At 38.0% G+C, this 50,691-nt stretch overlaps 2 protein-coding genes and 1 long non-coding RNA gene across 3 annotated transcripts; 1 reads left to right on the top strand and 2 right to left on the bottom strand.

The window, feature by feature from the left end:
• Nucleotides 1-1,935: 1,935 nt before the first annotated feature.
• On the bottom strand, nt 1,936-45,401 carry LOC139129298 (scavenger receptor cysteine-rich domain-containing protein DMBT1-like). Its single transcript, XM_070694935.1, has 18 exons — nt 45,322-45,401; nt 43,307-43,482; nt 42,796-42,922; nt 42,299-42,462; nt 41,019-41,160; nt 39,800-39,894; nt 38,817-38,967; nt 37,412-37,593; nt 36,680-36,821; nt 8,192-8,364; nt 7,595-7,745; nt 6,890-7,055; nt 6,396-6,533; nt 4,920-5,098; nt 4,284-4,427; nt 3,539-3,711; nt 3,252-3,396; nt 1,936-2,849 (listed from the first exon to the last, which is right to left on the bottom strand). The coding sequence occupies exons 1-13, from the start codon at nt 45,399-45,401 to the stop codon at nt 6,489-6,491; spliced, it is 1,794 nt and encodes a 597-aa protein (XP_070551036.1). The 3' UTR covers nt 1,936-2,849; nt 3,252-3,396; nt 3,539-3,711; nt 4,284-4,427; nt 4,920-5,098; nt 6,396-6,488.
• LOC139129299 (neurotrypsin-like) lies at nt 2,675-5,004 on the bottom strand. Its single transcript, XM_070694936.1, has 4 exons — nt 4,920-5,004; nt 4,284-4,427; nt 3,252-3,396; nt 2,675-2,849 (listed from the first exon to the last, which is right to left on the bottom strand). Exons 1-4 carry the CDS (start codon nt 5,002-5,004, stop codon nt 2,675-2,677), a joined length of 549 nt encoding a protein of 182 aa, XP_070551037.1.
• Nucleotides 10,277-23,337, top strand: LOC139130008 (uncharacterized). The gene is made up of 5 exons (XR_011551740.1): nt 10,277-10,434; nt 15,410-15,526; nt 16,549-16,780; nt 19,257-19,399; nt 19,962-23,337. It is a non-coding gene; the product is annotated as an uncharacterized lncRNA (long non-coding RNA).
• Nucleotides 45,402-50,691: the final 5,290 nt, after the last annotated feature.

The following is a 50,691-nucleotide window of genomic DNA, read 5'->3' as shown; positions in this document are numbered from 1 at the left end:
CTTGACAAATTTGGGGAAGTTTATTCTGTTGCATTTGTAGATTTTCCCAATTAATCTTGAATATACTTGCTTGTTATTGATCCATGCTTAGGGTGTTTTTGGATCGAAAATCGACTAATGATTATATATATCTTTTTGTGAAAACATAAGCCATTCAGGGGGCACATACCCGCCTTTCTATGGGAGTAACCCCTCCCCATGGCATTTTCATCGAAAAAAAAACTCTCGTCGATGCTCATTCACAGTAAAACACATGCTATGCTGCAGAACGTATGTAAAACGTCAGTGAAGTAAGAATCCAGAGGCTGACGTGCACATCCTTATATAAAATCCAACTTACAGGACGACAGCCGCATCATCACGTCCATTTATTCTCTGCCGAAGAAATCACAGCATTATTGCATCTTTGAGCATTATTATAGTTTGGTCTCTTTTCTATAGCGATCTCAGTATCTACCGTCGTATAGTTCGGTTCGACCTTGACAAAATTTGGCACATTGGGAATTGCACTGCGACCAGTTGAGATGTCGATATAGAACAATCATTCTCCTGAGCGAATTCTTAGAACAATTTTCTGGATATCAGCAAGATTGATAAGTCCCGCTCGCTATCCCATGCTGTGTTCCCATTTTCATGAGGAAAACGAAAACAAACAAACACAACAAAACAAAACGAGGAACTTGGTTTCCGATGCATCAAGCAGCTTAATCTGTGTCGTATATAATTTTGATCTCCATTCATTCCCCTTACTTTGTAAACCCATGTTGGTTCATACACTGATGGCGAGCTAGGTATTGCTACTTCTAACGAGAGAAAAATGTTTTGCGAGATGTTTACGTGTAATATGTTAGAAGCAATAGATTAGTTATAGCTATGCACGATATTAAATAAATGAATGTTACTTAAATGAGCATTTTTGGTTTTTTTACAACATAAAGCCGGACAACTCTTATCCACTATCAGTGAGCCATTGTAGCCTTGTGTGATGGTAAGCGTACACTGCTAGCCTGCCACGCCACTGCATATCACAAGGCGTGGTCTGAGCTTTAATTTAATGTTATGCTGTCCATTATCCCTTGAGTGACAGAAGTCTAATACTTGTCTACAACATCCCCATATCTGCCATAGAACTTTTTGAAAGAGTCTTAACAGTCTACTTTCCGATTGCTTCTGTCTCACTATAGATGATGATGATGCATTGTGTCTTATTAGTTAATACCTCCCAGTAAAACGAACGACATTCTGAAAATTTTGGCACCTCCAGCATGCAATTATTGTCTACTGGGTAGACCATGCAAGATAGTTAGGTCTCGCTGCAGGGTCTATGATCACAGGAAGATTGTCAAGTCTCACTTACTTTGTAACACTTTTTTCCCTTGGCTCGTTCGGACACTCACAGGTTACAGATTCCTGAGGCTTCTTTTCGCTGATGAAAACGAAATGCGTTGAAGGCATGAAAGATCCAAATTTAAAATTTGAAATTCAAAGTGTAAAATGCATTATTCAATACATAGAAACGAGACCTGACAGACGCCATTTTGGTCGGATATTTATGCTGGCTTGTTTTTCATAACTGTGTTGAGTTCTTCATCAAAGATTACTTTCTCATTTTATAGTTTGGATCGGAAGCATTTGTTTGTGATTTGGGCCGTGGAAGGTATTAATCTGGCGACCACATAATTACAGCGGCATGGTTGATTTTGTGATTCTATGATAACAAACACACAGGTTTTTCTGATTGCCCATAATTGGTAAAATATTTCCTGTTTTCGAGTACTTTATTCGACTCATTGGCAAGTTTCACAGCCTGCCAGCGAGGACAAAGCGCGCCATTACCCAACAAAAACTGACATTAGCTTTCACCATCAATGACATACCCGTCGCAACATTACATCGATCTCATCATATGCGCATACTTAAAAGATTCTCTTTTAGCAGGTCATGGTAATCAAGGCATGTAGGGGATTGTTTACGGGAAAACTTGTTAATAACAATAAAGAAACAGTTGTCGATAATATAAGTATAGTAACCTTAAAGCGGTAAAGATGAACCGTGAAGCAATGATTGACATCATTAGTGATCAGGAAAAGACTTAGAAAAGTCACTGTGGTTTCAGTAAGTAGCTTTACTTGGCGTAATAAACGTTGTATAAAATGATAAGTGTATAGAAATGACAACTCGACGCTTACTACGGCATTCATCATCATGCATTTCAGTGTTCATAAAAATGACAGTACATTAACTGCTGCGTCATATTGTATAAACTATGGTGTATATTCCTTAAGCTTTCACATGCAAAAGCTCAATTAGACACAAGATACAACTTATACCGTTCTTGTTGTTTTATAAAATAATCACATGTATACTGAGTAGTAATTAGCTGACGATTGAAGAGACAATTAATTGGACAAGTAAGCTAAGTAGGCAAAACATTAAGCAATTTCATGAATTGGATATTTGTCTAGTAAGATGCATGTGAATATTTTGCAGAAACAAACAAAAATTTGACTCATCCGATACGTCTTTGAACAATGAAGATACAAAAGAGGTATGTATATTTCAATCTCGGAATGACACGTGCATAATCATTCCTGAAAGAGTCGGTGCCGGTGTTCAAAATCTGTTTAGTTGTGTGTCTCTCGGAAACAAATCAATATAAGGCTGTGGTGGCCAGCTAGGGTGGTGAACACACAACGCCGACATCTTCGTTGTGTTCACAGTCGTGTTCTCCCCATCCGGCGTTGTCGCAGTCGGCTAGGTGTGTTTTTCCGTCAACGCATCTCACTTCGTCGAGCCATATGGTTCCGGTGCCCTCGCCAAAGTACGCTAGTTCCTTTACCGTTCCGCCACTTGTATGCCATTCACAATAGACACGGCGTATAGGATCAAAAAAGAGAAAACAAAATTATTGTTAAAAGCAAGTAGAATTTATCTTATATCAAGAATGGCTCAATATATTTCAGGTAAATATGGTTTTTATCTTGCATGTATCGACTAAATAGCTTCTATCCAACATATTAAACATTGATACATATTGTGACAAGGTCCTCGATAGGAAGTCGTGTTGACGTGAACGAAATTATCGATGAATTTACAATTTAATGCAATACTGCTCTGTAAGTTTGACTACACATCATTTCCTAGGTCGCAAGAAATTCCAAGTAATGTCTCGTAGAATTTTTACAAAGACTGAATGCCATTGACTCCTACAGTTCTATAGTAAGAGCAGTGACATATTAGTCTGATCGTACCTGTAGCCGAGTTGTTTACAAACAGTGACAGCATCTTTCATTTCAAACTCATCATCACATACAGTGCCCCAGTTTCCTTCGTGTATAATTTCAAGTCGACCTTCGAAGATATTGTCCCCACCGACAAGTCGGATGTCGTGTTCATCTGGCAGCGAGAAAGTAAGCCATAATTAACAATTACATAATCTCTCTCTCTCTCTCTCTCTCTCTCTCTCTCTCTCTCTCTCTCTCTCTCTCTCTCTCTCTCTTGCTAGCAATTTGGCCAAAGGCATAGCATGCATACATACCTGGTATCTTACACAGTACGCTGACATCTTCGTGGTGTTTACAGTCATGTGTGCCCCAACCACGGTTTACGCAAGAAGAAAGCTTTTCCTCAAGTCCAGTACAGTTCACATCATCAAGCCATATGTTTGAGCTGGCCTCTCCGAAGGCGGCGTGGTTTCTGAACGTGCCAGGCCTGTGAATTCGTGGACATCAAAGCGAACGAACTTTTGTGAGGAAACTAAAATCTACTTGCACATTTATCTTGGCGTGGTTTGGAAGAAGGTACGGGATACGATGAAAGAACTGAATGTAGCAAAAAACCCCTTGCTTCTACATTACTTTGTAATTGCCAGTATGTTCCTAATTCTTTACAGATATAAATTCTTTTGGTTTTACTTTACCTATTTTTTTTATTGTCTTATGGTAATTGAACATTTAATGCCGCGTATCTTCAGTTATGGAAGGCAGAAAATCGGTGAATTTATGTTTACTGATAGAGCAATTCGATTGATTGCTATAAGAAATTACTTTTGGGAAATCATTCCTGCCTGAATACCACGAGCTGTCAACTTTTCGCAAATCAGTGACCGCAACGGGAAAGGAGAGAGACTAAGTGACAAAATATTAATCAAGAAACCAAATAGCAATGGACAACGCACGCTAAACTAGTATTTTCCACGAAACAAAAAATCTATAGAGAGCAATATTCGGTCAATATGCAATTCGCTGAACTGCGAAAACCACAGTAATACATCCAAAACTTACAAAAAGCCAGTTGTCTACACACGACGCGCACGTTTTTCTGACTGAAATCGTCGTCGCACACAGATCCCCATTGGCTGTTGTAATAAACTTCAAGACGACCCTCGTATGATGAGTTACCGTTGACTAGTCGGAGGTCACTTTCCTCTGTAAAGACATAGAATGAGAGTTTGCTATTGCAAGAAGGAATGTTGACAGTGAGAGAACAAATTGATTTCATCCATGCGGTGCAAACACTTGCTTATTCCTAACAAAATGCACGATAAAGAAGAAGCTCTCTCAGATTGAAACAAGACGGTCGCAGAATACCGTTTTTGTCGATTTAATAAGAACTGAACCGAAAATTTCCAATGTTTGATGATATTTACTATTTATTTATTTGTTTATTTATTATTTATTTTTGTTGTTTTTTATTCATTTATTTACAGGTTAATTAGTTTGTTCGTTGACTATCAATTTGTTTAATTATCGTTATAACTATGATAGCAATCAAAGTTTTGACTGTACCAGCGGTAAGAAAATTGCAGCAAGCCACGAGGCCAGGTTGACATCAGTGTTGATTGGCTGTTAGCAGACCATCAGAGAAATCGCCATCAAAGAAAGCGCGAATTAAACGGCGCCAAGAGAACTTGTACTTACCTGGAATTTTACATTGGATATAAATGTCCTCCTCACTTATACAGTTCATTTGTGTCTCGTCGTCTTCGTGCCTTGTACATTGCATTATGTTGCTTTCATACCCATTGCAGTGCACGCTATACGGTAGTGCTGGTATGGACGCCACGTTCACGTACGTCGTTCTGTCAATAACGGCGGCACTAGCGTAGTCCAAATGAAAGTGAAGACTGCGTCAGTATCATTCATCCAAGAACTTATAGGACATAAAAGTGTCCGTTTACCGTGAAATTTTGACAAAAACATGTTTGGACTCTCTCAGATATCCAGCATGAAAGTTTGGGTAAAACAACGAAACTTAAGGTAGAATGCGCCTAGGGGACAGATATTCGGACTCTCAAACTTTTACAATTCTTTCTGATCTATCACTTTTGGGTGCTCATTTTGACTGAAAATCGAAATTTAATTCCCCCCCCCCGTATCTAGAGTTAACACAGGGATGGCGGCCATTTTGAATGTTAAATAATCGGTACCAAAATTGGCAAGGTGATACCTGCTTTTTATTCTTCATAAACGTGAAAAAATTAAGTCTTTTACTTTCGAGGAGCGTACTACCTTGAATTCCTGTATGCACGTTAAATAACTGGAAAAAATCTTGTAGGTAGGTCATACTGTCAATTTTGCAGTAAGATAGAACGTGCCTCGAAATTGAAAGACTTACTTTTTTGCTCAAACTTTCCTCGATGCATCTTTCAACAATTCTCTTATCAAATCAATAATAAAAACCAGGGGTGACCGTGCAATTGTTGTTATAAACAAACAAATTACATAACCTTTACCGATATTCGAAATTCAGAATGGCCGTCATCCCTGTATTGACTCTATAGGGAAAATAACCTTTACGATTTTCGAAAAACTTGGACGGGGAAAAATTTTCTCACTCAAAGAGCTTTAAAATGAGCGCTGATAATCGGATGTCAGAGAAGAATGGGAAAAGTACTACAGTCTGAATATCTGTCCTTGATGTACACTCTATCTTAAAAAGACATTCCTGCAATACAATAAACAACACTCCCTCTATGGTAGCATCGTATCAAGGGCATGTATTTTGTTCACGATAAGTGTCATTGTAATGCATTGCGTACTAGTGTCTTCATTGGTAAATTCCCATACATTAAATTCAAATTATCGTGATTACATGTGTCAGCAAATGTAACGCTAACTTGCGAACATGTATAACACGATTGGAATTCATTCGGAAGACTTGAATCTTATAGTAATTCGAATTTGTCAAAATCATTGGGTTAAAAGCTAAAAGGTGCAATATTACGAATTCCACTTAAAAACAAGTGCATTGCAAAAAAAGAAAAGTAGATGAGCTTACATTTGCTGATTAAACCATCATAGATACGATATCAATTATCTCAAATTAGTTCCAATCGTGTTGTATGAATGAGAGGTAGGCTTTGTAAAATTTCCAAGGTAAAACTAGATACATACCCATATCCAAGCTGTTTACAGGCGACAGCAGCGATTTTTTCATCGGATAACACGGTCTTTTCCAGTAACCTTCATGGAATATTTCTATTCTCCCTACGTTAGCCGACAGCCCATCAATGATGCGAACGTCTCCATTTTCTGACGAAGAATAAATCTTGTAAGACGTGCTCGAAAGGAGACGTTTAAATCGTACGCCCTCTATAACCATTTGTTGCTGGTTTGCTTGTATGTGGACATACCTATCTGATCAATGTATGGTTTTGTCTGTGGTTTTTTTAATTAAAAGAAATCATACTTTTATCGGTGTTACAGCACTTGTCTGTATTGATCATTTCCATATATAGGCCTACAAAATTGAGGCGTAGTGTAGTTAGCTTTCCAAGAAGCAATGATAAAAATAAAAAGCAATGAGAATGAGAAAGAAGAGAAGAGCAGGGAGGAGCAACACTGATTGTTGCGTTGATGTCTTTGATTAATTTGAATTCGAATATTACCCGGTATATCACAAGTAACTGTAGATTTGATGAGCCACAACCATCCCCTCCTGTGCTGTGTGAACACTCCATGAGTGAGTTTTCTAACCCTTGGCAGTCCACGTCTTTGATGAAAATGTTACTTGAACCTTGTCCGAATGTCTGTGAACTCCCCGAAGTACCACCCCTGTAGTGGTAAAGTAAATAAAAAAAAAAAAAAAAAAAAAAAAAAAATATATATATATATATATATATATATATATATATATATATATATATAATATATATATATATATATTTATTATTTATTTATTTATTATTTATTTATTTATTTATTGATGGAACGTACGCCTGATCCCTAATTGAAAATTTAACTTATGGACATTAAATTAAAAATCATTGACTTTTGCCTGTCAATACCAGGAAAAAGTAAAACAATAAAGTTCTGAAACAGGTCAGAAGATGTTCCGAGGCCACTGTTTAGCGTTACGAAGAATATGTATATTATAAATGTCGTGTGTTGTGTCGATTGACTAAGGCATTGATATACCGCATACTTGGTTTTGAAATACAAACACCAACATACGACACTCACCGAGAAGTTGAGAACTGACGCGTTAATAACCGGAACTGGTATCTGCAACCGGTTATAACATCAATACTGTAAAATTTCACAATCAATAGGTGCACAGATTCTTACAAAGTCACAAAGAGCATATTCTTTACCGAAATCCCAACTGTCTGCACACAACGGAAGCAGCTCTATCATCTACACCACTGGCGCAAACAGACTCCCATCTGCTATCAACAGCATCGAAAATTTCAAGTCGCCCTTCGTAAGCCCACGTACCACCAACAAGACGCACACTTCCAACTTCTTCAGGGGAATCCGGAAAACAAGTGAAACCGTAATTGGCATGATTATTTAAGATTGAGGTACCAATGATGCTCTGCTTGAAAGGTGGATAATCTCATGTTGATGAGATCAACACTAGTAAAAAATTTCTTCTTCGTTTATATAAGAAAGCGTCTTAGCGTCTTATACATGCTGTCAACAAAAAGTTACAGCTGTTGGGTAATACAGGGATCACAAGAAGGTGTGTTACTTCTGAAAAGTGGTGGCGCCATCATGACCATATTATTTTATGGTAAACCTGATGCAAACTCACAAACTCAACGCAAACGTGCCACGCTCGTATTTGCCAGTTTATATAGACACACTTGCAAAGCGGCACAGCGTTTCAATATATGGTGAACAGCGGCCAGAGCATTCGCAGAAAAAGGTTGTACACTGAGTGACCATGAAAGGCAATTGAAATTTACCTGGAAGTTTGCAATGAACACTAACATCCTCATCATGTACACAATTATGTTCACCCCAACCACGATGGCCGCACTTCTGCAACACCAGCTCGTGTCCAGTACAATCTACGTTGTCAAGTGAGATGTCCTTGAATCCTTGTCCGTATCTACCTTGCGGTTGCACTTCACCACCACTGTTGAATATATGGAAATTGATGTGCATTTACTTCTTTGAACTTATGAAGTTCTACTTGGCAATGCTGTCGGTCATGATGTCTTTTCAGTGTTTTGCCAAGATAAAATACAATACATGAAATGTAAGATTTTGACTTGCTCTCATCCCTCATATGCTAATGCTGAAAAGTTTAAACAATATGACCTAAATAATAATCCACCATAAAAAAACAAGCATTGTTAATTTCAGAGGCGGGACAGAAAGTGAGGAATGAGTCTTGTACAGGGGGAGGAGCATGGATATGTTTTAGAACAGTGGACGGGGCCTTCATTTTTTCCGTGCAAATCGGAAAGATATCTCATTGAAGAAAAATTTTCTGTTGTAATCCCATGACAAAGCTCTACTTCAGTGACTGACTACTTAAAGCAACAATGGGTAAATAATGTCTAAATAAGTGCTGATGTATACGTGACTCTTTATCATTTTGCCAGTGAGATAATGTTGAGAAATTGAAAAAAATAAAAATAGCAAAAGTTATGTTATGGGGAGTTCTGGCAATGCTAACACAATGGGTTAAAAACATACAATATATTCTGGCAAACTATCATTTGTTAAAAAATTCATCTTAATTCATGACGTTCTTCACCAAAATAATGAGAAGACCATACAGGTACATGACGTAATACAGCAATACACAATCTACGTGGAGGGGCCGATGAAACTATGTCAGAGAAAATTGGTCACATAATTCATTCTTTAATTGGACTGAGGTAGTTCAAAAAAACCCGAAAAAGTTTTGAATTACAGTTGATTTGTTTGTTTGTTCTGTTATCTTAGTCTGAAGGCGTATCTTTGAACACGTTTTGTGAATCTTATAATCACTGTCACTCTGATTACATGATTGTAGACAATATGAATAGGCGTAAAAGGGTCGGTTGATATAAGGGATCATCTCAGATTGTCTTATAAGCTCAAATAGCGAAATTATTTGTTTACTAGAGGGAGGGGGCTTGACCTTCACTCAATTAGTGAACTTCACTTTCGCATTTTTATTTTTGGATTACAAGTTTCTTTACGTTTGTGTAAAAATAACAAAAATTGCACACTCGTGCGAACAAATTTTGTTGTAACAATTTCCAACTCGTTCGTGTCATGGCGGTTCGTTCTCAGGTTTGATCGATTACTTGACGATGTAATGTGGTCAGGGTAACATATTCTTCGGAAGCTATGGCAAAATGCTACATTGTACTCTCAGGGAAACATCAACATTTCGCTCATTTGATCTTTCGTTTCGGGGGAGGGGAGGGGTTTTGATGAAAAACGACTAAAAGAATCGCGATAAACCAGCTTGCAAACAATAGACAAATTTCGGGAAAAAAACCCTTCGACAAGGGTCGGGTTTTCGTCATTGTCAACACAAACGATTACGTACTCGAATGCGAAAGGCAATTACGCAACACTCAGTATTATACACAACAAGCCAGAACAAACAGTAAACAAAGTAAACGAACTATTAATCAAAATGTACGAGAACAAGCACATCAACCAGGATACTTGTAAGTATCTAAACATAAAATCCGTACCCCGCAGTGGTACTTATTGCCAAAAAATTCAAAAAATTCAAAAATCTAAAAGACACACCATCTAGTGCAATTTCGGAGGTGTAAAGTTCTATGCAAATGAGAACAAGTGTAGCGAAGTGTAGCGACGCTAAATTAACACTATACTTGAAAACTTAATGTGTTAGGAGTGTTGGTTTATATTTTATAAAGCATTCTGTAAAATTTGTACATTCAGTTTCTTTGATGTATTGTCAAAATAAAGCCAAGAGTGGCGTACTTGATTGTTTGTCATGGAAGGATATGCCTGTGTAAAGCGGACCTACTGTCACAAACGCTCGGTGACCCCCGTGACCCGAAGACTGTACGAGGAATGCCCAGGCGGAACTCGCCGAAGTCACTTCATTATGCGGCCCCGCGGTCGATCGCGTATGAGTTGCGTTTGTTACATCGTACTGCAAGTCTCACCATTGTAGGGTAGCAGCTGATGATCACGTATTTTCCTCGACTGGCGAAGTCCTTTCTTCCACGTAAGTAACAGTATGCTGCCGCTTAATATAGCTCTCTGCCTGGCATAGCTCCCGGGGCATAGCTGCAGTACAGTAAGTTCGAGGTTTTGCCTGGGTATTTAGGTCGGACGGCAAATCTGGTTTTGTCGTCCAACCCAGATACCCAGGCAAAACCTCGAGCTTCTGTACTGCAGCTGTGCGTGGCACTGCTGTGGCAGTGTGTGTAAAACTGCACAGTGGCTCGAGGTTTTGCCGTCCGACCCAAATACCCAGGCAAAACCTAAAGCGCGAGCTGCTGTACTGATACTGCAGCTGGTCAGCCTCAACACGTACAGCATGCCACGCAGAGTTGCTATATTGATATTGCAGTGAGATCGCACTGGTTTCGGTGTTTTGTCAATCATCATGTGTTGTTACAACATACAGTCACACGAAACGTACAAACGTATACTATATTGTCAGTAGACGCCTGCAGAGAAGACCACTTTATTGCTGAACCGCCGAGAAACGAAAGTTCTGCACGCAGAGGTTTAATAATCACAGCATGGCTATATCTATAGCTCTGCGTGGCAGGGCGCTGTATGTGTTGCCGGCCTTTTACGGCCGTATAACGCCGGTAACACACCCCAGGGCTCGAAATTAACTTTTTTCTCTTGTAGTCCCATTGCATTGGGCTACCATTTCTGAAGTTGGTAGCCCAGTGACAAGGTCTGGTAGCCCATGCATGAATGAAGATTTTTTTGTGAAGGATATTTTTATTTATATCTAGACAATGAAAGATTTATTATAATTTCATGATTCTATTCAGGAAGTGAATTTTCTAGTCATTTGACATCAATACCCGTACCCGCAGATCATCATAGCCTTAGGAGAACGGTGACGCCTCAAAGTTTGACAACCTATTCACACATACGCAGAGCTTGTATGCAATTTTTGCAGTGCTGTGGTGGGATCTGGAGGCTGTGTTTACAAACATCAGGGAAGGTGACAAGCTGCTATTGTAATTTTGAAATTTACTGATGCTACACAGGACTGGAGATTCTCATGATTCATTATGATAATTGTACCGCTGTGATTCCCGGGGAAGGCAAAAATATCCCCATGTTTAGACAGATTCACAGACTGTTGTAAAAATTCTGAAAACATGTTTATAACACCATTCCTCTCTATCCCCATTTTTAAATTAGTTGGAAAATTATGCTTGAGTAAGATTGAGATTATATGTCATGCATATTTATTACCTGACGTCATATGAATTATTTATCGCTACTGAAACCCTGCAAGGTTTACAAGTCTGTGGGGAAAAGCATTCACCCCACTATCTGAGCACCAGCCCACCACCTAGCCTTGCAGTCTGCAGAAGTTTATTCCTTCAATTTATTAATTTTTGATATTTATATGCCCACAGACTTGGAGCAAGTCTACAGAGTGCAAAAATGTAGTCAGTTTTGTATTGGAAAAAATTGTTCCTTGTTCTATTGGCAGCCTTATACATGTAGTGCATTTGGTGGAATTTCAAAATTTAATTTCTTGTACACAAATGCCCTTATCACACTTATCTTAACCATATTAATTAATGATTAATGTAATTAATATTTAGAAATAATGGGTGATGCCCTGACCATTATTATTCATTTATGGCCAAGGGCAAGCGGAAAGTCAAGAATAACAAGGCTTGGCGAGCATGCTTATTTTGGCTTTCAGTCTTGCCCAAGCGTATAGATAAATGTTAATGGTCGAGGCAGAGTCTTGTATTTTCATGATATTATCAACAAACCCTAGAAAACCATCAAGATTTACAAAAATTTCCCATGTGAAAATAAAGCACACCTAGCCATGGTATACCACGAGATTTTGACCAGTTCACGACATATATGCACGAGCGATAGCGAATGTATATATGGAGTGAACTGGTCAAAATCTCGTGGTATACCATCGCTGGGTGTGATTTATTGCTATTATATCATAATAGTATATTGAAATTGTGGTGTGGAACGTCAAAACACGGATTTTTGCTCAAGCTGAGAGCTCGAGCGTGTGCCAGCCGTGGTATATCGCCAATATACCACGGTTCTTTTCGCGTCTCGACCAATCGGATCGCTGTATTTACACCATCAATATACTGGTTTGATATAATATATATTATTGCCTAAATATATGGGTTTATGTGCCCGAGAACAGGTGACAATATGCCTGACGCCAGGAGGGCAAATTGTCTCCTGCTGCGAGGGCACATAAACCCATGTATTCAGGCAACAATATTTTTATTACATGCCTCTTCATGGTTACAAATGCTATATGACATTTACAATGTAGTTATATGCAGGACATTTCAAACAATTTTACCATTATCGACCAACATCAAACGGATTTTAACGAAAGTAAAAAAAAAGTGTGTGCATGTATATTTTACATCTATCATTAAGCGTCTACTTAGATGTAGAAAACATTGAAGTGCTTCACTGGCCTGGGTCACCATGGAAACCAGTCAGTACATCGTTAACCGACCCACTAACTACCCAGATATTCCTTTTCAAATCAATTCACTGATTTGCACTCACATCAAGGCATGTAATAGGCAATGCACGGTCATGCCCACCCTAAAAATTTGGCAAATCTGGAGATTTTTTTAAAAAGTATAATTTGGCCCACAAGTGCTTCATTTTGTTTTTGTAATTGATTATTAGCTCCCATATATGCATATGTATATATGCAAATGGGAGGTATTCTTGTATGGTGGAAAAATTTCGTCTGTATGTATGTATGTATGTATGTATGTATGTATGTATGTATGTATGTATGTATGTATGTATGTATGTCCGTCCACGTCAAAAACTCCAAAACCGTAGCACCTGCTGTCTTAGTATTTGGTGTACAGGTGCACCTAGGGGTGGAGATGTGAATTTGTTCAAATGAACATGTCAGTGCCAAAAATATGCAAATGAGGGGAAAAAAGGAAAATCCTGCAAATGGCTAAAACTCAGTAAGCATTGGTCAGATTTGGTTGAAACTTGGTATGCAGATTTCTTTAGGTAATTTAAATTATGTGTGCAAAAATTGGGATGAAATTTGCATGTTTGTATTTTTAGGGTATTTTTTCCGTTTTTAGTAAAAAAATCTTGTTCTCTGAAATCACTCGTCTGATTGCTATGAAACTTGATATTCATGTTCCTCAGGATGAACTCAGTCACGCTTGTACAAATTGTATTGATATTGTCATATTTGCAATGTTGGGGCAATTTTCCCAATTTTTGATAATTTTTTTTTATCCAAAAACTACTGATTTGATAGCTTTGATATTTGGTATACAGGTATCTAAGATTAATCTCAATATAATGTATTGAAGGTATGTTGAAACTGGCAATTTTTTTTTTATTTTGGGGGCAATTTTTGCCTTTTTTGGTCAAAAATTTTTTCTCCTAAAACTTCTGATCTGGTAGCTTTGATATCTAGTGTACAGGTTACTAGGGTTTACGTTAATTAGATATATTTAAAATTAGGATGAAATCTGCAATTTTGTATTTTGGGGGCAATTTTTCTCATTTTGGTCAAAAAATTTGTTTCTCAAAATTTACCAGTCTGATTGCTTTGATATTTAGTAAACCGGTTCTTAGGGTTTTTGTTAATAAGATATATTGAAATTAAGTTGAAATCCGGAATTTGAATTTTTGGGGCAACTTTGTGAAACTCTCAGTTTTACTGGGATATCTTTCATTTTGTATTTTAAGATTTTTTTGGTAATTTTATACCTACTGGAACTAAGAGAATATAATGTGGTTATTTAGTAAGCATTTGATATGGTAAACTGTATTTGGTGTTGAAATGCAGTAAAAAATTCCTGGCAGATTTTGAAAAAATTCCAAACAAATGCCAATAAAAAATTCAGCCAGAGAAGGTTTGACAAAAAGAAAAGGTGGGAAGGTGGGGAAAACAGAATGTACAATGGATCGGATAAAAAAGATAATGTACCTCATCGATCTTTCAGACACCATCCCTTATCAAATGGTCCACCCCGATGTATTTTTGCACACAATTAACCATGCAGTGTATTTTAGTTTAAGATGTCAAGTTAATTAAGGATTTGAAAGGAATAGTCAAGTTCACCACAGTTTAACTTTATCTCTTGTGTCATCATCCTTGTGTAATTGGTTAAGTTTGTAAGTTGTTCCATATGTGGATGCACCAGCTGTTCTGGAAGAAAACAATGTTTACTTTTCCTGTAGGGTTTCTGAGTTGATAATTGTATGTTGAAATTTCTCCATGTATCTGGTGTATGGGCAAAGTGTAAACATTTGTTGCATGTTATGTATTTCAGTCTATGTCAAATGAAAAATCAAGAACAGTTTGCTGTGTGCTTGTAAAAGATAGCATATTGTCAATACATAAACTGCCTTGCAGATTGATTGTCTTAAAGATTATCACAGAAGTTGAAAAGGAAAAGAAACTAATCAAATTGCTGTAACGTATTCACTCTCAGTGCCTGTATAGGCCTATACTTAACTATTTTATCATTACATTCAGCTGTTTGTTATATCTTTATCACTCTCCATGGGCCAAGGCACACTTGGGGTCAATGTCATCACTCTGTGCCAGTCTGTGTATGTCAGTCTGTCTGTATGTATGTCCATGTTTCATACAATTGTTGACTTGTTTTGATAACTTATATGGGAGCGAACAGTGATGTTGTCACTATTTTGATCTTTGTACAATTGACAATTTACATGTTTGCTGAAAAGTTACAATGTTAGCATTATTATTCATTTTCACGGACATAAAAACAAACCATTGCTGTGTATTTGTGGTCAGTCACATGGTTCAGCTCGACCAATTAAATGAGATGTATATAGCATGGTAATACATAATGAATGAGTGAATGATTTTACTAATCATTTGACCCATATATTCATGATTATAAAGTTGAGTATCCATTGTACAGACAGTGAGGAATAGGATTATCTGCAAGATTCTAATTGTATTCATTGATATTTGCCTACAGCTGTAAGTATACCTCACGTACCCTGGTCGTAAAGCCTCAGAGGTACATGTATGTGAAACTTAGAAGGAACAAGAAGCAAAAGATGGATAACTGATCTTTAATAAAATCCTTCATCAGGTAAGATTTGTTTTAAATTTTTAATTATTTTTTATTTTTAATTTCCTGCACATGTCTCATTCATTATCAGTTAAGCTTTTCGCATGCTCTGTTTTATTTGGCGGATACTTTCTTCAACATCAATTGCTTTGTACATAACTTATGTAATACATGTAAGTATTTTAGAATATGCGTCTTTAGTGTGGTCACCTTGGCAAAAAAAAAAAACAGGACAAAATAAAGCAAGTGCAAATGAAATTCATGAAGTTCCTTTGTTTCAAACATAGCATCCTTACAGCCGAAATAATTATGAAGAATTCTGCAAGCGTTTGAACCTTTGGCCTCTTTATCATTGGAAATTATTTATATTTTTTTAGAAATATAAGAATAATGTGTATGATTGTCCCCAGTCATGTTTCATATTAATTTTGATGTTCCTCAGTAAACTACATGTACTAGAACCCGCATGTTTTTTAGACTCGCAGTATAAAACTCAATGTATTTAGGTACTTGGCTCTTCAAAGATATATGGCTACTCTAAATGGATTGTGCATTTCCAGCCCTGCCATTGACATCACTTTATCTTGTCAAAGTTTCAGATGCCTGGTCAGAATGTCATGCTTAAATATGTACATATTTTAATGGTTTCATATAGTTTGTTGTGTTGTTTATTGTTTTATTGTACCTTATGCATTTAATTTTATGTATATTTTATGGAGCCTGTTAATGTGACTTGTTCCTGTTGGTCTTCCTTTGAAATAAATATATAAATAAATATATTGCTACTTGCTTGAATACACGTCTTGACCTACATTATGTACCTGTTTCCTTTAAAAAGGTCCACAATCACCAGTGAATACAATGGGTTTGGGGCAAAGTTATAGTTTAATTAAATTACAGAAGTCATAAACAATCAAGTTGTCTTATCTTGCATATAAAAGCCATATTTTAGAATGAACTGATGTAAACTAATGTCAGCAACTTGCAGGAGATAATATTTACATTGCGTGCTTCAAGTGAATGTTTTCTTTTCACCTAATCAGATTCAAGATCCCTTGCTGAGACAGTGCATACTGGGCAATGACAACCAGGTGAAAAGCAACATAGTGACAATACCATCCTCCATTGCAAAGGAAATACACAGTGTGTGGCTATGCAAACAGCCAAAACTGAACAGAGATCGTGGTGTTGGCAGAGCAAAAACCTGTGGAATTGAGGGAGTCTTTCATCAATATATTTACTTTCCTAAGACAATGGGTCCTTGCTGTGGCACAGGTTTGTACTTACACTGTTCAGTGTTTCCACTGGCTAAATTTTCCCTAAGCCATTATGGCTAATTGAGACCAAAATTGATTAGCCAGAACTATAGCCATCAAAATTACATGTAATTGCATTTATGATTTTTATCCAACTGACAGTTGTATACTCAGGTGGGTCCTATCAGTTGCTACAATGGCAAGATGACATTAAACTAGTCCAATAATCATTTACATTCAAGGTAATACATTACCAGGTCCATTTGTGATTTAAAAATTTAAGTAGGACCATCCTGAACGACTGATAATCAGTGGCAATGTAAATAAATAACTATTTTTATGGAACAAACTGCTTTCTTAATAACGTTCACAACAAATTTTATTTCCTGTGTGCCAAACACTTATGTGACTTGCACTTTTGTAAATGTATCAAGATGTATCACAAGTATTACATCATTGACAGGGTAACTTCAAGATGTTTCCTTTGAAAGATCCTAGCTTCTGCCTCAGTCATCAAGTGCTTTCAGTTCTCCCAATCACAGAGTCTAATTTTTACACCAACTGTTCACTTTAAGAAGGTGTACTGGTAATTACATTTTGTACACTAGGTGTAAACAGTCGCCTCTTTCTATTGGTAGTCCAAACAGTGAATGCTTTAGTTTCAAAATCAAACTGGGTGTATATGTTAAAATGTCCTGTCTGGCCACATGTCTTACAGAAAAAAAGCTGACTCTTCTCTTATTCAAACACTAGCCATGGAAATTCAACGAACTATTCCTGGCACACTTTCTTTTTTTTGTAACTACTCCTACCCTGCAACTCTGCGGACAGCCTGTGCAATTATCTTTTTTGCTTACTTGTACTCGAACACGACTTAGCATGTCACAGTGTGCTGCTTGTTGTTCAGCATTGTAAACATTCAACTGGACAACATCCTAGTTATATCTTCATGCAAATTTATGACCTATGCCTATCCACAATACAGTGTTATATTCAGTACTTTTACACATCATGGCAGAAAGTGACCCCTGCCTATATCCACAAATACATGTACACGGTATGGAAGATAACCCGGGCCTATCCTCAATCCAAATGCATTCACATGGTATGGAAGATGGCACAGACATATCCACAATACACATAATATATAAAATGCAATGGAAGATGACCTAGGCCAATCCACAATACACATACATGCACACAGTATGTACATGTAAGATGACTCAGGCCTATGTAGAATACAAAATGGGAGATGACCAAGGCCTATCATCAATACAAACAGTCTGTACCTGTATCGTATTCAGGATAGGCGTGGGTCATTTTCAATAAAATATGTACCGTTATTGTATTCAGGATAGGCCTGGGTCATTTTCCATAGCAGGTACCTGTATGTGTATTCTGGCTAGCCCAGGGTCACCTGCGATGCTGAATAATTGTTTTGTGGATAGGCCTAGGTCATTGTATTTGCATAGGTTATAACATTTACATGAAGTTAGGCTCAGGACGTCATCCAATTGACAGTTTACCATGCTGCACTCATTTATAGCTGCCTCTGAGGTTGCCACAGAAGTGTTCTAAGGTGCTGGTTTTTGAAACACTGGTTTCATTCTGTTCCCACCCCCTTGCTGTCATTGGCTGCTGCTGTCTGCTTAGTTTTTGAAAATACACTGCAATCAGTGTTTCCTGACTATGTTAGAAGCATTGTTTACAAAGCACTGTCATCATAAAAGAACAAGGTCATTGTATGCAGCCATCTGAAAGCATGGCATATCACTTGTTACTGATTATAATAGTTTTCAGAGACTGCACACTAAAGCGAGGAAAGAATGACCACCCAGGGATGTTGAAAAATATCTCTGCCTTTTAACTACACTCTCGATCAGCCCCTGAAAAATAGCACTAATCAGTTTTGCGAAGGATAGTTGAAAAATATTTCCCAATCTGCAGACATTCATTTCCCATTTCACGCTCTTGCGAGTGGCAGCGGAAACACTGCTGTTGTCATCACAGTTGTAGTTCTTTTTAAAATACCCTCTTGAGTAGATCAAATGTATTACACCTCTACTAGTATTTAATCAGTAATTTTGTTGTGATAATCATGGCTTACACATTTTTGGTGAAGTTATTTTCTCTTTTTTAGCTGAATTTGCTAAAAAATTTTCTTTAGACTTGGCACTCTATGAATTGCCTAGTGAAATGCAGATGATATGATAAATGCACATGACTAGACATTCAATACATGTAGCTTCATTCATAGGATCCATAAAACTGTTATGATGAAATATATTCCAATGAGAGAATACATCTGGTATGCACACGTGATTTATAACGTTTACATGTGTGTAATGCTTATCATCATTAGGGTAAGGACATACAGAGTGTTTACAATTCATCCCAGCAATACATCCCATCATCAAATGTATTTTAATCATTCCGGTTATCATTGTCATTTAAAGAGTTATAAGTAATCATGAGTCTATCTGTTTACAATTCAGGATCAGCAGTGAATGCTGCAATATCAAGGATGAGAAATATCATTGACCTTGACAAAGAGCGTTAAAGACAAAGTGGAGGGCTTTGAATTGGACTTGGACCATGACATTATAACGAAAGATGAATGGAAATGATCAAACAACAGGTAAATTTCTTCCATTTCAGTCCTTGCACCCAAGTATATGTACACAAGTGACTGTTGCAAAGATGTGCTGGAAGTGGTATCTTGTAACTTGCACAAAGTGTTTTATGTTAGTTGTCTTTATATAGCTACACATGTATAGCATCTTTACAATTACAAGAATACTAATTAGAAACACAGGTTCACAAAAATTATTAGTGATACATTTCTGTACTTTAATTGACATTGCCAGCAGCAACTAGGTGCATCAGTTTAACACTAATCCATCCAGAATTATACACAACATGCATGTGACAGCAATCCTCATTCTTAAACTGTGCAGGACATTGGTTGTAGCCAATCTATTACATATGCCATGAGCAAGAAGGAAAAAGTGTGGTTGAGATGTCTAGGTTAGAGAAACATGCATATAGCGGAGAGAAAAATAAATTTATTTGTTCTTTTTACACAAGAATTCTTGGATATGTAACACACAAATAAACTAACTTTTTGTGAAGAGAAATTATTATCTTCCATGATTGGTCCATGATTGTCTTCCATGAGTTTATTATTATTTCTATGTTAGGGAACAGGTGTGTATATCCATGCAGAAGAGGAAGCAAGATAAATCCAAAACCGACTTCAAGGCAGCATTTTACCACGCAAAGAAAGGAACCAACTACCAGGGACAGTTGTCTCAAGATGAAGACAGTGGGATTGCATCTCCATTTGGTAGAGGATTTCTATTAGTCAGTATGGTGGACAGACGTGAACCCTTACACTGCTCAGCACACAGATTGTATGTACATGTATGTTGGGATCAAAAACTCCTAAACCACTACACCTACCACCGACAAACAGTGGGCAACTTAACAGATATAACCCGCAATACTAAGCATCATCATATTACAGCTAGTACACAGAACTGTTTAAGGTAGTCCAGCTCAAAGAGAGAAAAATTCAACTTTCAGAGCACTGAGAAAACACAATTATTATTTCATGCCTCCCCTCAGTATCATGGTGATCTCTGTAGTATAATAACAAACTGTAGGTAATTGTCACTTGCGATGATTGTTTATAAACATTCCATTATCACTTTTTCTGCTCCAGAGGTGTACATGTCAATCAGGACCCAGATTTACATATACTGGTCAATAACATTGCAATGTGCACATGTATGATATATATAGGTACTTTGTTTCCCAGTAAGCTTTCAGAAGAAGAACAAGAAACTAGAGTTGATATTATAAAATTTGTGAAAAATTCATCAAAAAGATACAGCTACACTGCAGCCCAAATTTCATTGGAAGCTGTCATTATTTACAGCCTAAGGGGGGTGGGGGTGGGGGGGTGGGGGGGGGGTGGGATGTTGGAGGAATTTTGTCGGAACTCTAAAATTTCAAGTACCCGCCCCCCCCAAAACCATGATGAACTTGAGTAACCCCCTCTCTTACATGGAAATTTTGACTGACCCCCTCCCCCTCACTTTTGAAAACTTAAATTCAATACATGTATTTTATATAATTTACATAAATACAGCAATAGTAAAGACCATTCAAATCCTAGTGTACCCTGCTAGATAATCATTGGTTATCTCATGACGGTTGAAAAGGTGAAACCAACAAAATGAAATTCAAAGTCACAACAAAACATAGATGTCAAAGGTCACACTATAACCAGTATACAACCACATACAGTATTGTTTAATATGGATGGGTATCATAACAGGGTCCTCACTGGGATATCTGATAGGGTAGACTTTGAAAGTACTGATTGAAGAACATGCGGAAGGCTGATGGGGAAGTGTCCGACGGGCTTGCTCATCTCCCTTGCATGGAAAAATTTGAGAAATTGTAGTGTGCATTGGTACAGTTTGGCGTAATCTCAGAGGTGTTTTCAATGTGTAATTTTACTGAGTAAAAATTTTTAGAAATTGATGTGTGAAGTGGTGCAATCTGAGAGGTACGTGTTTCAATACATTTTGCACCAACGTTTCAATACATTTTGCACCAAAAATTGAGTAACCGCCTTCTTTCTCTCAACATTTTGAGTAAACCCCCCCCTATAGCTTTCAATATTTTGAGTGACCCCCTTCATATTCCTCTGACCCCCCCCCCCCCTCCCCCCCCCCCCCCCCCCCCCCAGCTGTAAACAATGATGGCTTCCAAGGAGATATATCTTCAAGCTTGTGCGATATGGATTTCAGGCAATGTCAACTTGTGGACAGGGTACAGAGATTTATGTTGCAGATTATTGCAAATTGGACTAACTGTGAATACAGTACATGAAGTCCCATTCCATTATCAAGAGCAAAAGCTGAAAACTACATTCTGAAGCTTGCTTTGGAGATCAAAATTATTGCTTGTAATAAGTTAAAATTCATGTTATCAGAAAATCACAAGCACACCTTTAGCAGTCTGACAAGCTTATGAAAAATAGAGATTTACAAGTATATATGTTATCATTACTTGTTTACTTGTATTCCAAGGAATATAACTTTAAAAAGAACAGACATGGAATCAAATGGTTTAAATTCTATTTTAGCTCTGCAGTTAGTGTGAATGAGCTTATTTTTAGCTACTATAGTCTATAGAAGCTATTGGGATGGGTATCCGTCTGGCGTCCGTCTGTATGTATGTATGTACGGTATGTATGTATGTATATGTATGTCTAATTGTGAGGCGTCCGTCCTCTCAAATATCTTGAGAACCACCATACTTACTGATTTGATATTTTGTGTAGATGAAAAATATGATTTTGAGAAACCAATTTTTTCAAGTTTTTGATATTGTTGAAAATATCCAAATTAGTGCCAAAAAGGCGTTTTTGGTAAAAAATCTTCTTCTTAATAACCGCTGGTCAGACAGCTTTATTATTTGTTATAAAGTTCCCTAGGGATAACCCAACTTAGATTTGTTCAAATTGTGATGATATATGCAAATCTGTATTTTTAAGGAATTTTTTTGGTTATTTTTGGTCAAAACTTTATTTCATCAAAACCGCTCATCTGACAGGTTCCTACAGATAAACTTAATATGATATATTGAATATATGACGAAATCTGCAATTTGTTTTTTGGTGCTATTTTTGCCATTTTTGGTCAAAAAATGTGTTTCTCAAAAACTACTTGTCTGATGCCTTTGATATCAGGTATACAGGTTCCTAGGGATTGTCTTAGTGTGATATATTGAAATTTGATGAAATCTTCAATTTTCGTATTTTTTGGTCAATTTTTGCCATTTTTGTTTAAATATTTGTGTTTCAAAAGTTACTCATCTGATAGCTTTGATATTTGGCAGACATGTTCTTAGGGATGATCTTAATGTGACATTGTGAATTTTTACAGCTGTCCTGAAATGAGCTAGCAAAGATTTCCACCCTCTTCATCAATAAGTGTCAGAAATAGTCTCTACACTCTACATAACACAGCTGAGCTCTATCCACTGCCATTTCACTTGCTTACAAATGAGAACTTTTAATGCTACCAATATGTCACAAACCATTAAAAGAGAGTTTCCATGTTGTTTAGAAATGAATGTATTCATGACATCAATTGTCAATTGGAAAAAGCCCTCCACTATTATGCCTGTAAAAATATGCAGCCAAGTATTAAAGCTGTGTATTGTGAAATTCTCTTGTTACACAGTAAAGACTTTTATCACAATACTTAATGCTGATTTACATGGGATAATGATCTCATCCCCAATTGGCAGGATTGACATTGTATCAGCTGTACACTGATGTATACTTGAAACTTCTCACATATGTAAGATTTAATTGATTCCTCCAGTAGTTCAAATTACATTGCATTTGTAACCTTTGTAATTGTGGAAAATATATGCTAGTTTTTTCCAAGGCCTGCATATGTAAGAACACTTGGTTGATTGTTATCACTCTTTTACAATGTAATACAGATATTTAATGGTAAATAAAACCTCCTAACAAGCTTTTATACAGCATAACATGTATTTCTGTCTCTATCATATCGTAGGATGATCTACCGGGTATGTGTGTCTCTAATGTTTTTTAAAATGTATTGAAATATATTCAAATAGATGTAAGCCATCTTGAATATCACATTCATACACTGTGCCAAATGGCAAGTTGATCAATCTTGAATCCCACCAATTTCAATGTGTCAGAGATATTATGCGTATTTTATCATAGAAAGCATTAATGTTTTCAAGAAAAATTTAAGTAAACGTTTACGTGTCATGAAAATGTATATTCTCCAAAAAAATATCAGTTATCTTTCTATGTACAGTAAAACTATATTTTCTATATGATATTTTTCCAAAGAAATATCACATATTAGAGGTCTTGTTGCATTGTGTACACACATTAGTCCCACGGAGGTAAGTTCAGAGAGGGACTTATGGTTGCATGAGTCTGTGCATTTGTGCATGCAGGTATCTCAGACGTGCCTGAGCCAATTCTTTTCATACTTGGTACAAGGACATAAAACTATGAAATACATATGCAAAACCATTGTTTTTGGCGTGGCGTGAATAATTAGTACTAAATTGCATGATTAGTGAATTTTGAAAAAGCTAGGTTTCTAGAAAGATGGTGACGAAATTTAGTACTGGTGTTTCTCACACAATTCTGATAACAGACAAAGATTTACATCAGTATTTTGTCAATTAATTGCTAATTTGCATATTTAATGAATATTTATGATAAGTTTAATGTAAGGAATCCTGCATCAAATTTGACTAATGTGGTACAGATGTTGATCTCCCAGGACAACCATAGTGTGCAATGGCATTTAGCAGTGTTAAGTCAATTACTTGCTAATTTGCATATTTGATGAATTTTCATAATTAAGATGATGTGTTTAGAAATTCTGCAAAGTTTACAAAATCTAGTCCTGTAATAGTGTTCAAAGACATTTACCGGTATCATGATAATTAAGGTCTAATTTGCATATTTAATGAAATTTACTTATAAGCGTAATTAGTTAAGAAATACTGCATCAAATTTGATAACACGTCGTAGCATAGTTCCTAGAAAATGATGTACAGATGTAGATCTTTCAGTGTGGAATTTCACTTGTTGAATTTTTCAATGTAAACAGGCAAATTTGTTGCAATTTTTCTAAGATTTTTAGGTTTTTTTAAATTCAAAAAGCCATGGTTTTCAGGAAACAGAAACATTTTTACCTCACATTTGGAATAATATAATATAAAATCAATGAGAGGCTATCTTATAAAGATGAATCAGTTCATTTGCATATCTGTGTATGTATGTATGTCTGTCTGTATGTGTGTTTGTGTGCGTGTGTGTGTGCGTGTGTGTGTGTGTGTGTGTGTGTGTGTGTATGTATGTCAATTAAGATTACAAACTCCTAAACCGCAGCACCTACCATCTTAGCATTTCACGTACAGATGCACCAAGGGGTGTAGTTGAGAACATGTTCAAATGTCAGTGCCAAAAATATGCAAATTAGGGGAATAAAGGAAAAATGCGGCAGCTTGCTAAAACTCTGTAACCTTAGGTCATATTGGGTTGAAACGTGGTGTACGCAGGTTCCTTTAGGTATACTAAGTAAGTTACAGAGTAAGGAGTGTACAAATTGAGGTGAAACATGTATGTTTGCATTTTTGGGGTTATTAGTCCCCACGGACGAAGTCCGGGGGGACTTATAGATTGGGTCATGTCTGTCTGTCAGTCTGTCAGTGCGTCCGTCCGTGCATCTGTGCGTCAGTCCGTTAACGCAGATATCTCAGACATGCCGTGGTCAATTTCTTTCACACTTTGCACAAGGACAGTACCCTACCCCATACAGATGCACGTCGATTTGTTTCACAATGCGATCATTTTTGGCCGTGTTAGAGGACTTTTTAGTTTACAACTCCATAGACTCCCATGTATAAGGCAGCTCTCCATAGACTCCCATGTATAAAGCAGTTCTACATAGACTCCCATGTATAAGGCCAAGAAAAATAAAAATTTAGTTTCTCATCGTATTCATATTGCAAAAAGGATGGAGTGACACAGTTTTTAGTCCCCGGATGAAGTCAAGGGGGCTTATAGATTGGGTCATGTCAGTCCGTTCGTCCATCTGTTCGTCCATCCGTTCACGCAGATATCTCAGATATTTAGACAAAAATGTCACGTGACCTCAGTGACCTTTGACCTGAAATATACATATTTGTCAATAACTTAGTAACCACAAGTGCTACACCCTTCATATATGGTGTGATGGGACACCTTATAACGCCACATATTGTACCTCATTAATTATGCGCATATCTAATTTTGAGCGAGCCAATAGAGCTTGATGTCTGATTTTTGGTTAAAAGGGATAACTTAGCAATACAATTTTTTTGACAAATGTCATGAGACCTGAATGACCTTTGACCTCAAATATACATATTTGTCCATAACTCAGTAACCACAAGTGGTACACCCTTCATATTTGGTTAGTCTGGTTCCCTGACCCATTTCCCCGGTAGAGGGCGTGGGGAATATAGGGTCAGGTACCGGCTAATGTAAACATGGACGCTATTGGGTTAAAATAAAACAAGCTGTGATTGGATGAAAGTAACACCTGTAACTTTTCTTATGTTTCTTGGGTTTCGCACTTTCAGGCTCACTTGACACCAACTTCTTGTTTGTACCACAAAGCCGTGGAGGTAGAAAGAAAGACTTTTACCTCCATGATTTAGCCACTGTGATTTAGCACACCTCTTGATACTTTTAGAACGTCGACATGATGCCTGGCATTTTTCACGAAATTCGGACACCATTCTATCCATCGAAATCAATCGTCGTTCACAGTTCCAACAAAGTTTGCTTTCAATTACCTGTGATATCGCAGCAGTACTTGTGGCATGTATCGAACGTGCTCTGGTCATTGGGGTCACGCAACAGTCGGCGATGACCTCAATGACCCTAGCAGGCTAGCGCGATCGATACACGCCACAAGTGCTGCTGCGATATCACAGCCGGCCTTCAATCACTCTATTTCCCCGTACTTCTGGATTAATCCTTTCAGTTTATGTTTCCCGTCTCGTGTGCCGATGTTTTTGGTTCGGATACCAGTAGCCATATTAGTAGTAGTAGCCATAGTAGCCATATTTGGTGTAGCATGTTCTGTCAGGTGACTAAACTCCGTCATCTTGAACAAAATTCTGTTCAAGATGGCTACCCGGTACCTGACCCTATATTTCCCCACGCCCTCTATCGGGGAAATGGGTCAGGGAACCAGACTACATATTTGGTATGATGGGAGACCTTATGACGACACATACTGTACCTCATTAATTATGCACATATCTAATTTTGGGCAAGCGAATAGAGCTAGAGGTCTGATTTTGTTATGTAGGGATTAATTAGCAATACAATTTTTTTTGAAAATGTCACGTGACCTCGATGACCTTTGACCTTGGTTATACATACACACACACGCACACACAACATATAAATATATATATATATATTATATATATATATATATATATATATTATATATATATATATATATATATATATATTATATATATATATATATATATATATATATATATGCATAACTCAGTAACTGCAAGTTCTATACCCTCCAATTTTGATAGGATGTTAGACCTTCAGATGTCACATCTTGTACCTCATTTATTATGCACATAGTATTTCTTGGCTGGCCAATACAGCTAGAGGTCTTATCTTTTTCCCGATTTAGAACCACAACTTAGACATGCCTCATGTTTTCAAATTGGAACAACGACATAGACCTATGTGCCACTAGATCTCAGCATATACACCACAGTGATACTTCTTAATGACCCCATTCCCCTGCCCCATCAAGACTAATACTCCTTTTACAAGTGGGGACTATGTCATTGTCAATGACTTGTTTTTTTTTCAGTGTTTAGTCAAAAAATTTTCCCTGAGACGGCTTGTCCGATTGCTTTGAAAGTTGGTATCCATGTTCCATGGGATGACTATAGTCAAGTTTATCAAAATTGTAGTGAAATTCTCTTGTTGGTAATATTCGGGGATTTTCTCCAAATTTTGGGTCAAAAAAACTACTCATATGATATCTTTGATATTTGGTATAATGGTTCATAAGCTTTATCGAAATGTGATGTATTGAAAGTCTGATGATATCCACAATTTTGTATTTTGGGGAAAATTTTGTCATTTTTGGTTTAAATAATTGTTTCTCAAAAAGTACTCGTCTGATAACTTTGATATTCAGTAGACATATTCCCATGGATGATCTTAATTTAATATGTCAAATTATGATGACATATGTAATCAAGTATTTTTGCTGCTATTTTTGCTATTTTTGGTCAGGCTAGCCTGCAATGGTTGTCAAAGATGTCCTCCTCCATCAACACATATGTCACAAAAAGTTCTCTATATAACATAAGAGGCTCTAGCTTCAGAGAAATATCTTCATTTTGTGTTTTTGTGAAGTTTTTTTCGGAATTTTTGACGGGAAAAAATACAGAAATAATTCGTTGTATTGATTGGAAATTAGGTTTGCAAATCCCTACAAATGTTCTCATACATACATTGCATGTTAGAATGAGATAAACAATTCTGATATTTTTATTTTTTCTTTGTCGATCTTGGTAAAAATATCCCTACAACAATCACTTCCGATGCTGGTTGAAATTTGGCATGAAAGTTCCATTGAGTGCAGTACCATATATATTCAGATTGTGATGACGTGAATAAAATTAATAAATACTGTGAAAAAACTTGTTCTTATTTTATACCTTCAGGAACATAGAGTATACAATGTGGTTATTTAGTAAGCATTTTATATGGTAATTTAAAACTGTATTTGGTATTGAAATAGCAAAGCTGAAGGTGATTTTAGCAGGTTTGGTCTCCAAGAAGTATATTCCATAGGTTTTTTCGATTCTCTCTCTCTCTCTCTCTCTCTCTCTCTCTCTCTCTCTCTCTCTCTCTCTCTCGGGATGACGAGATCGATGTTTATGTGTATCAAGGTTGTAAATAGTTTACATATTTTACATTTTCTGCCATTTGAAATCATAATTTACATCAGAGACTTCCGAGTGCAAAGATAAGGAAAATACAAAATTTGACTTTATTTAATATAAATACAAAAGTTAACAATAACAAATGAAATCTAATCGAAGCCTTTTTTCTTAAACTTATCATTTAAAAAACTACGTAACTGCGCTTTGAACTGTGGCAAACTTTCGGTATTCCTATATAGATGAAGGAATACTATATCCGATTGTAGAAGTACGTTATACAAACTACATATCTTGCTGCTGTCTGAAAAGTTGGAATGTACAAATCAGCGTTGCCAGAACTCCGAGTATTGAAGTGATACATCTAAAAACGTGGAAACTGTAAATAATCACGTGAAAAATCATTCATTATTTTAAATGTCTGAACAGCGACAAAATAATTAATAAGTAAATCCATACATAGCCCATTGACGTGAAAGAAGGAAGCGAGAAGAAACCGTAACATGTACTACCAATATAACCCTCCCAGCTCTCTTCTCAAGTTTGTATAACAGTCGTTTATTTCCCATACTGTGATAGTACAACAATAAGTAAGTACAGTAGGAAATTAAAAGTTCCATTATTCCATCTTTCTCCTATTCCTCTTCTGTAAAAAGAATAATCTCAAGTGAGGTTCCATGAAAGGAAATAGACGCATTTCATTCTATAAATAAACCCATTGAGTCCTGACAGTTGAACAGATGAATGAAAACTCGTTGCTTGAGCCAACGTTACAGAAACATTGACGCTTTTATGGGCGAAAACATTGGGGCTATATCCTCCAACTTGAATAACGCAAGAAACGAAATATTATATTCGCCTTATCCCTTACACACAATGCGTATCTGAGGGTGTAAATCTTACATGAAAAAACGGAACAAAAGCCGTTTTATTGTACAAGTAAAATAGCAAGGTTGCTTGTCAACTCGAAAGAACGGAGACCATACTTTGTTTTTTTCTAACCCACTGACGACGCTCGGCTAAACGCATGACTAGACTCTGAGTGTATAGGTTTGAAAACCATTTAAAAGTGCAAATGGAAATTGTAACGGCCGGTTTACTGTGTATTGTGTTAAACGAAAGAAAGAAAAAGGGCAAGCGCGCCGAGTATCGAATCCGTGGAACTTTGCAGTCAGTCATTTCTAATGTAGCTATTCAATTAAAAAAATAAAATGAAGGGTAATTATCAAAATTTGATTTAAATATTTTAGGCGAGCAGATGAAGAGCATTTCAGCCTTTTTCTAAATATATTAAATTTGCCACAAGTTAAAGTGTGAGAAATAGGGAAAAGGACTGGTGAGGATGGTACATTGCGGCAAATCAGAATTTTGCTTGGAAAACTTCATTCAATATTTGAAAATCATATCTTTTCAAATGCTGCTTAGCTAACACCTGATTATTTTCTTACTTTCCAAAAGTCAACCATATCCTAATTTCTATTAGAGTTTAGGCGTGGTCTATTGGGAATTCCCTCCGGAACGTAAATAATGGACACCTCGAAACAGCCAATCAGATTGAACCAAACAGTGACGTTGACATATATCACTAATAATATCAACCAGTGTGGTGGCTATCAGGTGTGCTTGGATCTAGTGTGGTGTCATCCGTTTTGACTACAAGTCTGACCTCCCGCAAGTCAATTAATGTTTCAACTTTCGCAGACTTGATTTTTTGGTGGATATTACCGCTCAGTAGATGATAACAGCGGAGTGTTGGCATCTCAATTTCGACAGCCAACGGTTCAACGTAAACCGGGAGGAGCAGCAGGAACTCAGTCAAGGTGAACATCTTTACAGTCCCGATGTTAAATATCTTGACCGTCATGGCATTTCAAGATAGGAAAACTTCCTGTGGCTGAATAAAATTATTTAAATTAATGTTCTTGGAAACGGTAGCCGACTGGTTTTGTGTGAGGCCTAGCAGCTAGGCGATGTTGTTGCCGTGAGTGTGTGGGGGTTCGAATCCCATTTGGGTTATAGTAAAAAAATATATTTCTAAAATATGTACAATTTATTAGTTCCCTCATCACAGTAATAGGGTACGAAAGGAGCGCTAGTATTTTAACGAAATGATAGACCGCGGCCCGTTGATCAACTTCATATATTAATTTTGCACCGGAGAAGTTGCATGAGCATACCGGTGGCGAAAATGAACAATTCAATCATGTCAATCCTTTCATTTATATCGGATATACTTCCAATATGTACACTGTCGGGAATAGGCTGATTCATAATTAGGTGTCGAAGAGCCAGGAATGTACAGTGAAACATTCATGAAATTGTGATTAGCTTAATCGTAATATTCGCGGGAATGCTTAGACATCAATCTAGTTGTCATGATAACTCGTCTCGTGCTCCGCCTCTTCTTAGCATAGACCACGCCTAAACTCAAATAGGAAGTCGGAAAATGGCAAATTGGAAATAAGGTCCCACCTGCAGTTTTGAAAGGTGATCGGCATCACACAAAGTTATCTAACATCAATGAAAATAGGCACTTTTCTAAGATAACTATCATTTACAATGACATTTGTATATGAAAATACTGACTGTCCGCAAAGTACCATCTTCACAAGAGTTTTTACCAATTTCTCAAAGTTTCACCGGCGTTGAAAACTTGTTCATTTCGAAAAGGGCCAAAGCGCGCTTCATCAACGTGAAGAAACGTTTGAAAATTGATGATTAGCCTAATTTCTAATTTCTATTTGTATAGATTATATCGCCTTTTCTACGACAAATGCGACATTGCAGACGCTCGACAGCATGACTCATTATCAAAGAAGCTGGTCAACCATATAACTTACCGGTCGATCGGTTAATCAATGAATGCTACCCGAGATGGGAAAGATGTCATCTCACATATTCTTAAATCTGTTTATGAAATGGTTTATTTCAGAGGCCGAACATCGCCCTAGTCGTAGAACGGAGTCATATTCGGCACACCATGGGTATTCCTGTTCCTATCCCTTCCATTCCCTCATTTGACATGATCAACCCACCTTTATAATTTCCAGTTGTACGGAATTGAGTATGTTTTCAGCCCCTGTCAGGATCAAACTAAATTTTTGGACACAAAAAGAAGAAAATGCTGTTTGCAACGACAGTTTGCTCATACGACATTAAGACTACAGCGAAAATACTTTCTTATTTTAGAATTTTTTATTACTATTAGGATTATGTTTGTACAATTGCCTATTAGTTATGTCATCAACTTGGTTCAGCAAACTAGCACAATAACAACATAAAAAACAAATGACAAAATTTTAAAGTCATAGAGCGATCACTCCCTACGTTTATTTGTATACCAATTGATCAACTTGGCTTTTCCTTAAACAACTTAGGTTTGCCACCCAGTAAGGCTATATTTTGGGAAAATGTAAACAAATCTTGTGGCTTTTTTTATTAATTCTTTTCTTGTTCGAACTCAATTTCATATTTCTTGAGCCATAACATTAATATCTCAGAAAAACTGTCATAGACCAAACCTGCATGTACACTTTAAAATTAAATTTCAAGCTATTGAGTGCTGTTGTTTCAGAGAAAACAGACACTGAGCAGGTAAGGAAACACTGAACAGCTAATACCGATCCGTGTACCACCTTCCGCAATGTTTATGATTTTATAGAGAAGTTTCATCTTTTGGTGCACGGCACTCTGATCTGAGGCTTCTTGATGTTTTCGTTGTTTTACTGCAAAACAGCTGTACATGTATTTTCCTAATTTGTTCAGTGTCTGTCTCTCTGTCCATCGTCGATGTTGCATTCTCATTGTCATTGTTTGAGTAAATTGCAAATGAAATATATATTGGAGAGCCGATTCATGACGTATGAGTGGTATTTAGGAAATTTAAAGCGCAGTGGTCGTCGCGCTGCCCGTGCGCGATTTTTTTGTTGATAAACATAAATGTTTGTAAACATAAGTCTTGCCAACTTCAATTGGAGTGAGATGGGGCGGTCCCTCACTTTGTTAACGCCTTTGTAAGACTCAACATCATGCACTAGTAAAATATTAAGATCGGAAACGAACTTCAGTGGTGTATTTCTATCTATAAACTCATGTAAGGCTACGAACATTGAGAGACTCTGCACATTATGTCGCCGAGTTTACTGCACGCAGTCACAGTGAACAAATGGGTTTGATCACGCGGTCACGCTGGTTGTACACAATGCTATGTACAGCACGGTAAAAATACATCACTAAAATGATCAACACTGTATATATATGAAGACCAGGAACAAGCACAATGCCTAAACACAAAAATTACACTCAAGACCATGATCGGCAAGCCAGAGCAGCACAAGGGAGGTGTTGTTGCTTCGATAATGGAGAAGGTCACCGCGTTGACGTTTACTCAGCTCCATGGCTCGAGCGAGGCCCATTCAACTGATTCAAGGAAATCATGATCAAATGTGATCTCAATCCAGCGTGTAATTACTGTTCAATATTCAGAAGATATTTAATTGACCTTTTATTGCGTGTTAGATTTGGAAAGGTGGTATGCTTGTGACAAATCAGCCGCCATATTATCGACAATATCGCAAACATACCAATCAACCCGTAACCTCATGCGGCATTCTCGGATATGTTGTCAACGGGGGGGGGGGGGGGGGGGGGGGGGGGACCCCTCAGGAGCATGCGCAGTGCGACGACCACTGCGCTTTAATTCAGTTCCACTTGTTGTTCTTGATAAAGATGCCATTTCTTTAAATACGCGGTTTACTTTGATGATTTTATCCTCTTCAAGTTAATCACTGTCACAGAGCAATAATACAATAATATCCTTTTCAAAAGCTGCTCTATGTCACAAATTTTGATGAAACTATCAGTGTTTTCTGACAAAATATGCCTTATTGAAAATGCTCTTCCTGATAATATAAGGGCATCGATACTTAAGAACCAATTTATGCACTTACTGTCGGAAGGCTATCTGTTTCACAATTTACCGATGTATAAGTTAGTTGCTGTGTTTGTATTTGCGTACTATATGAAGTGTTTTTGTTAATAATACGCATGTGGCGAGTGCTCGGTGAGCTTCACAGTGCCATGCCTTCGCGAGGTTAAATAGCTCCGTACGAAGGTTACAGAATTTACCTAGGATCGAGGGTTTTGATCGAAGAAGAAAGAATGACGTTTGGGGAATTTTCTGTTATTTGAATAATCTAAAAAAGGTTCTATATAGAGGCTACAGGGCACTATACAAGTGACAATTTTTCAAATTAAATATGTTCGAGTAATTTTGTAAACATTTTTAACAACACTCTGTAACTTTTTGTTGTATTACTTGAATTAACATCATGCAAACGCAGCTACATTCTTAAACCCCCTCTCCCTCCAATTTTCAAGAAAATTAAATTCTCCACACTTGGTTAAACTTTGCTAAAAAGTGACCATCTTACAGCCCCTTACACCTCGCTACACTTCGTTACGTTCGCTACACCCCCTTCTCCAATTTTCACAAAATTTTACTCCTAGACTTGGTTACACCTCGCTACATGTTCTTAACTACGCTACAAGATTGGTGTCTCTCTGGCGAGTAAAAAGTGACCATCTTACAGCCCCTTACACCTCGCTACACTTCGTTACGCTCGCTACACCCCCTTCTCCAATTTTCACAAAATTTTACTCCTCGACTTGGTTACACCTCGCTACATGTTCTTAACTACGCTACAAGATTGGTGTCTCTCTGGCGAGTAAAAAGTGACCATCTTACAGCCCCTTACACCTCGCTACACTTCGTTACGCTCGCTACACCCCCTTCTCCAATTTTCACAAAATTTTACTCCTAGACTTGGTTACACCTCGCTACATGTTCTTAACTACGCTACAAGATTGGTTTCTCTCTGGCGAGTAAAAGTGACCATCTTACAGCCCCTTACACCTCGCTACACTTCGTTACGCTCGCTACACCCCCTTCTCCAATTTTCACAAAATTTTACTCCTAGACTTGGTTACACCTCGCTACATGTTCTTAACTACGCTACAAGATTGGTGTCTCTCTGGCGAGTAAAAAGTGACCATCTTACAGCCCCTTACACCTCGCTACACTTCGTTACGCTCGCTACACCCCCTTCTCCAATTTTCACAAAATTTTACTCCTAGACTTGGTTACACCTCGCTACATGTTCTTAACTACGCTACAAGATTGGTGTCTCTCTGGCGAGTAAAAAGTGACCATCTTACAGCCCCTTACACCTCGCTACACTTCGTTACGCTCGCTACACCCCCTTCTCCAATTTTCACAAAATTTTACTCCTAGACTTGGTTACACCTCGCTACACGTTCTTAACTACGCTACAAGATTGGTGTCTCTCTGGCGAGTAACGACGCGACTGCTCTTTTACAACTTTACTGATGTGTTCCATACTGAATATCTACATGCATCACCTCAACATATCTTGAAAATTATCATGTTTTAGCTTTCATCCATCGCCAACGTACCCTAGTATAGTTTTTATATTATTCGTAGGGGTCACTGGTCCTTCAAACAAAGTTCAGGTGACCCTCTCTCTTTCGCTACTCTAAACTTTCTTTCTCTTATGAAAGGAATAATTATTCACGATATGTAAATCGATGGGAAGTCGAACTGTTCCATACCAGACACTCTATGTGAAAATAGTCCCATCTTAAACAGGCTGCGCATTGATATATTTCTCTGTAATTAGACTTCTTTTCCTAGCCTTCGCTACACTCGCAACACCTAAATACGTAGCGAGGGGGTATGTCTATAAAAAGTTGCACCTCGGATCTTGCAGTGTATAAGACACACCAGTCAAAACAAAATTTACCGAAGTAAAGAAACATAGAACAAACAAACCGAACCACCAAACGGACTCACAACGTGACCAAAATTAATATACTTGCCTCGCTAATCGAAAAGCAAGACCACTAAAATGCATTAAAATAAATTTTCACAAACACAAACTAAGGAATGAATCTACACTGCGACTGATGAGAAATCACACTCGGGTTTCGAAACGCAAGCGTCAAAGGGCACTCTATCAACTTTTGTAACAACATAGGTCCGGCTGCGTCTCGCCATAAGCTTTCCCCACACAAACAAACATTACCGTACACACTAATCCAAACTTCTCTACAAATATCCAAAGCGAAACAAACATTTTTATTAACACACACAATGGGATAAGAATGTAGGAACACATTTTCGAAATGAATCAAACACAAACTCGACACAAAAACATTTAGATAGTTAGGTGAGGAGCCTCTTTCACATTTTTACATCTCGCTCTACTGTCTATGATTCTAAAAATAAAGTCATCTGCCACTTTTTCTGTATACGCGGTTGGCAAAACTCATCTCTTAAATCGAAAGTCGGGTGATTCCATGGTTCTTTGGGGCACTTAAGTGTACGTCGAGCTTAAGGAATGTGGTTACATTCGATTTCTCCTAGGGCAAATGCACGTAATTCATGCTGTTGGAAATACTGGCCGCTCATAAACAAGACAATAAACTCAATATCTGTGCATCTTTACTTTTATTGTCAAAGTACCACCGACACCCACAAAAAACCAAATGGTTCAGTCCAGGTATTTGCAACTCTGCCATCCGACTGGTCAACAGGAAATCAACCATAGGTGTCTTTTGGCACGCGTATACGCCAGTCACCTCGGCGACGGTAATCTGCACCACTTATCACCATCGGGAAGGTACTCCTCCCCCTATACCACTGCGATCCCGCCTCAAGGCAATACGTCAATCGAACAAGCATTGCTATTGTAATTTCCTGCATAAAATTAACAGCGAGGTCAACCGGTCAAAACGTCTTGGCATTTTCGGCATGTTATGCGACAATCTGAGACGGCCCCTAACTTTATTTTTTTTAATTCTACGCTGTGTTCTATGGTAACGTCAGTAGTAGCTGCCATTTCCGTTCCATAAAGTACGAAGAAATTATTAATAGTTGCTTGTCAACGAAGCATTATGATATCAAGTGGTTTTTTAAAGAAATGCATTTCAAATGTAAAGTTTAATTCATTTTCCAACTCTGATAACGAAGAATGTACCCGCCCATAGTGGGTGCTTTGAACAGTTAATTGCAGGACATTTAAATATAATTAGCAGTAAAACGCTACATTGCAGGTAAATGTCCTGAAAAATAGCAACACTTTGCTACTAAAACCAATGTATTCGCGTGGAGCATTTCCTTATGAAGTGAGCTTGGGGTTTTCCACGAGGCCAAGTCATTGATATTTCTTGTTTCAATATAATCGCTGAAACCGCTTGTTGCAATTTTATTAATTGATACTGGTTGAAGTAATCAGGAGATGATATTTTATGGTAGAAAATGTCTCTAAAATACCTATATCCCAACTGCCTACATACAACAGCAGCGTCTCTGGCATCAAATTCGTCGTCGCATACTGTGTTCCATTCGCCGTTGAAGTAAACTTCTAACCGTCCTTCGAATTCTTCCTCACCGTTGGCAAGGCGGATGCCTCCCTCTATAAAAGAATCATTTCAGAATTGTGCAATATTTGACATAAGGCTGCAGTGGCAAGGAATATAAAATTTACCCAAGCTTCATATTATTACGCTTTTTCGAGCTTTAAAAACTACTGAGAGAGATTACAATTGAGTAAGCTTTACCCTCCTTTAAGGAAATACGCACATCGAAAACGGAAAGTCTTAAACTTTTGCTCAAACTTTCCTTAACCAAACTTTAATATGCTCCCATACGAAATGCAGAACAAAAATCAGGGGTCGTCGAGCTTGCAAAGTTTGGCACTAAGTTACAGAAACAAATTAACTGACAATTATTAAAATTCGAAATTGACAATGATGCCATTCATATGTTGACTTTATCGGGAAAAACAATTTCCGAGTTTTATCATACAAAGACGCCTAAAGTGTTCTTACCCAGAGAGCGTAAAATGAGCCCCCTCAAGTGGAAGACTAGATAAGCATTTTAAAAAAAGACAACTGAAATAGCCGTCCACGTGGCACATTCAATACAAACTAATAATAAAAACAAATGGCTACATCCTTTGAACCCAGTTAATGTATCGATGTGTATGAAATAATGTTACTCTACCTAAAGTATCACAAATAATGCCAACATCTTCACTGTGACCGCAATTGTGGGTACCCCAGCCTCGGTGGCTGCACATAACTAATGAAATTTCTCGACCTTGACACTCAACGTCATCCAACCATATAGTGCCAGATCCTTGCCCATACGAACGAGTACTACTGCTGCTCGATAGGCTGCTTTGCCTGAATGAGGAAAAAAATTACCAACAGAAACAAACATTTACCAATTTATGCAATTAATTTTCTCGGCACCAAACACAAACGATCTATCCATCCATCCACACACAAGGACACGACAAACACAAAGCAACGAGAAAACTGACGCAAAAAAAACAAACAAACAAGCAGACAGACTGACACTGCCTACGCAAACACATGCATGTATCCATACATTCATACATTCATACACCCATACATACATACATACATACATGCATACGTACCTACCTACCTACCTACCTACCTACATACATACATACATACATACATACATACATACATACATACATACATACATACATACATACATACATACATACATACATACATACATACATACATACATACATACATACATACATACATACATACATACATACATACATACATACATACATACATACATACATACATACATACATACATACATCACATACATACATACATACATACATACATACATACATACATACATACATACATACATACATACATACATACATACATACATCCATCCATCCATCCATCCATCCATCCATCCATCCATCCATCCATCCATCCATCCATCCATCCATACATATATACATACATACATACATACATACATACATACAACGTGATTAGGTAGAAGACAAATATAAAGAGATTTGAGATGATACAAAAAATTGGGAAAAATCAAACTTTAAGTTTAATATCTTTGGCTCAATATATGTTTTCTCATGTAATAAGGGAATAAGAAAATTACAGTCCCACAGGGAGGTAGGATTTAAAATATTCATTGGGATTGAGAGGAATAAATGCATGACGATTGTAATCGCGATTCCTTTAGCGACCTCAAATTATTAAATCACATTTGAACAAATATATCCCTTCATATCACAACCGTATTTGCTCCAAAATGTTTTGGAAGGAATAGTTTAATAAAACTGGACACACGTTAGTCATGCCTGCTTCTCAGGATAGCTCATTAAAAACACAAACGATATTGAATTGTAGTGGCAGATACAACGAGGTGTACATTTATTCATGTACATATAGACACAGACAGATAGAACGGAGACTTCGATACGACATGGTTCCCTGAATGGAAACACGTTTCTTAAAGATGAATATACATTTTTGACTCGAGGAACCGAACTGACAGAGGACATTGACTTTTATAGCATTTGCTTTTTTCAATAACCTACCAGAAACCTAACTCTCTGCAGACAACATCTGCATCCACGCTAGTGAAGTAATCATCACAGACAGTCCCCCAGATACCATCGTGGTAGATTTCCAGTCGTCCACTTTCAGGGGTACTGCCCCCGACAAGGCGAACATTGCTGTCCTGTGGGGCTAAACGAGATACATTTTCAAGGTTTTTTCTTCTTCCAGATATTTATCATTTGACCTACAATTTGCAATATATACCAGGTTTGTGGGTATTGTTTTTGCAAAACGAAACGGAATTTAGTGCATTAAGATGACATGTTGCACTCCGGGGGAAATATTTTAGCACTCTAACTTTTTTTTTTGACGGCTTGGTCACGTCAAAGTCTGTGTTCTGTGTTGAAATATCCTCTACCGGTGAATAAACATACAACGATGCTGCATTACGTAACAATCAAAGGATACTGTAACACTTTACCTCGGTAATACTCGTTTCGTTCAATGTCGTCAGTTCGTTGTTTTTTATTTTTGTTTTTGTTTTTGTTTTGTTTTGTTTTTTTGCTTCTTTCTGATAGCGAAGCTTTCGATTACCACATGCAGCTAACTTTTTAGTAACCTTGTCACTAAAAATACCGTTGAACCATTTCCTTTCGAAATCGGGAAGAAAAGTCAACGGTCACCATGCTATCTGTGCCAGTGAAAAATATTTTCCTGTGTTCACTGAAATGTCAAATTCAAAATTGATGCTATTCCTGTGGTAACTTCATCGGGTAAAATCACACTTTTGATTTTAACAAATTTAGCCGGCGAAAACTTTATTCAATGCGTAATCTTCAAAATGACTATGCACAAGTGATAGACAACAAGGATGTTATAAAAATGTTTGTCATTCTGAATATCTGTACCCGAGGCGCATTGTACTCAATAATTTTGTCATCATTTACATTGAGAGCACGACACCCCAGCGTCCTCGTTGTGGCCACAATTGTGATACCCCAGTGTAGTCTGCAAAGTCAACTTGTCAAATTAGGTTCATTGCCGTTGCAAGAAAATCCATCAAGCCATATTGGACCACTCCCTTGTCCAAAGCGAGCCAAAGTTGCTCCTACTGATCTGGAAACAACAACAAAGTACACAGAATATGGTTATTCCATAATGTGACAAATCATGTCGAGAACCTTTCAGTGATTGGCTATCCACAGTCTGCAAAGTAAACCGTCGGTAGACATCATTTACTGTTCTTGATTTGAAAATCATTAAAGGACAAAGTATTCTTTCGTAACGTTTTTCATGAATGTTTGTTTGGCATGAAAAGTATTTTATGATGTTTGACTTCATAAAACATGCTGAAATACTGGTCAATTGTGCACATCCTCAATTCTGCTTGTCGCCAGACGAGATTAAACGTTCAGTTGAACATTTTAAGTCTGTACTAGGAAATCTAGCTCCGTGTACAACTCTGACCATGCATAGCTGAACACACACTGTTACATAAAGTTTGAACCTAATGCAAGCTTTTGTAATGGAATACTAATTGGAGGCGCTTTTCATATAGATAAGGATACCAGCTTTTGCGTACATTGCGACAAGTTTATTTGTGTTGGTAAAGCAGCAAGGGGGTAATTTTCGTTTCGCTTCGACTAAGTTTGTGTGTGATGTGTGACAACAAGCGTACGGGCGTGAGTGCTTCGCGAACTCTACAGTGTGTCAAGGGGTCCGCAGACAGAAAATGTAACAACTTAGTTCGGTTATTGAACCAATTTTGTTTGAGATTGGGGATTTGGCCCAGCGGCTTTCTCTGTGACTTCTCAAATAGGTGACTGTGTGACGTACATTGTGAGTTCGAACCCGTTAGAAACCAACGTATTTGACACTTTTTGCAGTCATGCATTGTCTTCATTGTTGTACCCTGAGTGACTTTACGCAAGTATTCCAAATCACAAGAGGGTAAAAAAGGAGCGACCTTGTCCCTTTAAGTTTGCATGCTATGGTCATATTTATAAATACGGAAGCTGAAAGTGGAATTGAGTTGCCTCAGACTGTCCTGGATGAAACACGAATCATTGACCCTCTATTCAAGAAGAAACCATGACTTTAGCTGTGGGTATCGCGACTATTTCATAGCGCTATATCAAACACAATTTCCGACTGATTGTTTTCTGGCTCAATTCTATACTAAACAAACATCACATGAGTGTTGACCACAATGTGCCATCAACTTCAGTGCACACACTTACGTAAATCCGAGCTGTCGACAGACGACCAATGCAGCATTCTCGTTAAAGTTGTCATCGCATACAGTACCCCACTCATTGTTGTGATAAATTTCAACACGCCCTTCATGTGAAGACACACCATCGGCTAAGCGAATGGGTATCTCTGTGAAGAAGAGTAACATGATCACGAAATGTTAAGCCATAGATATCTGTATGTGAACAAGGTATATGAATGCAGAATATCTACTGTGGCAGTAGTTTACCATGCGGACAGTCGACTTTTCGCCTCCGAACAAGAAGTGTGGGTCAATGATCGTAAACCAGAGGGCAAACGATACTCATATAAGTAGTGTGTCCTAGGACTGTTGTGTCCGTTGTCCGATGAGCAGTTCATATGCTTCCTCGTTGGCGGATATATATGAATCATTATCGACTGTAAAAATTGCAACTATCAAAAACATCTAAATTGCTGTAATGTAAATTGATAATTCTCTTAGTGTATACAAAACGAACCATGGCACTTTTATGAGAGAATTAATGTACTAAGTACATGTATGGATTTGAGAAAGCCTTCCCATGAATATTTTCGGTTTACTTGGTGACGGTCTGTTTATGGTGATTTAACATTTTCTTTCTGCCTTTTGTTCAGTAAGCATTGAAGTAAAAATATTAGGACTGACATCATTACCAATTTGATCTAATCCTTTGATTCTTGAAACAGGCAATTTTGAACCATAAGTGGAAACAGTTCCATTATGTCCTGCATGCAACGTCACCCATAAATTTCATTTCTGTGATACTTCTATCGTATGGTGGCAAGACCGAACAGAAAAGAAGGCCCTGACGGTTGCGACAATTATTTCTCTCAATGTCGTTCAATTAAACAATTGTTTAACATTCAAGTGAACATTTTACTCAACAAATAATTACTGAAAATGGGCCGAAAATCGTTTCGTAAATGCATGTGCGTTACCAGCAACTAAACATCTGCTAACTATAGTTTACATCATGACAGGGTATTTTTCAGATTCATGCAAAAAATTGCGAAAATGCGTGCTGCCGTAGCAAACACGGCAAAGGTTGCAAAACTACCTTAGATCATCACATGCCTAATCGTCAAAAATGCTTCTGGATATATTAGTGACACACAAGTGACATAACACCACACTCGATATATTCTAAACCTTATGATATGCCACTATTTTCCTCTGCATGAACGCTTATTGTTTAATTGATAGTTTAACTGGAATAGAATGTGGTAAGATGACATAGCATACGTAATAAAAAAAACACAGATTTACCGTTTTCGCAGTCGATGTGTACAACTTCTGAGTGGACACAATTGTGTTCTCCCCATCCGTTGTGTGCACATTGTGTCAGTTTGATTTCGTTACCCGTACATCGTACATCATCTAGCCAGATGCTACCAGTGTCATGATGGTATATGTACCCAGGGCGTCCACTCCTGAACGGTATATATATATATATATATATATATATATATATATATATATATATATATATATATATATATATATATATATATATATATATATATATATATCAAAGAAAATAGATCTTTGTATATATGTTTGTATATATAACACAATACATTAATTGGTTTAAGTAAGTATACGTATACGAATACACATTTAGTACATATATAACGTATATTCTTCAGAATTTATTTGATAGCTTAGTGGTTATTAGTTCAGCAAATAACAAAGACAAAATACAAATCATTTGAAATCAGAGAAATAAAATGAATCACGAGGAAGTATGAAAAGAGAGAGCGAACCCGTATCCTAGTTGTCGGCACACTACTGCTGTTGCCTTCATATCGAAATTGTCGTCGCATACTGTGCCCCATTGGCCCAGGTGATAAACCTCCAAGAGATTTTCTCTCAGCCTCACATCACCTTCGTCTTGATCAAGAGTGAGAAAAAAGTGATTCCAGTTTAGTTTCGCTACTACAGCGAACTTCACTGGTCATCGGAATTGGAATCGAATAACTGTGAGGCAGTAACTATACGAACATTATAATTATAAGGATAGGTAACGTCGTTTCTAGCACAGTCACGCCGAAGTCTTTCACTACATCACTATGAAGAAAAAAACCTGACATAAATCGATGATAAAATTTTGTCCGTTTTCGAACGACTGCAGTTCTAGTTATGTGTTACATGAATATTTTAGACTCAATGCTAACTACATCTTTTCACTTCAAAAGGTAGCAGAGTTCATCCTCCTATCAGGTGGCATTTTAAACTATTGCTTTTCACTTAAACAAGCAAAGGTCCCTGACTCACTTGGTGTCGATGTGCAGGAGACGCTGACATCCTGATAGTGACCGCAGCTATTTTTTCTGTTTTCTGAAAATCCACATTCAAAAATGGACTCTTCATTTCCGGTGCAACGAATATTGTCAAACCAGACCGGTCCACTTCCTTCTCCGTATTTGGCATCATAATAGACAGTACCACCACTGAGTGAAAGTGTGAATGAGAGAGAGAGGGGGGAGTGGGAGGGACGGAGGGAGAGGGGGAGGGAGTGAGGGAGAGACAGACAGATAGAGAAGAGGACAAATAGTAACATATCATGGTAATTATAGGGGCTTGTTTTCCATGCTCTCCTTCCTCTATTACGACAGGAGTGGCTTGGATTAACTGGGAAATGATTCATTACAACCTTTTGGAAAACGCAGTTCGTCAGCAAAGTCCCCTTTCGCAAGCTAAAGTTTTGAACTTTTTGTTGTCGTTCTGTTTACTTAAATTATCCGCGTAAATCAGTCTTTTAATTAGAAATATAAGTTTGCAGTCACGAAAGGTTGCTGTGTTGACAAGTCCATCTGTGAGAATATACTAGTATGGCCAAATAAAATTTGTTAATGATGATATTTTAAAATTTATCATCTAAAACCGATCTCAGTGTAGACAATGATACCCATAAAAGTGTATGTAAAAGTTGACAGAAGTTTACATTTGTCAGTAAGAATACAAGACGTAATAGCTGCAAGATAGAGGGCAAGTTAGTGTGATCGGAGTTTATGTGTATTTTTGCCAAAACATTTAACCAGATTTATCTTTATGTCAATCAAAAGACGGTAAAGCACTTTCCAGAATTCCAAGCCGAAGTGCCAAATTTTATCTGTTTTCGAAAAAAAGTCTCGATTTGTGCGAAAACAAAAATAATCCATCAAAATATATTGATACAAAGTTGGATATACGGCGCGCCAAATGTTTCAAAAATATTTATCGTCATAGAGTAAAAATAAACTGTCAATTTTTTTCTAAATAAAATCTTAAACGTGTATGAATAATAAAGAAAAAATTCTTTCGTCTATATCATTGCATTTTATATAATGTACTTTTTCATAAAAATTCATTGAAAATATGTGTCATTAAATATTTGAATGTGTCTGTACAGATAAAGATGACGTGAAGCCGTCTTTCTCGATTGAAATAAAAATTCACGGAATTACAGAAGAAAATAAACGAGAAAAGTATTATCGCAAAAAAGGGCAGAATGTTACGTAATATTCAAATGTGCAATACTCTTTAAACCGTAATGAGAAGATAAACTGTTTCAAAAAATTGGAAATACCACACTCCCATACTTATGACGTACATACACGTGTATTGATATAAAGGTGCAATGAATGCTAATTATAAGGGAAAAAAAGCAAAACAAAGATCAAGCACACACAAAAAAATATTGAAATGATTAAAACCAAAACCCAAAATAGTACTTTCACTACTACAAAAAACAAAACGAACCACCATCAGGTCTGACTAAAAAAAGAGAGGATCACAATTGAAAAGTCGACCGAGATCGCGCTGGCGTTGAGGCTGAAAAGAAACCAAAACGAGGTCAGCTTGAAAAACAAAACAAAACGAGGTTACAAAAAAGACAAAAACAAAAAGAGGTTATCAAAAAAATCTCAGTAGAAAAAAAAAAAGAGGCCCGTTCGAGAAAGAAAAACAGAGTGGGACACCCCGCAGAAAAAACCCAACATGTAAATTGAATAATTCTCAACGTCATGATTGTTAGAGTTTAATGCCAGAGGGTTTTGGATCATCACACTCGGATGTAGGACAAGATAATTTTGGGTATTTCAGAGATAACTCTCAGCTTCTAGTCTTCAATATCATCTCATGGACGTCCAAGTTACCGACACGCCCCATTCTATATTAAACAGTTACAAGTGGACAAAACACTCGTGTGTGGTTCGTCGGCTGCCAGCGGTCCCCTCGCTCATGGCGTGCCTCAATGTACACTTGAGGTGGTAAGCCAGCGGCCGGCGGTCCCGTCGCTAGTACAGTACACGCCGACGACCAGCGATTCCCTCGCTGTACAGTGTAGGGCCGCCTCTCCCAAACCATAGACAGTCTGTGCCCGAACCATGGAGTCCTACCCCAACAAAACGATGGCTAGCCGCTAGCCCACGGTTATGTGTGGTTCGATACATACCGTGTGGTTATACGTGTGCCATGGGTATGCAGTTATACGGCCTGGCCGTGTAACGCCAGTAACTCACAGCCCTGCAACCAAGAGCTGTGTATAGGTTACTGCACAAATATCGTAGCACCATATATTGGACTGTGTGGAAATAAAACTTTCGGCAATGGGGATCGACATGTCTTGTATGTGCCGATCAAGCCCTGCAAGTATAGTGTGAGTATCTGGCGTTGCGAAGGCCGGACACTCTCGCCATACTCGTAAGGCTTGTGCGGTCTGAGGGATCGCGGTTGCATCATAGTGCATGTATCTACTTGCGTCGCTCGTCTTGTCGAACACGGAAAACGATGGACGTTCTCTCAACAAGCGGCAGATTTCTTCAAAACTATTCATTTTTAATGATTTGGGTGATCTTTGAGGATAGACGAGGAACCAAGCAACGAGGTTGTTTATTATCATGGTATTTGAATTCATTCCATTGTAGAAATCCACGGTTGTGAGCATAGGCGTACGGAACGTTTCGTAGATCGTCGTCGGATGGGAAGTGACTGACACTGTGAGGCCGAAGGCCGAACCTCGGTACTGTATAAGAATACAAGGTATGTCACGGAAAAATCGACCGGTGGCCCGAAACAAACGAAATAAAGCATCTACCTCAAAAAAATTACATCGACCGGTCGGAAATACCTTCAAACTTTCAAATCTTTACTCTGGTTACAGAATTCTTTCTAATCTGCCAGTTATGGGCGATAATTGACTGTCCGGCGAATACTCGCACTTGCATTGCCACCCCGCCATTTTGAATAGCTGTTTTCTCCTGAAAGCCTTGCCAGTGGACGAGTGACCCCGTGACCCCACAACCGCTAAATTCAACCGTTAACCGTTAGGTAAATTTCATACTGTCAGTGAATACAACTTCAGCTATCTGGCAACAAGGCAATCAACGCAAACCATTGCCTTGGCAGCGTGATGTTCAAATCTCGCAATCTGACATTTGTAAACAAACTCTTCAAGGGGTCACTCGTCCACTCGCAATGGCTCTTGGGAGTAAAACAGCCATTCAAAATGGCGGAGTGGCAATGCAAGTGCGAGTATTCGCCGGACAGTCAATTATCGCCAATAACTGGCAGATTTGAAAGAATTCTGTAACCAGAGTAAAGATTTGAAAGCTTGAAGGTATTTCCGACCGGTCGATGTAATTTTTTGAGGTAGATGCTTTACTTCGTTTGTTTCGGGCCACCGGTCGATTTTTCCGTGACATACCTTGTATTCTTATACAGTACCGAGGTTCGGCCTTCGGCCTCAAAGTGTCAGTCAATTCCCATCCGACGACGATCTACGAAACGTTCCGTACGCCTGTGGTTGTTAGGTGATTAAGGGCAGTGACCTTGAGAATGTTCTAGACTAATTGAACTCAGGTCATGATGAGTGTGTGAAAATAACCTAAAAAACAAGTACATAAATAATTTTATGTATGCATGGATTTTTTGTCTGATTCTTTTATAATGATTTTCTGTATTTGGTTCACATTTATTTTTTTGTAATATTTTTTCCGAATTGTAGTAAAGGTTTTTGTGATTTTCTTGTGATTTTTGTGTACGTACCGCTATAAACATATTTTTCTTTTTGTAAAATCAGCACTCATTGCATCTTTTACGGGAACTATTATACGTGTATGTATGTCGATAAGTATGGATGTATGACTTTTTCAAATCGTTGAAAATTGTTTATTTCCTAATTACGCTTTAAAGAATCTTCTCAAGTTGAAATGAAATTAAATGACATTTCTGTCTTTTGTTTTTTATTTATACTTTTCTTACTTATTTTCTTCCGTAATGACACCGAACTTTTATTTCAATCGAGAAAGACAGTTTATTTTTGCACTGAATCCATAAATATTTTTGAAACATTTGGCGCGCCGTAGTTGGGCGGAGGGAGGTCTCATAGAGACAGATACCTTATGATTTTTGGATGTGAAAGGTATCATAAAGCTTGAGCGCATAACTATAATTCACATAATATGAGGTTATTACGAAAATACCGCAAAGGATGCACGAGGATAATTGGCGCAGCGTATCGCCCGAAGCGGAGGGCGATGCGAGGCGCCAATGTCCGAGTGCATCCTTTGTGGTATTTTCGTAATAACCTTATTATTATACATCTTACATTCCTGATCGGGGCATCAAAATGTCGGAGTAGTGACCGTTTTCGTGCAATGTCAACAATTTTTCTTCAGATTTTATCGCGGCAGTGTGAAACGCTACAACGGACGCGCTTCTGCAAGTTTTGGAGTGTGTGCACTACACACATACGTACGTACAGAGCGCCCGCGAGACTTGTTCTGGCACTCGTCCAAGGGGTCCTTGAAACCGTTCTACAGTGAACGCGCAGATACAGCCGTAGGGAATGGGGCGCCTTGAAACCGTGCCGTATGGAACGGGCGCGAGTTCCGTACGGCTTTTTTAGCGCACGCTAAATTCTATTGTTCTCGATGGTAGATGTATAATAATATATAAGAGAGTAGAAAACAGCAAGCTTATCTTTTAAAAGATAAAATTTATCATTTTAATAGGCATTTTGAGAGTAATATATTTCAAGCTGTTCATAATGCAAATCTGCATGAAGTACTCGAGAATCGATACTGTTCTTTTTATTCTTTTACCTGTAGCCAAGTTCTCTGCATGCTACTCTGGCGTGTTTGAATCAAAACCATCTCCACACACAGTTCCCCATAGGTCATCAACCAACACTTCAAGTCGTCCTTCGTTTGTTAGTATCGAGTTCACCAACCTCACCCGAGTTCCGTTATCAGCGGCAGCTTTGCATTTAATGAGACAAAGAATTTTTCAGTTTTATTTATTTATTTATTTTTGTTTACGTATTTATTTATTTGGGTTTTTTATTTTTATCTATTGCTTATTTATTTGTTTGTTTATTGTTTATTGAGACGACAGCCAGGCGTTCAAGTCTGACCACATATATAAATGCTTGAGCACTGTACGAGTTTATCAATTGGTATCAAGTGTTGATTGAGAATATACTAACATTCAAGATATCCGACATCTTTTATCTTTTTTATTACATGCCTCGATGTGAGTGAAAATAAGTGTTTGATTTAAATAGGAAACATCCGGGGGTTAGCAGGCAATTGAACGATGTATTCAAAGCCTAAGCACATAGCGAAAATATTCCGCCAGGTGTGAACTCATAAATATTCATGAATACAACAAAGTATAAAGTAGTTCCCAGGGAACACAAGGTGTCATTCCTCACACAGCCAGGGCGCCGACGACAACGAGCTCAGGATGGTTTCAGCTTCCACCCTTCATACCAACAGTGCAACCTCGGCGACTGCCCAGGCATTTCAGCGCACGGAGAAATCCAGACTCAACGACCAGTTCTGGCAGTTGCTACGTTCATGGCCACCTGTGCCGGGCACTCAGCTCCCCTTACTGTGCCATGTGCGTTTGCCGGTATGGCGTCCACCATCATTAGTGGGGATGTCCAACCCCCGGTAAAGAAAGCGTTCAGGTACGTGTATTTTTAGACTGAGCCGAGTATTGTGGATGGATTTTATGTCAGATATTACAAAGACCATATGACAGCATGGATGCACACCCATGATGACAGTGACATAGCTCTTCATCATTACAATTTGTGTATGGCAGTGGGCTACTCATTTTAGCTGTACGGCAAACTATACTATTACAAGTTTAGCCCACGTTGGGCACAGTTGTCCCATTATTTTCATGTGAGAGAATTGAAAATGCATATAATTACGAGTTAATAAATGAAGTCTAAGAGTTTCTTGCACAGTTTCTTACACCGCCCACAATTTTTCTTTTCCCCGTAAGGGGTGGAATGTATATTTGGTGGCTGCATGCGATGCCCACCCTGTCTTCCCTGCGAGGGAATGATGTAGTCCCTTGTGAGGGACGGAATGTACAGTAAGGTGGCTGCATGCGATGCCCACCCTGTCTTCCCTGCGAGGGAATGATGTAGTCCCTTGTGAGGGACGGAATATACAGTAAGGTGGCTGCATGCGATGCCCACCCCGTGATCCCTGCGAGGGAATGATGTAGTCCCTTGTGAGGGACGGAATGTACAGTAAGGTGGCTGCATGCGATGCCCACCCTGTCTTCCCTGCGAGGGAATGATGTAGTCCCTTGTGAGGGACGGAATGTACAGTAAGGTGGCTGCATGCGATGCCCACCCTGTCTTCCCTGCGAGGGAATGATGTAGTCCCTTGTGAGGGACGGAATGTACAGTAAGGTGGCTGCATGCGATGCCCACCCTGTCTTCCCTGCGAGGGAATGATGTAGTCCCTTGTGAGGGACGGAATGTATAGTAAGGTGGCTGCATGCGATGCCCACCCTATCTTCCCTGCGAGAGTATGGAAGATGTAGTAACTGTGGTCACGGCCACGGCTAAATGGTTACGGATTTCTCCCTGTGAGGGATTGAACGTAAGCTTATAGCAAGGTGATGTATGTGATGCCCACCGTTGCAGTTTTCGGAGAGGAAACTTGTAGACATTTGAGGTGTGCTATTGTGAAACTGCCTTTCTGTGTATGTGCTTGTAGATGCGGCTCCAACTGTCGGAGTTACAGAAAGAGAAAAAATTAGTTCGACGAGTTGGAGAAGTCAGTTAGTACATCTCAGCGACAGAGTTGAAGTGCTTTATCTGTTGTGTCAATTCCCGAGGGAATTTTGTTGCAGAAGATCATTAAAGTGTAAAATGCAAAATAGTTTGTCGTTTCTCAGTAGTGGTTCCCTTAGACAGGGGGGCGAATACTAAAAGCCCTGGCCTTACGGCCGCCTGCCAGTTGCAGGATCCTGTCTGGGGGCGCCCTCTGTAAATTTTACAAGGGCTTTTTGCTCAGTTTGGCATTCCAAAACTGAAAGATGTATTTTACAGTTGATCAGTGTTTAGCGTCGGATAACCTTTACCTGGGTAAGCTAGAGGGCGCCCCCAGACGGGGATCGGACACGAGTGTTTCTACATAGAAGCAGTTTTGGCAGGAAGGAGTAAGTCTCCCATAACGACTTGACCTTCAGAAACCTAAATATGTTCATTGCAGGAGAAGTACATAATCATTTGCAGCTTAGCATTTGTTGACTGAAAATCTGCCAGGTAATCCCATTTTAACTTTGGCTCTCCGAAGGGGTAAAAGTATCGGAGTACGGAACTCCGTGCAAGGGCATCTTTAAAGGGGATTGTTACGACTACCCATCGC

This window comes from Ptychodera flava, chromosome 3, assembly GCF_041260155.1.
Source record: "Ptychodera flava strain L36383 chromosome 3, AS_Pfla_20210202, whole genome shotgun sequence".
Lineage (NCBI taxonomy): Eukaryota > Metazoa > Hemichordata > Enteropneusta > Ptychoderidae > Ptychodera > Ptychodera flava.
Note: the sequence above shows the minus strand (reverse complement) of the source record. Positions and strands in the feature narration are given on the sequence as shown.

Bases quoted from the DNA above. Each gene is read 5' to 3' on its own strand.
- LOC139129299 (XM_070694936.1), bottom strand. From the start codon at position 5,004: ATGCAATGTACAAGGCACGAAGACGACGAGACACAAATGAACTGTATA. The intron at 4,428-4,919 runs GTAAGTACAAGT...ATGTCTTTACAG, and splicing joins TATCCAATGTAAAATTCCAG to AGGAAAGTGACCTCCGACTA. The intron at 3,397-4,283 runs GTAAGTTTTGGA...TCTCGCTGCCAG, and splicing joins GTGTAGACAACTGGCTTTTT to ATGAACACGACATCCGACTT.
- LOC139129298 (XM_070694935.1), bottom strand. From the start codon at position 45,401: ATGGTTCGGGCACAGACTGTCTATGGTTTGGGAGAGGCGGCCCTACAC. The intron at 37,594-38,816 runs GTAGGTTATTGA...TTCCTCATTCAG, and splicing joins TGCAGAGAGTTAGGTTTCTG to GCAAAGCAGCCTATCGAGCA. The intron at 6,534-6,889 runs GTAATATTCGAA...ATTCTTCGTCAG, and splicing joins AGTTACTTGTGATATACCGG to AAAATGGAGACGTTCGCATC.